Source organism: Microcaecilia unicolor, chromosome 3, assembly GCF_901765095.1.
Source record: "Microcaecilia unicolor chromosome 3, aMicUni1.1, whole genome shotgun sequence".
Classification (NCBI taxonomy): Eukaryota; Metazoa; Chordata; class Amphibia; order Gymnophiona; family Siphonopidae; genus Microcaecilia; species Microcaecilia unicolor.
Window position 1 is genome coordinate 440,087,489 of NC_044033.1, and position 72,089 is coordinate 440,159,577.

The following is a 72,089-nucleotide window of genomic DNA, read 5'->3' on the forward strand; positions in this document are numbered from 1 at the left end:
CTCACAGGACAAATCCCTCCTTTCAGTAACCTTCTCCACCACCGCCAACTCCAGGCTCCGCCCATTCTGCCTCATCTCACCCTATGCCTGGAATAAACTTCCTGAGCCCTTACGCCAAGTCCCCTCCCTACCCATCTTCAAATTCTTGCTCAAAGCCCACCTCTTCAATGTTGCTTTCGGCACCTAACCTTTATACCTTTCAGGAAATCTAGACTGCCCCAATTTGACTGCCCCCACTTGACTGACTGTACATTTGTCCATTAGATTGTAAGCTCTTTGAGCAGGGACTGTCCTTCTATGTTAAATTGTACAGCGCTGCATAACCCTAGTAGCGCTTTAGAAATGTTAAATAGTAGTAGTAGTAGTAGTTTCCACATTGAGTGGAACATTTTCTTTGTTGTGGATGTCACTTGGCTCTCTAGTGTTAAGTTACGGTCCAATGTAACTCTGAGGATTTTCAGGCTATCTGAGATAAGAAGGGTGTGATCTGGGTGTTGATACTCGTGGGGATGTCCCTGCTGTGTTGTGATGATAAGATGAGACAGTGTGTTTTTTCTTTATTGAGTTTTAGTTGAAATGCATTTGCCTATGAATCCATAATATTCAGGCTGAGCTTGATTTCGTTGGTAATTTCTGTCAGTTTGGTTTTGTAAGGAATGTATATTGTGACATCGTCTGCATATATGAAAGGGTTAAGGCCTTGGTTGGATAAGGACTTGGCAAGTGGGGTCATCATTAAATTGAATAGGTTCAGTGAAAACGATGATCCTTGCGGTACTCCACAGTCTGCTTTCCACAGTGATGATATGTTTGAGTTGGATTTTACTTGGAATGTTCTTGTGGTTAGGAAGCCCTTGATCCAGTTAAGTATGTTTCCACCTATCCCGAACTTATCTAGTAATCTTATTAATATATTATGGTTTACCATGTCGAATGCACTAGACATGTCAAATTGGAAACGCTTCTAAAGAGGAAGATTGTGACATTTCGAGAACTACATGGAATGCGGGACCCGAGGCAGCATGGCTTCACTAGTGGCAGGTCATGTCAGACAAATATCTTCTTCAACTGGGTGACCAAACAGTTGGATGTGGGAGGGGCGCTTGATGTGGTATGCTTGGATTTCAGCAAAGCCTTTGACACGGTTCCGCACAGGCGACTGATAAATAAATTGAGTGCCCTCAGTATGGGACCTAGAGTAACTGATTGGGTAAAAAATTGGTTGAATGGTAGGAGACAGAGGGTGGTGGTAAATGGATGAAGAAAAGGATGTCGTCAGTGGAGTACCGCAGGGATCGGTCCTAGGGCTAGCTCTTTTTAACGTCTTTGTAAGCAATATTGCGGAAGGGCTGTCTGGTAAGGTTTGTCTCTTTGCGGATGATGCTAAACTCTGCAACAGGGTGGACACCCTGGAGGGTGTGAATGACATGAGGAAGGACCTAGTGAAGCTAGAGGAATGGACCGATATTTGTCAACTAAGGTTTAATCTAAAAAATGCAGGGTCATGCACTTGGGTCGCAAAAATCCGAGGGAACGGTACAGTATAGGGGGTGTAGTGCTTCAGTGTGCGAAGGAAGAGCAGGACTTGGGGGTGACTGTGGTGTCTGACTACCTTAAAGAAAAAGCGACAGCCAAAGCTAGAAGGATGCTTGGGTGCATAAAGAGAGGCATGACCAGCAGGAAAAAGGAGGTGATAGTGCCGTTGTATAAGTCTCTAGTGAGGCCCCATTTGGAGTACTGCGTGCAGTTCTGGAGACCGCACCTAGAGAAAGATATAAACAGGATGGAGTTGGCCCAGAGGGCAGCTATGAAATTAGTAAACGGTCTTGAATGCAAAAATTATAGGGACAGGCTTATGAACCTCAACATGTATACGCTGGAAGAGAGGAGGGAGAGAGGAGACATGATAGAAACGTTTAAATATATCAAGGGCATTTATGTACAGGAAAAGAGCCTTTTTCAAATGAAGAAGAACTCTGGCATGAGGGGGCATATGATAAAGTTAAGAGGGAATAGGCTTAGGAATAACCTAAGGAAGTATTATTTCACAGAAAGGGTGGTGGAGATGTGGAATGACCTCCTGGTGGAGGTGGTGGAGTCGAGGACTGTTCCAGAATTTAAAAAGGCATGGGATAAGCATGTGGGATTGCTTAGGAACAGGAAGAATTAGGGGTTACAGAGGATGGGCAGACTGGATGGGTCATATGGCCTTTATCTGCTGTCATGTTTCTATGTTTCTAGTATGGGAAGCCAATGCTAGATGCCCTATAGATTGTATTCACTAATTACAGGAATTAGGCATTTAGCCCCAGATTCTATATAGCATGCCTAGCACTCTGCACCAAAATCCAAGCATATTCTATAACAATGTGCATAACATAATTGGCTTAACATGCTAATCAGCATTGATAACAGGTCTTAATGAACAATAATGAGCACTAATTGGCAATAATTAGAATTTACACACACAACTTGCTAAGCATATTCTGTAACGCACTGCACCTAAGTTCTAATGCCCGCAGCCAAAAAGGGATTTGGTTCTAGGCAGGGAAATGGGCATTTCATGGGCATTCCAAAATTTATGCACACTGTTGCAGGCTCTGTGATGTCAGTTAGCTGTATTCTATATACTGTGTCTAAATCCAGGCGCTGCCTACAGAATATGTTTAGGCAGAAATGTTTTCAGTGTGGAATTTTCAGGCACCACATATAGAACCCAGCCCTTAGAGAGGAAAGTTAGGTGATGAAAAAAATCCATATTGAGCACTTATTCTATAAAGGGCACCCAACCTTTATAGAATACTGGCATAGTGCTCAAGTCGTGCCTAACTTATGCCAGACTTTAACCTGATAGAAACAGGTCTATGTCTGGTGCCCAAAGTTAGGCGTGGATTGGTACTATTCTATAACATGGCTCCTATGGTGTCTAACTTTTGGAATCACCCATGATCTACTTATTCCCCTCCCATGGCCACGTCCCCCTTTGTACATGGGAAAATCATGGGATAGGAGGTAATGTCCTTCTGTAGATTAGGAACTGGTTATCATACAGAAAACAGAGAGTAGGGTTAAATGGTCATTGTTCTCTATGCAGGAGGGTGAATAGTGGAGTGCCGCAGGGATCTGTACTGGGATCAGTGCTATTTAACATATTAATAAATGATCTGAAAATCAGAATGACAAGTGAGGTGGTTAAATTTGCAGATTGCACAAGACTATTCAAAGTTGTCAAAATGCATGCGGATTGTGAAAAATTTCAGAAAGACCTTAGGAAACTGGAAGATTGGGCATCCAAATGACAGGTGACATTTTTAAGTTCTGGATAGTTTGAGTTGATGTGGAGAGCATTCCAGGTATCCATCACCCTTTCTGTGGATAAAGTATGTCCTGGCATTGCTCCTGTCTCCCATCCTATGATCTCAACTCATGACCTCTTGTTCTACACTTCCCCTTCTCTGAAAAAGATAAGTTTTGCATATTAATAACTTTTTAGTATTTTAATGTCTGTATAATATTCCCCCTATTCCTCCTTTCCTCTAGGGTATACATATTGAGACTTTCAAGTATCTTCTTATACATCTTTTGGCACAAGCTCCATATCATTTTTGTTGCCATCCTCTGAACCTCCTCAAGTCTTTTGATGTCCTTAGTGAGATATGGCCTCCAAAATTGAACACAATACTCCAAATGGGGCTTATGCCATCCTGGAACCTTTTCATAATTAAATCTCCTTTGTTGTTTTGTCCTGGTTCTGTATTATAGCATCACCTGTCTTTCATCTGCCTAATTTTTCCTACAGAGTGGTGCTTAGCTTGAGATCAGTGACTTCAGTCTCTTCTATGCTTAGTCTGGCTTATTTCAGTGTGCTGAAAAACCATTAATACATATGAGCAGATGTTTTCTGTTTTATTCATGTGGGAGAGCAGAGAATAAGGATGTATATTGCTTTTGCTGCTTCAGACTAATAGCTAGCATTTATCCTAAAAATCTCATATTTCTACCCAAGGAGTTGTTAATTCATAGCACAAGTACTCAAACGTGTCTCTTATTGTCAAACAGGCACCTGAGCAATTTTATCTTATGGCTTCATTTTCTTATATAATCAAGTTGAGTAGCTATGAGTTAAAAATTGCACATGTCCACAGAGTGATGAGAAAAATCCTATCTGTAGGAAGCCAGGAGTTAAATCATTTATCAGCCCCAATGACTACCACTACAGTAAAGTCCCATTATAACAAATCAGTGATTTAATGAAAACACCTGTTATTTTTTTAAACAAGTGGAACACTGCAGCACCAATCCAAAATGCAGATCTGAAAATTCAATGCAGAGATAGAGTGCCATCATTTAGGAAAAAGCAGGTTTTGTCCTTCAATCTTATACTGAAAGTGAGGAGAGGCAATTCTTACTGCAGCAGCATTAGAGGGAAAGGAAAATGTATCTATATCGCAGTGATATACAGACCTCCCTCACAGTCAGAGGAAATGGACAGGGACTTAATTGAAGACATCCGCAAGATAGCTAAAAAAGGGGAAGTACTACTGATAGGTGGCTTCAATATGCCGGATCTTGATTGGGGTGTCCTGGCTGCGGGGTCATCTAGAAGCAAAGAGATCTTAGATTCCCTACAGGAAGAATTTTCCAGTAGTGGGTAACGGAACCGACGCGGAATGGAGCTGTTCTGGACCTGTAAGATATGTAAGTGACAAGAGTAAGTGTCATAATAGTTTGTGAAGCTCAAAGCTGAGGGAGAAAAATATGTGGAAGATGATAAGGATAAAGCTGAACTGCTTAACGATTATTTTAGCTCTGTGTTCACGAATGAAGGACCGGGGGTAGGGCTGCAGAAAACAAAGGCTAAAGGGGATGGATGTATGGTAGTCTTGTTTATGGAGGACTGTGTTCGTGAGGAGCTTGCCAAACTAAAAGTAGACAGAGCGATGGGGCCTGATGGGATTCACCCGAGGGTGCTTAAGGAACTTGGAGAAGTTCTGTCAGCTCCATGCTTCCTTAGAAACTGGAGTGGTCCTGGTGGACTGGAGAAGGGTGGATGTGGTTCCTCTGCACAAGAGTGGAAGTAAGGAGGAGGTTGGGAATTACAGACCTGTCAGTCTGACCTTGGTGGTGAGTAAGCTATATATATATATATATATCTTTTTTTAGTTACATTTGTACCCTGCACTTTCCCACTCATGGCAAGCTCAATGCGGCTTACATGGGCAATGGAGGGTTAAGTGACTTGCCCAGAGTCACAAGGAGCTGCCTGTGCCTGAAGTGGGAATTGAACTCAGTTCCTCAGTTCCCCAGGACCAAAGTCCACCACCCTAACCACTAGGCCACTCCTCCACTGCGTGTAAATTTTGGAATGCCCATGAAATGCCCATTTTCCCACCTATAACCATACCCCCTTTTTGCCTCCACACATTAAAATTTAGGTGCAGTGCACTACAGAATACGTTTAGGAAGTTGTGCGCATAATTTCTAATTATTGCCAATTAGTGCTCATTATTGCTTGTTAAGTGTTGTTAACAATGCTGATTGGCTTGCTAAACCAGGTAAGTTATGCGTGGATTTTGGTGCCGATCTCTAGGTGCACTGTATAGAGTCCGGAGGTTAGCGCCTAAGCCAAAATCGGCTAATTTCTGGGCAGTCTGGGGGTAGAGTCGGCATTTATGTGGTTAAGTGCTGATATTCAGCATCTAACCGTATAAGGTAACTGCATAAATAGGACCATACATGCAGTTCACCTTATGCAACTAAATGCACAAGTGTTAGCTGGTCACGTATGCCTGCATATTCAGTGTTGGTGCCTGGATATGGCCCTGTATGGAATATCTGAGAATAATGCCAGCAGTGGCCAAGAAAGGTTGACCACCGCCAGCTGAATATTTACCCCTTTTGTATATAAACAACAAAGGAGCCCTTTTACAAAGGCATGCTAGTGTTTTTAGGGCATGCTAAAAATAAGAGTGCGCTAAATGCTAGAGATGCCCATATATTCCTATGGGCGTCTCTAGAACTTAGCTTATTTATTTATTTATCAGGATTCATTTACCGCCTTTTTGAAAGAATTCACTCAAGGCGGTGTACAGTAAGAACAAATAGACAATTACTGCAGTAAAAATATTCAAATAACAATACAAAATATGGCATAGTATATACTACTTACAATATCAACTCAATACAACATTTCAATAGACAGTGTAGGGTATAAGCAAAGATAGAACATTTAGGAGATCTTTTAGTAAGGTGCACTGAAAAATAGGTTGCGGTTGTGTAGGCGTGGGTTTTGGGCGTGTGCCGATCCATTTTTCAGTGCACCTGTAAAAAAGGTATTTTAAAAATATTTTGTCAAAAATGGACGTGCGGTAACATTTGCTCTTGAGCTTGACCGTAATAACATATTTAAATTGTATTTCCGCCATATAAATAACAATTTCCTAGGATCAAAGATTCAAGTGTTTCCTGACCTAGCCAGGGATACGCAGAAAAGAAGAAAGGAATTTCTGCAGTTGAAACCAAGAATGCTTAGATGGTTCTTTTTAAGTATCCCTGTAGGTGTGTGATATCATTTAATTCTTCAAATTATATATTCCTCGATCCTGGGAAACTACTTGAATTTATTTCTAGTAAAGAATAGAATTGAAAACCCTGCGTGTAATACTATGCATCGGCTGCACTCATAGTGGAAGCCTTCTGCTTCTTTTTTTTTCTTTTTTCCTTCCTTTTTGGATAAGTACTTTCTTTGTTCTTGGATCATTTTGTGGACTTAATATTGAAATAGTTTTCTTCAGTGATATTGTAAAATATTATAATACCTCAGAATTTCTATATGTTTATGCTTAATCATGAATGTAAAATGAAAATGCATAAATAAACAATTTTAAAAAATGGATGTGTGGCAAAATCAAAATTACCGCGCGTCCATTTTGGGTCTGTGACCTTACCGCCAGCCATTGACCTAGCAGTAAAGTCTCATGCTGTAATTCTACACACGTCAAATGCTACTTGGCGCGCGTCTGATATGTGCATCCAAAAATAAAAAATATTTTTCGTCCATGCTTATCGGACGCACACCAAAAATAAAATTACCGCAAGAACCACATGGTAACTGGGTGGTAACTCCATTTTGGCGCTCAGGCATGTGTAGACGCTTATGCGGCTTAGTAAAATGACCCCATAGATAGGTAAGAGAGTAAGAGGAGTTAGAATATAAGATGGCTAATTTAAGAAAGGTGCACATGAGGTCAGAGAGATGAATGATTAACTGTTATCTCAGCTAGGGTAGAAGTGGATAAACATGTCCTGCTGCAGTATGTGCAGCCTGGGTCACTCCTTGTATGTGTGTGTGTGAGACTAACAAGTTAGTTACTTCTTCCATTAAAAGCCTGGTTGAACAGTCAAGCTCTCACCTGCTTCCTGAAGTAAAGTGTCTTGTATTAAGCGGAGTCTTTCAGAGAGTGCATTCCAGAGTGTGGGGGCTACTCCAGAGAAGGCTCGCTTGTGGGTATCACATCCTGTAATGTGTTTTGGAGAGGGTGTGGTTAGGGATACCCCTTGGGAGGACCTTAGTGTCCTTGGAGGTGTGAGGAGGTTAATCCTGCTCTTCAAGTACTCAGGGCCATTTCCTTTAAGGGCCTTAAGACATAACCCCCTGTTTACTAAAGCTTAGCTCTAGTTATCTGCAGCAGGGCCCATTTTATTCCTATGGGCCCTGCTGCAGATAGCTCGAGCTAAGCTTTAGTAAACAACCCCCACAGAGTTTTAAATTTACCCCTGTATTGTACTGGAAGCCAATTAAGTTTTTGCAAAAATGGTGTGATGTGGCTATTTCGCTTGCAACCTTCTATCAGTCTTGCTGCTGCATTCTGAATCAATTGGAGCTGGTGCGCTGAAAACGCTAGTGCGACTTTGTAAAAGATCCTGAAAGTGATTTACAGTAAAATACACCCACAATCATCATAGTTTATTCAATGCTCCTTATCTGGGTAGCAGCACTTTCTGCTCAGATAAGTAGTGCTAACTAGGGCTATCCATATCGGGTTATTCAGTGCCAATCTCCGGCTATTGGCCGGTGCTGAATATCTACATAAACATTTAAATGCTAATGTGCGAACTTGGTTAACGTGCATTAAAAACGTTAACGCGCCTATAACACGGATTAGTAAACAGGACCCTCAGGGTGAAATGTGGCCATGTTGGGTTTTTACTATAGTGGAATATTGTCTTAATTTTTTTCTGTGAAGTAAAATATTATTTCTTATATAAATATATAAGCATTTGTTATTTTCTTTATTTCTGCTCTTTAAATGGAAATAACTCATATCCCTTATGAAAACTGGACCCCGTGGCACAGGTCTTGCCTCATAGGGTGAGAGTCTATAGGTGTATTGCCTAGAACCTTTTTTGTATAGTAGTGTCATGACTTAGCATGAGACTGTTGGGCTTAGAAAAGCCACATTCTCTTTTGATACTGAGCCCCAAACAGAGGTTAGGGGATTGGAGGGCTACAAGACCACCCGGGGAATAAACTTCCCTTAAGGGAACTCTCTCTTGGGGTTGAAGGGGAAGTTTAGTAGATTAATATGCTATCGGGTTCAAGACCCCATGATGGAAACTTTTCTTGCATAAGCCAATGACCACGTCAATGCTTTACCACTGCTGCATGAAGGGGGAGGGGGAAGGCATTTTTGTGAAAAATTGTCAGGTGTTATCATGTGTGGAATGCATTAATTTCTCAGACATGGCAATGGTTAAAGATTCAAATGATCCAGTAGCTCATTTGCATCCTTAGTAAAATTTCACACACATGAGCAACTAACCTGTGAAATTTTTTATGGACTACTAGTACGTCAGCCTCTAAGACTGAAAGTCCTTAGGTGTAAGAAAACACCTCCTGTACCTTAATTTAAATTACTTTCAGCTTGGATTTGGAAAGAGATAATTAATCTAAAATCCAAATGCAAATCCAGTATAGATGCTGCCCAGGGACTCAAATCAAAAGTGAGCTGAGCTGATCAAAAATCTCTTATCCTCCGTATTTACAAAGCCGTGCTAGCGACTGATGGTGTGCTAATGCCGACACAGCCCATTCACAGCATTGCCGCATGGTAGCTGCTAGCTCAGCTTTGTAATCAGAGGGGATATTTGTTCTGATCTGTGATCTATATATTCAAGAGTGATATCACTCATGTGGTAACACATCCTAGCAGCCACCTGGGTTACTAGTGTCTTAACTGCTCATGGTCAAACAGATGAAATAATGGATAAGCCCAAGGTGTAACTTTCACCAGATATTTTCCTGTTGTAAGGCAATACCCAGAAGCTGAACAGGGTGAAATGGCTCTCCATGCCAGGAAATGAAGAACACAACAAGATAAGTGCAGTCTAGCATCTTTAAAAAATAATTCAATACCATGGGGTCTTACCATTCATTCATATGTCAGACTCAGATTCAAACTGCAGGGGCTCAGAAGCATGTACCTTTTTACAAAAGTAAACAAAAAAATAGAAACACAGCATTCATAGACTATCATTACTTAAGCATCATCAGCAATGTGTGTGTGTGTGTGTGTGTATATATATATATATATATATATATATATATATATATATATATATATATGAATTTTGCATCGCCACACTATCCACATATTTACAAAAACACATAGGAAATTTACTAATTCATCAGCTGCTTGCATAACTTGCTTTGATTATTGGCTTGATATTTCTCTCTCTCTCCATATTTATTTATTCACTGCTACTTATACGCTGGTGGTTCTAAGAGATCAGGCATTTGGTCACCGAAACACAGTCTGTCTCGGGTCTCATTAATAAAGAATTTTTCATTTTCCTGCTCCTGTAGGTCAATTTGGGCACTTTTGCATGCTTGGTTGGTTGGTGTACTTTGGACCCTCTCTCTTGTTCTCTTGTGTATGAAATTTAAGAGATCAGTGCCTCACTATTTGTCTCCATTTCCAGTTAGGATGGCAGGGATATTATTATCCAAATTCTCTTTCATTAAATGTTATTACTTAATTTGCCTTCAAGATGTTACATCCCAAGGTTCCTTAAAATATCACAAATTTCCAGCTCAAGCTGAAGTCTAATAACAGTAGGGAATAGGTAGCTTTCATCGTGACCTTTGCCAGGTTCAAGTATACTGGATAAAGCCTTCATAATTACCTATTATTTTTTATATGATTGCTTAGTGACTGCTCTGGAGATTTCATGAGCTTTCTGTTTTAGAGGTAATGCAATGATGCATAACATTTCTAAGCCTTTGGGTAGAACTTGTCCTCAAAAGATGTATTATTACTATCTAGGGTTCACAGAACCATTTTTTTTAATTATTCATGACATTTAGTTTCTTTATCCTTTTCAGGTCCAACCATTACTTTTTTACTCAGCACAAAAATGAATTACTTCTATCTTCCTTCTACAATTGCACCGATGAAAGCTTCATTGACACGCTATCAAAGCACAAATATACCAATTACAGCCTTGAAATTTTGTAAATTTGTCATTTGAGACTGGAGAGTTATAGTTGTCTTATCTTTATATTAGTACTGTAATCTTGTTAACCTATAGTAGAATGATGGCACAGTACTATTGTACATGCTAGTTACTTTAAAGTTAGCTACAGTTATTAGGGTAAAAATATATTGGGGAGAATAAGGTGTGTTACCAAAATGCTTAACATTATGAAATGCAGCATTTTATCTAAGGGGTCCTTTTACTAAGCTGTGGTAAAAGGGGGCCTGCACTAGCGTCAGTGTGTGTTTTTGATACATGCTGAGGCCCCCTTTTACCGCAGCGGGTAAAAGGCCGTCTTTTTTTCTTGTCAAGAAATGGCCGTGCGGTAAGTGAACCATAAAAACATGGTGCAAATGCCCTGCCTAAAGTTATGTGCAGAACCCCTTTATTCTATAATTGGATGTGCAACTGGAATCCACAGCCACGTCCCGCCCCGAAAACGCCCGTGACCCTCTTATTTCCATGTCCCCTTTTTCAGGATGTGCATAAAATGTACATGTTAATTGATTTCAATTAGTACCAATAATTACTTGTTAAAAAACAATTATTGGCACTAATTGGCTTGTTATTCAATTAACTTGCACACACAAATTAGGCAAGAGCCTAAATTGTGCACACAATTTTTGGCGATTTTTATAGAATTAGGGAGATGGCACTCAAAATTGTGTGTGTAAATTTTGGTGTGTGCCCGATTTGCTGAACAATTAATTGAGTAACAAACCAATCAGCACCAAAAATTGGACACTAACAATTGTTGGTTTTTATTGGCAACAATTTGGATTTTTCGCACGCATCCTGCTAAGCGCTGTTCTATGAAGATGTGTCTATAAATCCTTTAGCATGCAACAGAAAAGGCAATATGGCTATGGGAGGAGCACGGGCGGGTCAAGGGTGTTCACTAAAGATGAACGCACTATTACAGAATTCGGGGATCCACACGTAATTTATGCAAGAGGACTTACACCAGGTTTCAGTTGGTATAAATTCCTATGCTCAAAGTTGGGCACAGATCCCAGAACTACGTGCTATTTTACAAATGGCATCCAACTCAAAGCGCCGTTTATAGAATAGCATTCAGCGCTCATATTTTTCTGTGCCCAAAATTGGACGCCATTTACAGAATCTAGCTCTTACTGTTCATTAATTTCATTGCAGGTCATCCAGATGCATTTTGGGGCCCTTTTACTAAGCTGCGGTAAAAGGGGGCCTGCATTAGCGTCAGTGTATGTTTTTGACATGCGCTGAGGCCCCTTTTCCTGCAGCGGGTAAAAGACTCTCTTTTTGAGGAAATGAAATGGCCATGCGGTAAGTGAAATACTGCGTGGTAATTTCAGGGAGGGGGGAGCCCTTACCACCACCCATTGGGATAGTGGTAAGGGCTCCTGTGCTAACCTGGTGTTAACTGGACAGTGCATGGTGCTGCCCGATTACAACCAGTTAAGTTCCAGCACTAGGAGTGAGAACTTCCACCAGGCTCCTACGGTAGTCTGGCAGTGGTTCCAGACTAGTGTGCGGTAAGAACACATTTGGCTTACTGCTGCTTAATAAAAGGGCCCCTTAATGCTGCCTTTTAAGTTGATGTTAACTGTTCTAATTATCTGCCATGATACCAGTTAACATGCATTATCTGCAAGGTCCAGTCTCTGCCCCTTTTTCATCCCAATCCATACTATCCCCCAAATTCCATAAATGGTGAATAATGCGAATTTGGCTCCTATAGTCATTGTAACAGGGGCGTATCTGCGTGGGGCCTCAAGGACCTGGGCCTCCGCAGATTTTGCCCTGGACCCCCCTACCACCGTCAACCTTCCCCCGCTGCCGTTGCTTACTTTTGCTGGCGGGGGACCCCAACCCCCGCCAGCCGAGGTCTGCTTCCACCTGCCGCTGCCTTAAAAACTACTTCTTCAGCCGGTGGGGGACCCCAAACGCCCGCCAGCCGCCCCGAGGTGTTTAAAGTTCATCTTCGGCCTCCGTGGCCGTGCTGCTGTTGATAGGAGCTGTGGAATCCACTTCGGAGTCTGACCTCGGCTGGGGCCCCCCGCCAGCAAAGGTAAGCAATGGCAGCGGGGGAGGGTTGGCGGCAGGAGGGGGGTGGAGAGAGTCATTGGTGGCGGTGGGGGCTCTGACAATGGCGGGGGGGGGGCTAAAATGTGCCCCCTCCCTCTGGCTCTGGCCCCCCTACCGCCGGAGTCCAGATACGCCCCTGCATTGACCACCACAGCATTTGGGTAAGGTCTACAGCTTTAAACCATAGCAGGACTGTGGTCCTGTGCTTCAATCGGGAGTTTATTGTTTGACCTCTCAAGTAGACGCTTGTGTGCGTCAAAACACGGCCCCTGTTGGGTCCTTCTTTTAAGCATAACAATAAAGACTGTTGGATTTATATCCCCTGTGGTGATTTGTCTTTGGTCAGCCTCTACTTTTGCCTGCTGCATAATGATTGGAACACAAATTGGTGTACAGTTACAGAGTAGGGCTAGTTACACATTTATTTATTTGGATTTTTCTCACACCTTTTTCAGTAGTAGCTCAAGGTGAGTTGCATTCAGGTATAGTGGGTATTTCTCTGTCCCTGGAGGGCTCACAATCTAATTTTGTACCTGAGAAAATGGAGGGTTAAGTGAGGAAATGGAGGGTTAAGTGACTTGCCCAAGATCACAAGGGAGCAGCAGTGGGATTTGAACCAGCCACCTCTGGCTGTCAAGACTGGTGCTCTAACCACTAGGCTACTCCTCCACAAGTAAGTTCACTGCCTTAGCACTAAACTGACAATTAATTGGCTATAAGTAGGCTAACGTTTCTGAAGTAGGCTTTGAAAACTGTAAGGCTGTTTATAGCTATTTTGCATGCTGTTTTACATTTTTTAATTTGTCAATTTGTATTTCTTATCTTTTCGTTACTTTTATGCCTTTAATTTTTTTAGGGCTACAATTTGATTAAAATTTGTAATCGTGATGAATTGTGCAAATAGCAGTATGTTATTTAGGAGTCCTTTTACTAAATGTGCGGTAAAATGGGGCCTGCCTTGGCAATCTGCTGGATATGAGCAGAGAAGGAGAGAGAAGAGTCAAAGATGACCCCAAGGTTTCGAGCTGAGGAGACAGGGAGAATGAGAGAGCCATCAACAGAAATAGAAAAACGGGGGGAGCGGGGAGGTGGGTTTGGGGGGGAAAATGAGAAGCTCGGTTTTGGTCATATTTAATTTCAGGTGGCGTTGAGACATCCAGACAGCAATGTCAGACAAGCACGCTGAAACTTTGGTTTGGATGCAAGGTGAGATATCAGGGGTAGAAAGGTAGATTTGGGAGTCATCAGCATAGAGATGGTAGGAAAAGCCATGGGATGAGATTAATGAACCAAGGGAAGAAGTGTAGATAGAAAAGAGGAGGGGACCAAGAACAGAACCCTGAGGTACGCCGACAGGCAGAGGGATAGAAGTAGAAGAGGATCCACCAGAGTGAACACTAAAGGTGCGGAGGGAGAGGTAGGAAGAGAACCAGGAAAGGACAGAGCCCTGGAATCCAAGTGAGGACAGGGTATCGAGAAGTATGCTGTGATCGACAGTGTCAAAAGCAGCAGAAAGAAGAATGAGGATGGAATATTGACCTCTGGATTTAGCCAGTAATAGGTCATTGGAGACTTTAGTAAGCGCAGTTTCGGTTGAGTGGAGAGGGCGAAAACCAGATTGTAGTGGGTCAAGAATAGCATGTGAGGAGAGAAAAATCAAGGCAGCAGTGGTGAACAGCACGCTCAAGTAATTTGGAGAGAAAAGGAAGGAGGGAGATGGGTCGGTAATTAGAGGGACAAGTAGGGTCGAGTGAAGGCTTCTTAAGGAGAGGTGTGACCACAGCATGTTTAAAGGCAGCAGAGACAGTCGCAGTGGAAAGTGAGAGGTTGAGAATGTGACAGATAAAAGGAATAAGAGCAGGAGAGATGGCATTAAGAAGGTGGGTGGGAATGGGATCAGAGGAACAGGTGGTACATTTTGAGGAAGAGAGGAGAAGTGTAGTTTCCTGAATAGTAACTTCAGGAAAGGAGGAAAGGGAATGAGGGGAAGGAGAGAGAGGGGAACGGACTAGTGGAGGGAGAGGTGGTGAGGTAGAGAAAGCAAAGTTTATCTTTTGAACCTTGTTGTGAAAGAATTCAGCAAGGGTCTGAGGAGATAATGAAGGGGGAGTTGGGGGAGGGGGCACCTTGAGGAGAGAGTTCAATGTGGTGAAGAGAAGTCGAGGATTAGAGCCAAGAGAGTTGGTCAGTTGGATATAATAATCCTGTTTGGCACGTAAAAGAGCAGATTGGAAGGAGGTCAGCATGAACTTAAAGTGTAAGAAATCAGCAAGGGCCCGAGATTTCCGCCAGAGGTATTCGGCGGAGCGGGTACAGGAACGCAGGTAGCGGATATTAGAAGTCAGCCAAGGTTGGGGTTTTGTACGCCTTACAGGGCGGGTCATCTAAGGTGCAAGAGTGTCTAAGGCAGAGGATAGAGTATTGTTGTAAGAAGAAACAGCCTCGTTGACAGACGTGGATGGTGCCACAGTAGAGAGGCGGTTTGAAACATGGGAGGATAGAGATGAAGGGTCAATATCGTGAAGATTCCTAGATAAATTAGATAAGATAGGACGGGACTGGGAGGGAGGAGATTTAAGTGTGAAAGTTATAAGATGGTGATCAGAGGAGGGAAGATCAGAGGCAAGGAAACTAGAGGGTGAACAGTTGGAGGAGAAGATGAGATCAAGACAGTGACCATTTTGATGAGTGGGGGAGGTGGAGCACAGTTGGAGATTAAAGGAGGACGTTAAAGCGAGTAACTTGGAAATATAAGAGTTGGAAGGATATTAGCACATGCCAAGTGTCAAACTGCTACATTAAGCACTACTGTAGACATGTACTAACAGCATTTTCTAATTCCTATATTAGCTGCTTAACACACTTTATTAAAAGACCTTCTTGGTCTCCTCGCTGCAAAGTATTACGGATATGTATTGTTTGAAAAAGGAAACAATCTATGCTTTAAAAGAAAGCAATTAGGGAGCTCACAGCTTAGCTGAGCATAGCCATACAGTTTTTTCTGATGGGCTGGGGAGGGGGAATAGAAGCAGGGGAGATTAAGGTGGAAAGGAAGGATTGGCAGGGAGGTGACATTGTGTGTGTGTGTGGGGGGGGGGGGGGATTGGTGGGTTATGGTTGCTGGGTAGTTGTGTGGAAAGTTAGGAGTTTCAGCAGATCGTATTATTGTTTGGGAGGGAGGGAGGTGAGGAATGGGCGCAGGTTGGGAGTTGAAGTGGTTACCTGTCCTGCCCTCCCTGTTGAGTACATCCAGGGTTTCTGTGGTGGTGTGCTTGGGGGATGGTTTGGGTGTGTTGGTCGCAGCTGTGGGATGGTGGAAGTATGGGGGATTGTGATACTGTTGGGAAGGCCTTTTGAGTGTGGGAATTGGTTTAAGTATGAATATGCTTCCTCGTGTGTGGCACTGTCCCGAGTATTTGCAGGTCCTGCATCACCAGGGACTTGTGGGCGGTGAGGATAAGTGTGCTGTAAAGTGATTGATGAAACTAATTTGGCACCGACTGGCTTCAGGTGTGGGGGTAAAAAGGCCTCTCTATTGAAACGGGTATTGTAAGTATTGTGTTATTCCATGAACAATGTTACTGTTATTGTTAATCAGTATTTGTTAATAAAGCTGCTGCCCCTTATTGTGCCAGAGAGTGGTTTAGTTTCTTGTATGTGTGTATGGAGAGGACAGCATGGTGCGAATGTTGATGTTATATTCAGAGTGGTGTTTTAGTTGTCAACTTGTTTTCTTAAATCTGAGTTTAGCAACTATCAGTTGAATTCCATTGCTTCAGCCCAAAATAGTAACTTCATACAGTACTGTATATAATGACAGGCATATAATTTACAGGACTGCTAAGAACATTGAAAATAGGTTAATGGATTTGTTACTTCATAAGGGGTCAATACCAGGACACCTGGATCACTAGTGTCACAAATGAGAATTCGCTTGTACTTTGCATTATGTTAAACTCTCTAAAAAGAGAAGGGATTAAAAAGAAAAGTACCATTCTTAAATGAAATGTGATAAAGCCTTTTAAGTTTAGAAAAATAATTTGTGTCTTTTTATATGCATTGCTTTTTGACACACCATTTAACTGAGCCTTTTCACACAGAACAAGCAATGCAGCTGCAGATCCGTCTGACTGAATTTCAGTAAGGTCAATAAGAACCGCTCTTTTGCCTGAGACCAATCTTATCAGCCAAGCTAAGAATAACTAGCTAGGGGCACAGCAAAATTCTATAGCCTTTGAGCTGGGACTAGAAAAAAAATAATACCATTCATCTGTGTATGACTGATCTTTTTTTCAAAGAGTCTTGCTTAACAGTCCCATTCTTCAAACTAAGGTAATGCATATCAGCATCAAAATATCAAATGTCTTCTCTCACAAGTTGATGCCTGATCCATCCCTATTAAAATACTTGAAAGGAGAAGCATAGCAGTAGTTCCCCACTCCAGTCCTGGAGAGACACCTAAGCAGTTTGATTTTCAGGATAACCATAGTGAAAATGTATGTGATACAGTAGATTGGCATATATTGGTGAATCATTGTATGTCTGCAAATCTGTCTCGTACATATTCACTGTGGCTATCCTGAAAACTTGACTAGGTAGTTACCAGGATGAGTTGTGGAAAAAAAAATAAAATGGATAATACTAAGACCAGATTTAATGAAAAGCACAAACAGATGTAGTCATTAAAAATTCAGAGGAACAATAAGAGATTTTCTATCAATTTTATCTCCCCTAGCTTGTATATATATACTCAGCAAGGTTCCTTTAGGAGAGAAAACAATATGATGTGGAATGAACTAATACGATCTCTCCTCTGTAATGTACTTGTGGTTCCCTCTGAGGTTTGGCATCAAATATGGTTCAGATGAAATTGATGAAGCCTTCTGTAGTCTCAGCACAATATTTGCATGATCACATAAAAACATCTGTCTTTCTCCATGCTAACAGTGGCTCATTATTTTTAGCCATGGAGAAAAACATATGTAATGAATATTTTAACTGCACAATCAGGCATTTTTCCCCCAGTCTGAAACCATTAGTCTTCTTTATGTCTTCAACAGCTAGGTAGGATCTGGTATATTTAGTTAGAATTGCTAAAATTATCTTCTGTTCTCTGATTCAGTTCAGCTCGGTGTTCTACAACATCGCTTCATTCTTTTTTGTTGAGAGTTAAAGGCTATGCAACACAATACAGGACAGGAGCTAATGTGTTACTCTATGACAATACTAACTTTTAAACTATTAATGTCTGTGAGCAATAATTGTTATATCTCTTTTGTAAAGATTTATATTGGGCCAAATATTCAAAAGGATTTATACATTTAGCAGTGGCCACAACATATATTAGTTCCCAATCCATGGATTATTCAACAGCACTGTATAGATCAATGTTTCCCAAGTCTGGTCCTGGAGTACCCCTTGCCAGTCAGGTTTTCAGGATATCCATAATGAATATGCATGAAAGAGATTTGCATATAATGGAGACAGTGCATGCATATCAAGTTCATGTATATTTATTGTGGATATCCTGAAAACCTGATTGGCTAGAGGTGCTCCAGGACTGGACTTGGGAAACACTGGTATAGATAATGCTGCTGGAAATCCCCCTAATTGACCTGGCACTATCCCCTGGATTCTATATATCATGCTGAAAGTTGTGCGCTGAATTTTGGTGCATGCCCACGATGTGCGTGCAATTGAATTGATTAACAAGCCCATTACTAGCAATACTTGGGCACAAACAACCAATTATTGTGGTTAATTGGCTTTGCTTGGCAGTTGCACACACATCTTGCTATACGCTGCTCTATAGATATCCGTTCACAATTTCTATAGCATGTATCTGAAAAGGGAGCATTACCAGGGATATGTCAGAGGCATTCCCAAAAGTTGCACATGGAATTATAGAATGAGGTCAATCCACACCTTTTACTAAGCTGCGGTAGAAAGGGCCCTGTGCAGACGTTTTTTGCTGCACACTGAGGCCCTTGTTACCGCAGCGGGTAAAAAGGCTGTAAAAAAGAAACAGCCATGCAAATAGGACTGCTCTTACCACATGGCCCAGTGGCGTAGTCAGAAGGCAATATTTGGGTGGGCCAACAGGTTGGATGGGTGGGCACTAGAGAAACACCTGCCACCTGATATGCCCTGCCCACACCCCTACTCCTTGCGCACACCTACCCCACTCCCAATAACTTCAATGGGATTAGTAGTGCTGGCCTTAGTGAGAGCTAGGAGAAATATAAGAGGGTGCACTCTTCATCCTCCACTGAGTCACGGTCCTCCAGCACACATATGCTTCCCCCAAATATGCCCTAAATATTACAGTGGGGGCCTAAAATATCAATACATCTATCAAGAAAACTGAACAAGCCAAAGTACTATAGAATACTACATAGAAAATTGATGCTAACAGAATACTTTGGTCACACACACAGAACACAAATGCCAAATACAGAATAAGTGACCACAAACCATAAACAAATTAAATCAAAATCCCAAGAGGCCAGACCTTTCATGTAGCACATGCATGCATTTTCTCCTATACTGTGCAAAATATATGATAGCACATGCAAGAGACAGTGTTAGGAGAGAGATACAACTAGAGCAACTGCATTTGGTCCTTAGCCAGAGAGAGCCCATGCCAGCTGGAAGCTGAAGAAGGTGCAGCCTGTTAGTAAACTTTTGTGTCCCCTCCCAAATTTCTGCCTTGGGCCCCAGCCATATCTAGTAGGATGTACATTTCAAATCTGACATATTCTAGTCACAAAATAGAAAAATACAATTATTTTTTCTACCCTTTATTGTCTGTTCATTCTATTTTTCAAGTCATGTTGGTTTCAGGCTCTGGTTTCTACATCCTTCTGTCTTCTCTTAACTCACTCACCAAGGTCTCATGTCCATTTGATATTTCTACTCTCTCTCCACTATCCATCTTCTTCCATCTCTGTACCTCTATCTTCCTCCATGTTTAGTATCTTCCTTTCTCTGTGTCCCTATATTTCTCTGTCAAGCTTCTCCCCTCTCTTCATCCCCAGTGCCAATATATCTGTACCCTCTCTGACCGTACCCCATCCAGCTTCTCTCTCTCTCATTCCCTCCCCTTTCCAGCATCTGGTTTGGCTGTTTGATTCCCTGCCTGCCCATCCACCCTGCCTTCCCTTCCTCCTTCACACTGTAGGTTTAATATTTGTTCCCTTTTCCTTCATCTCCTTGGTCTGGTATCTCTGTTTCCTTTCCCACCCTCCTTGTGCTGTACCAGCAGTTCTCTCCCTTCCCTCCAGTTCTCCTCCCCTCTTCATCCCACATCCAGCAGCTCTCTTTCTCTTCAGTCCCCTCACCCTCTCACATCCAGCAGCTCTCTCCCTTCCATCCTGATCCCCTCCTCCTCTTCCTCCTAGGTCCAGCAGCTCTCTCCCTTCCATTCAGATCCCCTCCTCCTCCTCCAGCAGCTCTCTCCCTTCCATCCAGTCTCCTCCTCCTCTTTCTCCCAGTCCAGCAGCTATCTTCCTTCCCTCCAGCACCTGTTCCTCTGAAGTCCAGCAGCTCTCTCCCTTCCACCAGATCCTTCTTCCTCTTCCTCCTTTGTCTAGCAGTTGTCTCCCTTCTCTCCAGACAATTCCTCCTCTCCCTCCCATGTCCAGCAGCTCTCTCCCTTCCATCCCACCTCAAGCAACTCTCTCCCTTCCATTTAGATCCCCTCCTCCTCTTCCTTCCACATCCAGCAGCTCTCTCCCTCCCCTCCAATCCCCATCCTCCCACAAGTCATGCAGCACTATCCCTTCCCTCCAGCCCCCATCCTCCCCCCACAAGTCCAGCACTTCTGCCATCCTCCAATCCATCCTGCCCCAATCCAACACCCTCGCTGCCTTTTCTCCCGTGGCTCCGAGTCCAGTTGTCTGGGAGCATTGCCTGCCTCAAATTCTTCTCCTCCCCGCTGCTGCCTCAGTCCCTGCAGCATTCTTTTTTTGGCCCATCCCAGGCAGCGCTGCGATTAACACAGGCAGCTCCACTTTCCTTTGCCGCTTCTATCTGGCCCTCTCTGATGCACTTCCTGTTTACGTAGGGCCAGATGGACGTAGCAGGGAGGAGCAGAGCTGCCTGTGTGAATCTCAGTGCTGCCGGCGACGGGCCAAAAAAAGAATGCTGCAGGGACCAAGGCAGCGGCGGGGAGGAGCAGAATTTGAGGCAGGCAACGCTCCGGGATGGCCGGACCCAGAGCCGCGGGAGAAAAGGCAGCATGGGATGTTGGGTTGGGGCTAGTTAGGGCAGGCCTCAAGCAAATGTGGCTGGGCCTGGGCCCATCCAGGCCCATCCGTGGCTACGCCCCTGAAATGACCATGGGGGGGGGGGGGGAGGGAGCACTTACTGACACCCACTGAGATGAAAGCAGTAAGATTGCTTTTACCACATGGTCATGTTTGTGGTGGGAGGGGGGGGGGGGCAGAGCTCTTACTGCAACCCACTGAGGTGGCGGTAAGTGCTTCCTCACTAACCCAGTGGTAACCGGGCAGCACCAATTTCTGCTGGGTAACCCCGTGTGGAAATATTTTTCAAATATTTTTGCTAGCACCAGAAATGCAATGTACTGGGGGTGGAACTACCACCGGCGCCCATATTGGGCCAGTAGTAGTCCTGGGTTGGAGCACTGTAGGCCTGTGTTGGGCTTACCTTTGCTTAATAAAAGGGGCCCTTTTACTAAGCTGCATAAGCACCTATGCACGCCCAACGCGTGCCAAAATGGAGTTACTGCCAGACTACTGCATGGCTCTTGTGGTAATTTCATTTTTGATGCGCGTCTGATACACATGTCTGAAAAATATTTGCTATTTTTGGGCGCAAGTAAAGAACACATGCTAAGTGGCATTTGATGTGCATAGGTCATTACCGCCTGGATTCTTTACCGCTAGGTCAATGGCTGGCAGTAAGGTCTCAGACCCAAAATGGATGCGCAGCCATTTTGATTTTGCCGCACGTCCATTTTTGACAAGAAAAAAGGGACTTTTTTACAGTCTCGCTAAAAAATGGATTGGCATGCACCCAAAACCTGCGCCTACACTACCGCAAGCCATTTTCAGCCTTTGTAAAAGGACCCCTATGTTAGATGTCGACATTTACACCTGCTTTTATCAGGTATAAGTTCCAATGCCTAAGCACAATTCTATAAAGTGCATGTGCCCTTTATAGAATCAAGCTTAGCATCAGTGTTTTTGGGTGCAGATTTTGAGTGTCATTTACTGAATTCCCTTCAATCAGTAAAGTGCTGGGCAGGGCCGTGCCGATGCGGTAAGCGGGGTAAGCGCCGCAGGGGGGCGCTATCCTCTGGGGGGCTCTGCCGCTGCGTGCTTACCCTGCCCTCCCGCTCCCATGTAGGAACTGCCCGCCCTCTTCTCCCCCCCAAGATCCCGTTCCTTTTTTTTTCTTTTAAATTTACCTTCCTCCGGCAGCGCAGCGTCAGTGAAGGAGGCGGCGCTCCCAGTCCCGACGTCTCTAGCCTTCCCTTGTTCGCTGCTCACTGCCCCGCCTTCTTCTGATGTCAAGGATGACATCAGAAGAAGGCAGGCCAGTGAGCAGCAAACAAGGGAAGGGTAGAGACGTCGGGACTGGGAGCGCCGCCTCCTTCACTGACGCTGCGCTGCCGGAGGAAGGTAAATTTAAAGGAAAAAAAAAGGAACGGGATCTTGGGGGGGAGAAGAGGGCCGGCAGTTCCTACATGGGAGCGGGAGGGCAGGGGAGAGAGGGGAATCGCTGCCTTGGAGCCAGGCAGGTGCAGGGGGGGGCGCCAACTGGTAGTCTGCAGGGGGGCGCCAGAGACTCTTGGCACGGCCCTGGTGCTGGGGTGAAGTTAGGGCAGAATGAGGGCATTTTGCCTAATGATGCAGATTGCAGTGATATCCAGCTTCTATCCATATAGCTATGTGGTTTAATTTAGCTCAGGACAAAAGTTTCTCTAAAATAAACCCCTGAACCATACGAGCAGCAGTGGCATAGCTACGTGGGGCCAGGGGGGGCCTGGATCCCTGTAGATTTGGCCCTAGACTCCCCTGCCGATGATCCTCTCGACCCCCCTCCTGCCGCCAACCCGCAGTCGCCTGCCTTTGCTGGCGGGGGACCCCAACCTCCGCCAGTCGAGGTCCTCTTCTTCTCGCAAAAGGCAGTGGCGATCCTAGCCAGCATGACACCCGGGGCGGATCGGCGATGTGCCCCCCCTGGGTGCAGCACGGTCCCCCTTGGTGAAATGACACCCCCCCGGGTGCACGCCGCTGGGGGGGGGGGGGGTGCCGCGGCGCGCGCCTGTCAGCTGAGTTCGCTGACTTCGCTAACTTTGCTGCAGCTCCCTCTGCCCCAGCCGGAACAGGAAGTAACCTGTTCCAGGGCAGAGGGAGCTGCAGTGAAGATAGCGAAGTCAGTGAACTCAGCTGACAGGCACGCGCTGCGGCACCCCCCCAGCGGCGTGCACCCAGGGCGGACCACCCCCACCGCCCCCCCTTGGTATGCCACTGGCAAAAGGCTTCCTTCTGTTTCTGACGTCCTGCACGTTATACGTGCAGGACGTCAGAAACAGAAGGAAGCCTTTTGCGAGAAGAAGAAGAGGACCTCGGCTGGCGGGGGTTGGGGTCCCCCACCAGCAAAGGTAGGAGACAGCGGGTTGGCAGCGGGAGGGGGGTCAAGAGGGTCGTCGGCGGGGGGGGGGAGCAAAGTTGGTGGCGGCGGGGTCGGCAATGGCGGGGGGGGGGGTGTCGGCGGTGCTGGGGGGGCTAAAATGTGCCCCCTCACCTCGGGCTCTGGACCCCCTCCCGCCGAAGTCTGGCTACGCCCCTGACTAGCAATGGCTGAATATCACTGCTACCATAGAGTTACCTGCAGTCAATGATATACATTCAGCATCACTAACTATACGTATACCAACACTGAATATATAAGCTATTTTTAACACTATGGTTAGCATTTTAAAAACTTGTTGACTACTTAGGTCACTTGTGCCAATTGAGTCAATTGTGTTTATAGGAACTGATTGTCTTATTTGTTCAGCTAGCTCATTTTCTGAGATGTCTGTAATGAGTCTTTTTTTAAATCAGACTTTCTCAGGGCTAGAAATCAGCCCAGAACCACAGAAATACTTTGATATTGGATTTCTGTGCCTAATAGCTCTAGAAACATGAGAGCAGAATGTTTGTCCGCCAGGTTAATTGGTCTGAACACATTTGCTAAAGCCTAATCAGCCCTAGGCATGTTTAAAGATAAGTATAAAGACAACTTCTGCTGACCCTGTCCAGGAATGTGGACTTTCTATCCACAATTCATTGCGTCAAGAGTGTCAAGTGATAATGGATATCCATCAAAGTGCTGAATAATACTCTACAGTAACTAGAATTCAACTGCAGGCTACCTCCAAAGTTTACATTATACTATAGTAGACAATCCTGCTTATAATCGAAAGAGAAAAACGCCCATATTGCGACCCAAATCGGGAGATGGGCATCTTTCTCCCGTGGGCGCCCAAATCGGTATAATCGAACGACGATTTTGGGCGTTTCCAACTGCAATCCGTCGCGGAAATGGGTAAAGTTGACGGGGGCATGTCGGAGGCGTGGTGAAGGTGGAACTGGGGCGTGGTTATCGGCCGAGAAGAGATGGGTGTCCTTAGCTGATAATTGAAAAAAAAAAAAGGCGTTTTTACCGCGATTTTGGGTCACTTTTTTTGGACCCTTTTTTTCACGAACAGGTCCCAAAAAAGTGCCCCAACTGACCAGATGACCACTGGAGGGAATTGGGGATGACCTCCCCGGACTGCCCCAGTGGTCACTAACCCCCTCCCACCAAAAAAAAAAACATTTTAAAAACTTTTTTTCCAGCCTCTATGCCAGCCTCAAATGCCGTACCCACCTCCATGACAGCAGAATGTGTTCTATCCTGTGACAGCCTTTCTCTGGTTCTGATGTGGCTCTCGGGTGAGTGTGACACCCTTTCTGTTATGCGCACTGCAGAGTCACATCAGCAATGCATTGTGGTGGGTGTAGGGTATTGGACTCCGTGATTCCACTAGCTTGTGGCAAAAGCTCACGATGTTGGTAGTTGGTAGGCTCTACTCCCATGGTGCTTTTCCCCGTTTACTGGGTCAGAGTGTGCCCTGTTTTGTTTCCGGTAGTCCATGAGGTAATGGCCATTTTTGTAAGCCAGTTTTAGATCCCTTTCACGTGTTAGCCACGTTACAGAACTTAGTTCTTAACTTGAATGTGGCTGAAAGAGGGCATTGTACACCATTCTGCCAGCTCTGACCTACTGCTAATCTTAGTACTAGGGAGACTCGTTGCCAGTGGGGCACAACCTCTGATCTGCAGTTAACTGTGAGTAAGCGTGCTTATTCCAATAAAGGACGTTTTCGGAGAGATTAGTCTTCAGGTGTCAACTGGTGTGTCAATGTTATATAGCAGCAACAAGTCCTAGAGGCCTGCGTGTATGCAGGTCCATGGAACACTTTTAGTGGGTACCGCAGTGCACTTCAGCCAGGTGGACCCAGGCCCATCCCCCCCCCACCTGTAACACTTGTGCTGGTAAATGGGAGGCCTCCAAAACCCACTGTACCCACATATAGGTGCCCCCTTAACCCCTAAGAGCTATGGTAGTGTTGTACATTTGTGGGTACTGGGTTTTGGGGGAGGGGGTTGGGTGCTCAGCACCCGAGATAAGGGAGCTATGCATGTGGGAGCATTGTCTGAAGTCCACCGCACTGACCTCTAGGGTGCCCAGTTGGTGTCCTGGCATGTCAGGGGGGCGAGTGTACTACGAATCGTGGCCCCTCCCATGACCAAATGGCTTGGATTAGGACGTTTTTGAGCTGGGCGTTTTTAGTTTCCATTATCGCTAAAAAAAACAAATGCCCAGCTGAAAAACGTCCATTTTTTCGAAAATACGGTCTGTCCCGCCTCTTCACGTACCCGTTTTCGGACATAGACGCCCATGGAAATAGGCGTTCATGTTCGATTATGCCCCTCAATATGCATTATATAATGCCATAACAGACCTCTGTAAGCCACATTGAGCCTGCAAATAGGTGGGAAAATGTGGGATAAAAATGCAATAAATAATAATATTGTGTACCTAAATTTAGAGTTCAGAAAGTCCAAAAAAAGAATGACAAACCATTAGAGCTGTGGATTATCTACCAATAGGAAATTTATGTATCAAATGTATTGAATTAGTCCAATAAATAGGTTTCATCTTCAATTTCTTGTTTTGTTTTTGTTTGTTAATGTTTATTTCTATATTTTGAAATCCAGAAACCACCATACTCAGAAGCACTGGCTCAAGATGATCCATGTTTTAATGCAAAAACGGTTGTTCAATAAAGTTGCAAGTGATTAACATTGTGCTCATTGAGAAGAACACATTAATTGGGGCTCATTATTCAAAAGCGAGCAAACACACCACATAAATAAAAATGCTCAAGCGAGCACCTGCAACTTGGCCATTCTTTTAGTGTTTCTTTTGCTTGATTTGAAAATAGAGACTTTAGGGTCTGAATAGATGAAAGCTTTAATAAATCAAGATTTTCCACCGCAATTCCACTTTCCCATGGATATTAAGTATGGGAGGATAACTTGGGTTTTAGCCTAGTCTTAGATTAGGTAGCTGAGCTGGTAGTGTAGCTGTAGAAATAAGTTATTTTTCATGTTGATCTGAGATAATATATATGAGCATTGGACGCTTGGGCCTTTAAACACACAGCCAGACAGCAGATCAGAGGCAAATATATTTTTTCATATAGTTAAAGGGCTTTTGCAACTCACTGTTAAACCAATCTAAAGGGGGTCTAGACTCCTGCGAGCCAAAAAAGGAATTCATAGTTATGAGTACAGTACAAACTTAACTACCTTCCTAGTGGGATACCAGCAGCAAACATCTCCTTAGGTCCTTGCACTCCTGGGGTCAGTCTTGGAAGCTCCTTCTCTTCCCTCTGGGCCTCTCTGTCTTTCCCTCATTGTGGGCTTTTATTTTCTTAAGCTGAACCGCACACTTCTTCCTGAGTTTCCTATGTCTAGGCCTCTTAAGGTGGCCCTGAGAGGGAATATGCTTCAAGGGGACTGGTATCGTCCTGTACACTGCACCACAAGGCAACAAAGCAGAAAGGGGGCACAGTTATAGTCCAGTACAATAAATACATAGAGAACCATGTAGAGTCAAACTTGGAAGTTAAATTCCACTCCCACCTCTAGACTTTCAGAGAGAGAGGAGGGATAATTTTTGGTGGTTTTGTTTAGTGATTACTATGTCTTTTCTCATCATGTTTCACATTATTGTTTTGTATTATAAATATCACATGCTATAATGTATAATACAGTGGTGGAAATAAGTATTTGATCCCTTGCTGATTTTGTAAGTTTGCCCACTGACAAAGACATGAGCAGCCCATAATTGAAGGGTAGGTTATTGGTAACAGTGAGAGATAGCACATCACAAATTAAATCCGGAAAATCACATTGTGGAAAGTATATGAATTTATTTGCATTCTGCAGAGGGAAATAAGTATTTGATCCCCCACCAACCAGTAAGAGATCTGGCCCCTACAGACCAGGTAGATGCTCCAAATCAACTCGTTACCTGCATGACAGACAACTGTCGGCAATGGTCACCTGTATGAAAGACACCTGTCCACAGACTCAGTGAATCAGTCAGACTCTAACCTCTACAAAATGGCCAAGAGCAAGGAGCTGTCTAAGGATGTCAGGGACAAGATCATACACCTGCACAAGGCTGGAATGGGCTACAAAACCATCAGTAAGACGCTGGGCGAGAAGGAGACAACTGTTGGTGCCATAGTAAGAAAATGGAAGAAGTACAAAATGACTGTCAATCGACAAAGATCTGGGGCTCCACGCAAAATCTCACCTCGTGGGGTATCCTTGATCATGAGGAAGGTTAGAAATCAGCCTACAACTACAAGGGGGGAACTTGTCAATGATCTCAAGGCAGCTGGGACCACTGTCACCACGAAAACCATTGGTAACACATTACGACATAACGGATTGCAATCCTGCAGTGCCCGCAAGGTCCCCCTGCTCCGGAAGGCACATGTGACGGCCCGTCTGAAGTTTGCCAGTGAACACCTGGATAGGCCGAGAGTGATGGGAGAAGGTGCTGTGGTCAGATGAGACAAAATTTGGCATGACTCAACTCGCCGTGTTTGGAGGAAGAGAATGCTGCCTATGACCAAAGAACACCGTCCCCACTGTCAAGCATGGAGGTGGAAATGTTATGTTTTGGGGGTGTTTCCTCTGCTAAGGGCACAGGACTACTTCACCGCATCAATGGGAGAATGGATGGGCCATGTACCGTACAATTCTGAGTGACACCTCCTTCCCTCCGCCAGGGCCTTAAAAATGGGTCGTGGCTGGGTCTTCCAGCACGACAATGACCCAAAACATACAGCCAAGGCAACAAAGGAGTGGCTCAGGAAGAAGCACATTAGGGTCATGGAGTGGCCTAGCCAGTCACCAGACCTTAATCCCATTGAAAACTTATGGAGGGAGCTGAAGCTGCGAGTTGCCAAGCGACAGCCCAGAACTCTTAATGATTTAGAGATGATCTGCAAAGAGGAGTGGACCAAAATTCCTCCTGACATGTGTGCAAACCTCATCATCAACTACAGAAGACGTCTGACCGCTGTGCTTGCCAACAAGGGTTTTGCCACCAAGTATTAGGTCTTGTTTGCCAGAGGGATTAAATACGTATTTCCCTATGCAGAATGCAAATAAATTCATATACTTTCCACAATGTGATTTTCCGGATTTAATTTGTGATGTGCTATCTCTCACTGTTACTAATAACCTACCCTTCAATTATGGGCTGCTCATGTCTTTGTCAGTGGGCAAACTTACAAAATCAGCAAGGGATCAAATACTTATTTCCACCACTGTATATAATATATAACTAGCCATTAAGCCCGTTAAAACGGGCGAGATTTGTGTTTTGCAAAATGTAATAATTCTCACCTCCATCCATCCATGTGCAGCAAACCTCCTCTCTCCCCTGCCCTCTCCCCCCATGTCCAGCAGCCATCCTGTATCCCCTGGCCTCCCCTCCCCCATCCAGCAACCATCCTCTCTGCCCTGCCCTCTCCCCTGCCCTCCCCCCATGTCCAGCAGCCCTCCTCTCTCCCTTGGCCTCACCCCATCCACAGATCCTCCTCCCCATATCCAGCAACCCTCTTCTTTCCTTGGCCTCACCCCTCCCTGTCCACCAACCCTCCTCTCTGCCCTGCTCTCACCCCATGTCCAGCAACCATGCCCTCTCCCCCCTGCCCTCCCCCCATGTCCAGCTACCCTCCTCGCCACCGCTTTCTCCCCCCCCCCCCCGTGCCGGGCCCCCTGCACTGACCTGACAGCGCCTCTCACCTCCATGTGAAAGCGCTGCAGGCAGCAGCAGATCGTTCTGCTGCTGCCTGCAGCACTTCCACACGGAGGTGAGAGGCGCTGTCAGGTCAGTGCAGGGGGCCCGATATGGAGGGGGGCGGGAGCAACGGCGGGGAAGGGGGGAGGTTGGAAGTTGGTGCGCGCGATGTTCATTTCCAAGCGGCAGCGTCCGACAGTCCGACTCCGTTTCCCTCTCTGTTCCGCCCTCTGACGTCATCTTGCCATTTATATGTTTGATAGCCCTATATATAACCTCAAATTCACTAATCAAGCACATATCTCATACTAAAAATAAATATGTGAATCTTGTGAAATATTGTGAAATGTGCTCAATTTCAATCACCTCTCATTGCACTATGAGATTAGATGTTAGGATCTATCACATGCACATTCAAGTTCCCAATCAATGCACCTTCATGTACACCAGCATACATTCTCAACATGAAGCTCATATATCAGTATATCAACGTGGTACTTATCTGAATAATCTTGTGCATGTTGGATGTGGAAGAGGTGCTGTGAGGTGACTTCCAGAGAGGGAGAGTCTTTATTGGTAAGAATTTGCTGGGACTTGGGGATAGATAGAATTAAATAGGTAACCTCAGGACTTTATTTTTAGTTATTCTGGCTCACTTAGCAAAAGGAATTTAAGGAATAGCTTTTCTTAGCATATAAAATCTCTGTTACGTTCCATAGGCTACCATTTAAGAGAGTCTTTTGCTAAGACGCACTGGTGTTTTTAGCGGCACACTAAAAATAGGCATGTTTCTAAACGCTAAAGACGCCCATAGGAATACATTGTCATCTCTAGCGTTTAGCGCATGCTATTTTTAGCGCGCGTTAAAAACGCCAGCTTGCCTTAGTAAAAGACCCCTAAGGGAGCTATTTTATGGTTACTATAGTATTAGTATAAAGCACAGCTAATAGGCACAGGAAGCCTCAGTTTAGACTTTAATTTCCACCCACCCCTGACCTGATGTCTGATTTATAGGCCCTTGAACCAATTAGGAGGCTACAAATCCATCTCAGCCAATATTTAGCTCTTTCAAATACAGTCTACTTAGACTCATGAAGGGGACCCTACTGATAATATTAAAATAGTAATAATAATAAAGTCTAAATATTAGCATAGGCAGGTCTTTCTTTGCGTTAACTATTCTCCTAGGATTGTGATGCAATGTTAAATATTTTTGAAGTATATTGTTTTATGCTGTTTTGTTTTATCGATTTTATGTATGTTTTTTAATTATCCCGCTTGGATTAAAGTGGATATAAATGCATAAAATAAATAAATAAATAATACATCAGAAACCACTGCTGCCTGGCTCAACACATAAGTGCCTTTGTCTGATGAAATTTACCATTCCTGCAGCGTTGAGCCACATAGGACATCAGTGAACCAGAACACTGTTGAAACAACAGCTGATTAGTATTGATTCAAAGTTTCTAAAACCTTGTGCTAAAGAAATCTCCCTGGGGAGGGGGTAGGAGGGAGGGGGCTATTTCAGGGCTCAGGAAGAGGACTGGGAGGCTTTAGAGTTAAACGTTATGAGGGTTCTAGCTGATATTCAGCTGGGGTCATATAACTGTCTTATGTGGGCTTTGGCCTGGATAGGCTCCAGAGGCCACCACCACCAACTTTAGCTCCCAATATTTAGTACTGGTGCCCAGACATGACCCAGCACTAAATATTTTGGGCAAACTTAGCTGGCAACAGTAAGCATTAAAAAACCTAGCTGAATATTGTGTACAAGGTTGTATAGTGATCGTATGAGTTATAAGTGGAGGGTTGCAAGGGATGAAGATTGCGTATTGTCTAGTACGATTATAGTCATACTGTGTTGCTGGGTGAAGAGGTTTACATGGGGTCGTTGGGGTAGGCCGTTTTGAAGAGGATGGTTTTTAGTGATTTCCTGAAGTTCAGGTGGTCGTGTATTGTTTTCACAGCTTTTGGGAGGCCATTCCATAGTTTTGTGCTTATGTAGGAGAAGCCGGATGCGTAAGTTGTTTTGTATTTCAGTCCTTTGCAATTTGGGTAGTGAAGGTTTAGGTAGGATCTTGACGATTTGACTTTGTTTCTTATTGGCAAGTCTATCAGGTCTGTCATGTATCCTGGGACTACGCCATATATGATTTTGTGGACTAAGGTGCAGATGTTGAAGGTGATCCATTCTTTGATTGGGAGCCAGTGCAACTTTTCTCGAAGTGGTTTGGCACTTTCGAAGCGTGTTCCGTTGAATATCATCCTGGCTGCTATATTTTGGGCGGTCTGGAGTTTTTTTATGAGTTGTTCTTTGCATCCTGCGTAGATTCCGTTGCAATAATCTGCATGGCTTAGGACCATTGATTGTATTAGATAACGAAAGGTTGCTCTTGGGAAGAAAGATTTTAATCATTTGAGCTTCCACATTGATTAGAACATTTTCTTTGTTACTGAATTTACTTGGGTCTCGAGAGTAAGGTTGTGATCAAGTGTGACGCCGAGTATTTTCAAACTGTCTGAGGTAGGGAGGGTATGTCCTGTAGTATTTATGGTTGTAGGTTTGTACTTGTTATGTTCAGAGGAGAGGATGAGACAATGTGTTTTTTTCAGTATTTGGTTTCAGTTGGAATGAGTTAGCCCAGGAGTCCATGATGTTCAGGCCATCGTTGATTTTATTGGCTATTTCTATCATCATGACTGAAGAGGATATAGATTGTAACATCATCTGCATAAATGAATGGGTTAAGGTCGTGATTGGATAAGGACTGTGCTAGTGGAATCATCATCATGTTGAAGAGTATTGGTGATAGTGGTGATCCCTGGGGTACACCGCAATCTGCTTTCCAAGGTGGTAATATATTTGACTTTGATTTTACTTGATAAGTTCTGGTGGTTAGAAAACCTTTGATCCAGTTAATTACATTTCCTTACAATTACATTTAGGCACTGAAATATCAACTAAGGGTATTCTATAATCAGTGCCTAAATCTAGGTACTGATTATAGAATACACTTAGTTGGCACTGATTTCAGCACCGATTTTTTAGGGCCGCATATATAGAATCTCCCCTTAGCGGATAACTGGTTATATCACACAATATAACCAGCTATCCGCCAACATTCAGTGTGTCACCGGCTACGTTTGGTGGCTAAATTCAGCTGCCAAAATAGCAGACCTATCTCTGGCCAGTTTCAACTTAACCGGCCTGTGCTGAATATTGGCTTGGCTGGTTAAGTTGAAACTGGCCAAAAAACACACCAAAATATTCAAAGCCGGTCACCAGAAACAGGCTGGCTTTCAACATCCGGGTTCATTGCCGACTGCGATACTCGGCCTAGTTTACTCCTGCAGTCTGAATATTGAGCCCACTATAATCATCTGAAAAAGCCCTCCTGCAGCTCCGCTCCTCCATCCCATCTCTGACTAGACATCACTTGTAAAATAGCATTCAGCTCTGCTAGACAAAAACTACACTTGACCACTGGGAATAAGGACAGAATCCTCTAATTTCACTTTTAAAAACAGATCAAAAACTGGCTCACTCTGACTTAAGGGCTCTCCTCCACTTCTCATCAAAATTTGTTTTTTGGTTTGTTTTGGTAATAAATAGAAATAAAGCAAAAACAGAGAAAAGAAAATAAGATTTTGTTTTGTATTTTTCTTTTTGTTCTCTTCATACTATTTTCAGTGTTTTATAGAAATTTTTAAAATAATTATAAGCCTCTTTGCATTTTTGAATACGATTAGTGGTATATCATGCTTGTAGAAATAAAACAAAATAAATAAATAAAAATCTGTATTATTCCTGTGGGATCTTCCTAGGTACTTGTTACCTGAATTGGCCACTCTTAGAAACAGGATACAGGACTTGATGGACCTTTGGTCTGTCCCAGTATGGTGATTTTTATGAACTTATGCACTTAAGTAGCAGGTGGATCAAATGGCGAGAATTCAACTTTCATACTTGGGACGCATCATGCAAAAAGAAAGATCATTAGAAAAAAAACATCATGTTTGGGAAGGTTGATGGTCAGTGTAAAAGAGGAAGACCAGCAATGGATCAATGCAATAACAACAGCTATGTCTGCCACTCTATCAATGATTATCCACCTGACTGAGAACGTGATTCAGGGCACCTAACCAGAGTCATCATGAGTAGTTATCAACTCAAAGATGCTTAACTCTATAAAATCCCATAATTAGATAACCATGCTGATAGTTCTCAATTCCTGCAGAACAGTTTGATTGAATTAATATCTAAGTTTTCTCTAAGTTGTGTTACTCGACTATAGCATGTCTAGCTATTAATACTTTTTATGTTTTCTTTAACTTTTTCTTCAGATTTCTTTAAGAATGTTTTGCACTAGCTAGAATAAATGACCGTTCCCATCAACACTCACCTCACAGAAAGATTCCCTTAGGTTCTAGCAAACTGTAGCAATATGAATGAGGGTGGGCTCAGAATCCAAGTAAGACAGAGCTACATAGCGGTTGCAGGTGAAACAAAATACTTTTTATTAAAGTATCAGGTAGGGATACTGTTCCATTCACAGGTAGAGGAAAAAAAATAAACACACAACCCCCCCCCCCCCCCCCAGTTAATAATTTCTAGCAATTACTTGAGTCAAAATCCAAAGTTGCAAGGTTCCAAGTTGAACTTGGCCTAGCAGTTGCAGTTCACACATAGGTGGTGGAGACAAATGCAGTTGGACACCTCTGCTTCCCTCTGGGCCTCCTTAACCTGGTTGTGCCCCTAGCTTTTATACTTCCTGTTTTCTGGCTCCACCACTCCCATGCCACTTCCCCCTTGGGCGGGACTATGGGCCTTAAGGTGGTTCTGACACTGTGAGGGAGTATCCTTAAGGGGACGTGGCCGTATCCTATGGACTTCCTCACATACCCCATAAGGACTTATATTTGTGTGTGTATATATGTGTGCAACTGAAGAGGTGCACTTATATGGCTGTATTTTAACCACTTCATACACAAACTGTGGCACAGATATGCAGGAATCACTCAACCTTAAACTGTGCACTATTTTGCTTGAATACTTGTGAATCCCTCACCACAAAATATATTAAACCTTTTCCCACTAGAGTTTTTTCTGGATATTTTTAGGAGGAAAGACCTCAGAAGCCTAACGTGCTCAGTGCCTCAGCACAGACGATTTCAAGCACTCTATAAGCAGCCTGCTTAATCATTGGTCTGAAACCTCTGTTTTCAACTTTTTTTATATTTATATTTGCAAGTAAAACACCAAAACTTTAAAGCATAAATAATCTTTAAGCACTTTACTTTATGCGGTGTGTCCTACAGGGACCTGTTTTGTCCATTGGCTTTTTCAAGGGATCAAACCGCTTACTGCTCGTGCTCATTCTCCATCTGGAAAGCAGAAACATCATGAGACCACAAGAATTCTTTAAGTGCAAAAATACACGGCTGCTTACTTGAGGAAATATACCTGCCCTTTTCCCAACAGCTTTTCTTCAGCATGAAAACTTCCAAAATGACGCCTTCTAGATATTAATACGCTAATATGCTACAGCCAATCAGAACTCAGATGCTTCATTGGTAACATTCAACGAACTTTATTCAAAATGTGCTTAAATTCACACTAAATGCATGACATTTACAGTTCATTAAAATATTGAGACTGTCAAACTTCAACTCTTTAAAGCAGTGCAAACACTTTCACACTTCAAAGATTAATAGTTGCAGTTCAGGACAGCACACAGACCATTTCCAAGATGGCGGCGGCATTCTCTCCTCTTCTTTTATCCTGATCAGCTGACACATCCTGCCAATCAGTTCAAACTACAGAGTTCCAATCAAGTTCTTCACTATGCCTATACAGTTTTTAATTCATAAATCCATTTTTGCTCCTAATTTAAAGTCATGTAATGTTTATATTACAACTATTTCACTTATTTTATAGTCAAAAATCAGTTTCTTGATTCTTCCACTGCATTACTGTTCATATAATACCAAGCTTAAACATCTGCTTTCCACAATTGCATTTCAAGCATTCCGCTCTGCTACAGGGTGTTAAGAGCAGCATGTTTACTCCTGATCTTCAACTTATAAAAAAGGCTTAAAATGGGCTTGTACTTAGCCTTCGCATATAGGTGGCCATTATAAAATTATCTTCCACCTGCCATCATGTATTATATTGCTATAATATCAGTTTAGATATCTGGATACATTAAAACTGGAACATCTCAAAAGCTGCCTTTCCTAAAAAAAAGTTAGCTGGACATAATTTATGAGATCTGTGGAAGAAAGAGAGAATTTTCAAAATCATGAGATTTCTATGGGTAACTTCCAAAATTGCATGGAAAATCTTCAGAATATTAGCTTAATTTTATATCATACAAATGACAAACCATCAAGACAATATTAGAAACCAATCATGATCACTTAATATAACAAAAGTAACCAATAATATAATTTTACCAGTTACCAATTCTTCAGAAACTCAGGGCCCAGTTTACTAAGGTGTACTAGTTTTTTTTTTTAGCGCACACTAAAATTAGTACGTGCTAAACACTAAAGTTGCAAAATATGTGCCTATGGGTGACTTAGCATTTAGCGTGTGCTAATAATTAGTATGCGCTAAAACACAAGCGCGCCCTTAGCATGGCTTAGTAAATAGGGTCGTCATTTGAGTAACATCCTATACAAAAACTTTTTCATGATCACTATTACTCCATACATGGCAAGAAACATGCTCTTTGAAGTGCTAGTAGTGCTTCCAGAGGAAGTAATTTCAATAAACATCTCTTAAATAATTTAGTATCAGAGATGCCAATACATAATTGATTTCAATATTTCATTAAATTTTCCAGACTGCCAAATCTTCTCTTCTTAGTTAAAATATCTTAACAAGGAAGTAGAATGTATTTTACCAGTATTAGGTTGTTCCCCTAGAACCTGCTGTCTTTGGTCTTCACATAGCTATTTTCCCATCTATGGAAAAAAAAAACAAGTTCAGACTTGTCAACAAGGCTTAGTTTATAGACAACACATTGCAAAGTGCTTTCTAGTGCTTCTTAGTCCCAGGCAGGCCCACAATGAATCTACAAGGCATTCAGCCTTTTATTTCCTCGTATCCAAACTTTGAAACATAGAAGCATGATGGCAGATAAAGGCCAAGTGTCCCATCCAATCTGCCCATCCTCTGTAACCCCTAACTCTTCCTTTTCCTAAGGGATCCCATATGCTTATCCCACACTTAAATTCTAACACAGTCCTAGACTCCACGACCTCCACCGGAAGGCCATTCCACACTTCCACCACCCTTTCCTTGAATACTTTATTAGATTCCTCGTAAGTCTATTCCCTCTTAACTCCATCGTATGCCCCCTCATTCCAGAGTTTTCCTTCAGTTGAAAAAGGCTCACTTCCTGTACATTAATGCCCTTGAGATATTTAAATGTCTCTATCAAATCTCCTCTCTCCCTCCTCTCTTCCAGCATATACATGTTGAAGTTCATAAGCCTGTCCCTATATGTTTTGTGTTCAAGACCGTTTACCAATTTTGTAGCCGCCCTCTGGACTGACTCCATCCTGTTTATATCTTTCGGTAGGTGTGGTCTCCAGAATTGCACACAGTACTCTAAATGGGGCCTCACCAGAGACTTATACAAGGACACGATCACCTCTTTTTTTCCTGCTGGCCAACCCTCTCTTTATGCACCCAAGTATCCTTCTGGCTTTAGAATGACCTTTCACTGTGTATTCATAGTGAGCTATCATTTAAAAAAAATTAAAGTTTTGCTTAAAACTCACTTTTTCACGCAGGCTTCTAGTGAACAGACCTTGGACTGAATGCACAGTCAGTTGACAAGAATGCAGATTACAGTTTTGTCTGTTTGTTTGCTCTGTGAGTTTGCCTTTTGCTGTCCTATTTTTTACTGGTATTCTTTTCCTGACATGTTGATTTTACTAGCTCTGTACACTGCCTCAACCTGCTCATAAGATTAGGTGGTATAGCAAGAGCCTAATAAAAAAACAATAAATAATTCTTACTGTCTGACACAATAACACATTTCCCCTTTTTACATTTGCAGACTCAAGACTTTGTTGTTGGAGATGCATATGGAGTAGAGTAACAGATATTTGTGCAGTAAAGGTCTGGGAAACTTATGTCTATACTGTAGCTCCGTGTGTAAGGCTGGAAATGTCAAGGAATATAGGTATTTGTGGAATATGTGGGGCGTGAGGGATGGAGATGTTCATAAAGAAGGAGAATTAGATATGTGTGTGTGAAAAGTGTGTGAGGGAATGGTACGGTAGGTATATGTGTTTTTGGGTTGTATATTTGTGTTACAGGGATTTTGTATATGAATCTCAGTGAGTGTGTCAGGGTGTTTGTACATGTGTGGATTTGTGAAGGAGTGTATAGGACGCTACCAATTCTGCTTAAGGATACTCCCTCATAATGTCAGAACCACCTAAAATTAATAGACCCGCCCAGGGGGAAAGCCAGGAGGGCATGGTGCAGGAAGTATAAAACTCAGGGCACAGCTAGATTAAGGAGGTCCAGAGGGAAGCAGTGATGCCTTACCACATATGCCTCCACCATGTATCTGTGAACTGCAACCATGGCAGTCAGGTAGGCCAAGTTCAATTTGGGACCTTGCAAACTGGCATCTTTGACCCAGCTGGATGCAGGCCAGCCTATGTGAACTGCTAATGGTTGTATTGGTTACTCTGGGAAGTTAGACCAGAATCTAGCAGTGTATGCTGCTTTGCTGAGAGACAGTGGTGCGCACTGTGACCCTGCAGGAGCAGATCATGAAAGGACATTCTTATTTCTAAGGACTAGTTTTGAGTTTACTTTTCTTCCCCCACCTATGACCCAAACAGGACCCCTATCTACCACTTTAAATAAATATTATTATGTTTACCATAACACACTACATGGCTCCAGTTTATCCTGGCTCCAAGACTCGCCCTCGTTCACGTTACACATATGGTTCTGGTGGTGAGATTGGAGCTTACTTTGTTAGAAGAAGCCAGATATCCTTAGACTCCCTGGGATCCAGGCCTTGTAGGACTACCAAGCAGGAAGATCAGGATAAAGAACATAAAAACATAAGAATAGCCATAGTGGGGTCAGATCAATTGGCCATCTAGCCTAATATCCTGTTTCTAACAGTGGCCAATCCAGAAACCCAAATAGTAGCAACATTCCACGCTACCAATCCTAGAGCAAGCAGTGGTTTCCCATGTATGTCTCAATAGCAAACTATGTTTTTTTTCTTCCAGGAACTCATCCAAACCTTTTTTAAACCCAGATACATTAACCACTGCTACACATCCTTCAGCAATGAGCTCCAGAGCTTAACTATTTATTAAGTGAAAATATATTTCTTCCTATTTGTTTTAAAAGTATTTCCATGTAATTTCATTGTGTCCTCTAGTTTTTGTATTTTTTGAAAGAGTAAAAAAAATCGATTCACTTCTTCTCATTCTACACCACTCAGAATTTTGTAGACCTCAATCATATCCTCTCTTTTTCAAGCTGAAGAGCCCAAATCTTTTTATCTTTTCTTCATATGAGAGGAGTTCCATCCCCTTTATCATTTTGGTCGCTCTTTTTTGAACCTTTTCTAATTCTGCTATATCTTTTTTGAAGATATGGTGACCAGAATTAAATGCAATACTCAAGGTGAGGTAATACCATGGAGTGAAATAGAGGCATTATAATATTCTTGGTCTTATTTTGCATCACTTTCCTAATAATTCCTAGCATCCTGTTTGCTTTTTTGGCTGCCGCCGCACACTGAACAGACATTTTCAGTTTATTGTCTACAATGACACCTAGATCTTTTTCTTGGTTGCTGACTCCTAAGCATCAGGTAACTATGATTCGGTTTATTCTTCCCAAAGTGCATCACTTTGCATTTGTCTACATTAAATTTCATATGCCATTTGGATGCCCACTCTTCCAGTTTCCAAAGGCCTCCCTGCATTTTCTTTCACAGTCCACATGTGTTTTAACAACTTTGAATAGTTTTATGTCATTTGCAAATTTAGGGGCCATTTACTAAGCCACAAAATCATCTACGCATGCCCAACGTGTGCCAAAATGGAGTTACCACCTGACTACCACATGGCTGTTGCAGTAATTTCATTTTTGGCGCATATCTGATATGTGTATCTGCAAAATATTTTTTATATTCGGGCGTGTGTAACAGATGCCACCAAGGGAGGTGGAAGACTGAGGATGAGAAAGAGGGATAAAATTTGAGAGGCAAAAAAAAATGTATCAGAGGAAGAGAATGAAAAAAAATCAATGTCAGAGTGGAAGAAATTAAGAAGATAGGAGGAGAAAAAAACATGGCAAATAGACAGGAGATAAGAAGAAGCAGAGACTGGGACCACTATGCTTAGAAAAATAAAATTACCAGGCATAAAGGTAGAAAAATAATTTTATTTTCCATGTATTGATTGCAATGTGTCTGTTTTGGGAATTGATATCTGCTATCTTTATATTTTGCACTGCAGATAAGGAAATGCAACATTTTCTATTTCTCTGGTGTTGTGCTACATGTAGAGTCTGGCGTCTTGAGCTCTCAAGCTAATTGTTGTTTACATATTTCTACTCTTAGGGGCCCTTTTACTAAAGCTTAGTATGTGCTAATGGGAATTAGTGTGCGCTAAGTGCCCTGTGGCCCATAGGTATAAAATAGGATGTGCAACATTTAGCACTCACTAAGCTTTAGTGAAACAGTCCCTTAGTTTGTGGTCATTTATCCTGTATCTGTGTTTGCAGGTGTGACCAAGGCCAGTTATTCTGTTAGTGTTGCTCTTTGGAACCTGTAGTAGTAGTAGCTTGTTCAATTTTCCCCAATAAATGTATTGATGCTCTGGGCTCACTGCAATGTTTCCAATGCTGCCTTTTCCTAAGAAGGTCCTTGTTGGTGCTATTATGGAATGGTAGATTTGTGTCATACAGGTCCCGAGTGACTTTTGTAGGGTTTTATATAAATTCATAATATGCCTGCTACTGGAGAGAGGTTATGTTGTTGTGTTCCTTAGATTCATGTTTGATTTTCTCTTTTTCTGTAGGAGGAGTAGCCTAGTGGTTAGTGCAGTGGACTTTGGGCCTGGGGAAGTGAGTTCAATTCCCACTGCAGTTCCACAAATCACTTAACCCTCCATTTCCCCTGGTACAAAATAAGTACCTGAATATATGCAAACCACTTTGAATGTAGTTGCAAAAACCTCAGAAAGGTGGTGTATCATTCCCCTTCTCCTCATTGATGTAGATTTTGTGATGTTTTTTTTTCAATCTCTTTTTAAGTACTGTGTAGTAAATTTTCGAATAAAAAAATATTTTCTATTTATTAATTAAAATATGTCAGTTGTAAGAACGTACATATGCTAGAGCTGGTTTAAGACTTGGTAGGGACCCATGAGAAAAATGTCACTCATTTGGCCTTCAATCTTCAGCATTGCGGTGGTAAATCTCCAGCATTGCGGTGGTAAATCTCCAGCATTGGGATGGGCCACCTTTGGCATCTCTGTCCCCGAATAAGCCACTAGACCACCCCTTCAAGATAAGGGTTGCGGGGGTGGTGGTAGTGTGTGTGGGGGGGAAGTGGTAGCGTGTGGGGGGAAGGGGCGGTGGTGGGGGGGGGGGGGGCAGGAGCCCAGAGTACTCTCAGTGCCCGAGGCCCCAGAGTACTCTCAGTCCACCCCTGCTGCGTGCGTCTGGTAGCGCTATACAAATGCTAATAATAATAATAAGAGGCATTGCTGGTAGTAACAGTGATTTATATTTGCTGCCTGAGCCATCCCGCAGATTTCTGTCTGCCACTTCCTGCCCTCACTAACATCACTTCCTGTTTTCTCACTGGTGCAACTCAGCAGAGGGAAGCTTGTGGGTCAGTATAGGCATCAAATATAAAATCACTGCAGCCACCAACAATGCCTCAGAGGTACACAAGGGAGGGATGGGGGGTTCAGAGGGAGGGGCAGATGCCGATCTGCTGGTGGAGAAGGAGAGTGAGGCATTGCCGCTGAGTGGTTCTGCGTCAGGAATTGGTGGGCCTGGACTTATACAGACACATCTGTAGATACACCGCTGCCTGTCTCTGCTCTCAAACCAATAAATTATACGTGTTGACCTGTTCTGAATAAACAGAGGGCTTCAGTTTCTACTCCCCTTCACAAAGCACCTTTGTTGGAAAAAAAAAAAAATCCTAACATAACCTTTACAACCAAGAAGAGCAAGCCTGATTTCTTTCCTAATAAAGCAGCATGAAGCTCTGAAGTTATTCAACCACTGTCTGAATAAGTAGATAAAACTGATGGCGCTCTTACAGTGTGATTAGATTTTGTATCAGTCTTTACAGTGAAAGATTTAGAGAAATGTAATAAAAAGGACTAAATGTGATTCAAAAATCAATAGTCTGTATTGAAGTGCAGACAGTGTATTTGTGCACAGTTGCCAATGCTTCACTGTAACATTTCGTTCTACTTTTTTTATTCTCTTTCCTGTTAATTTATTTGTACAAAACTGCTTTCTAAGGATTTTTAAGACGATGGACAGATTTTTTTTTTCCTGAGCTTAATTTAGTGTCAAGAGACACTCGGACCTTCAATAAATGTAATTAGGATGATGCTATATTCACTGGCAGTACTTTTCCTCATGTTTCCTTGATTCGTATTTCACTTCGTCTGCAATGCAGCATGTTTGTTAAGGCAAGGTTTGATTAATCCTGAATACAAATAACCAAATGGATCTATTTTAATCCAATTAGTTAATTAAAATTCTAATGCTTCCCTTAAGCTAGTCTTGGTTCAATTTGCTAGATCAGTGTTCAGCAGGGAATTTGAATTTTATTTTCTACTGTTTGGATTTCCCATGCTCTTCACAGAATAAGGTTTCTTTTTCAGAAGTTGAATGTCCTAGTGTTGGCGGTGATTTGGTTTCAGTGCAATGATTTTGCTGAAAATGTCTAATAACCATTCTGGAGTTTTGGGGATTCTCAAGTTTTGTTTTACCCACCTGACATTTACCTTTACATCTACTTTATTCATGATAAAACTACTTGCTTGCATTTTTAATCACTCATAGTGGCATCTGTTGCACATGATGAATTGTTTTAGGTGAAGGCTAATTTGGTGGTAGCTTGTGAATAAAAATTGCTAACATCTGACAAATAATTTTCATTTGTGTACAGCTCACTTCCCCATTTTTGCATGTTTGTAGCAACACTTTTTAGTTGTCAATTTTAAAGAAGTCACATTATTTAACTATTTAAATTTAAAAATGTATAAACCTCCTTTCTAAATGAATGTTAAAAGTGGGTAGCAATATGTTACACCACATGGAATTATACCCTCACATTTTTTTAAAATTTCCGCCCTCCCAATTCAAAATTATGCATGATTTCCAGGGTTATATATAATGGTGTTGGTGTACTGCAGGGGTGCTGGGAACAGTGCAATGTGTCTTCTGCCTTTCTCAACCTCCATAAAATCTATGGTGGTCCAAGTTGTCACTTGCACATCCCATCTCCTGTCTAACCTCCCCTACCAAAAAAATCCATGCTGGCCCCAAGTGACTCCCTTACACTGCCCCTGACTCCTCCCAACCCCCACCTACCCACTTCTAAAGTCATTGCTGCCTCTTGTGCCACCGCCATTGCAGGTCAGGTACTGACATTTTCAAAGATAGCAGTTGAGGAAAGAGACTGCTGAACCCCTTCCTAGGTTGTATGTGTGTGTGTGTGGGGGGGGGGGAGGGGGACAGGGATAGGGTTCTGCCAGCATTGAAGGTTTTCTAGGCCAAGGGCAAGGGCATTGGGGAGTGTCTAGGGCAGTTTTGCAGGTGGATGGTGGGGTCCAGGGTCTGATGGGTCACCAAGAAAAATATTGGGTTTTACTCTCATTACTGTGAGGTTAATTTCCCTCTTAGGCGATTTCCAATCAATGTGACAGATTCTAACTGTGCCTTCTAGACAGTGGTGTGCTGGTAAATGTTTAACAACAGACTCTCTCCCCAGGCCACCTCTGTGCCCCTTGTCCACCTCTGTGCCCCCCTCAAAATTGCAGAGCTGGCTATAGCCGGGGGGGGGGGGGGGGCAACGCATTACTCTCTCCAGGAAAAAAAAATTAAATGATCCCAGGTTCCAATCTAATTAATGTTTAATGTGGGATAAAATGCCATAAATAAGTAAATAAATATAAACTTTTAACGCTGAGTACCTGATTCTCAAAGTGGACTTATTCCAAACACTATAATGAAAATAAAATTATTTTTTCCACCTTTGTTGTCTGGTGACTGTTTTTCTGATCATGCTGGTCCAGTATCTGATTCTGCTGCTATCTGTCCTCTTAACTCTGTTTCCAGGGCTTCCTTTCTATTTATTTTTTTTACTTTCCTCCTTTCTTCTTCATTTCTTGCCCTACATCCGTAAGTAAAAGCTGGGTCCTCTGCAGACTTGACTGTCCAGTGGATCCAGCTTCTGCCAATTTTCTCCATCCATGTGCAGTTATTCTCCTCTCTTCCTTTTCCCTCATCTCATCTCCTTCCTCTCTCTTCCCTCCCCTCCATCCATGTCCAACATTTCTCCTCTCTCCCTTTCTCTCTCCTCCATCCATGTCCAGCATTTTCCTCTCCCCCTCCATCCATGTCCAGCATTTCTCCTCTCTCCCCTCCATTCCTGTTCATCTCACTTCCTCACTCTTCCCTCCCCTCCATCCATGTCCAGCATTTTTTCTCTCTCCCTTCCCCTCCATCCATGTACATCTCCTTCCTGTCTTCCCTTCTCTTCCCTCCATCCACGTCCAACAATTCTCCTCTCTCCCTGCCCTCCCCTCCATTCACCCATGTCCAGCAACTCTCCTCTTCTCTGCCCTCCCCTCCATCCACCCATGTCCAGCAACTCTCCTCTCCCCTGCCCTCCCCTCCATCCACCCATGTCCAGCAACTCTCCTCTCCCCTGCCCTCCCCTCCATCCATCCATGTCCAGCAACTCTCCTCTCCCCTCCCCTCCCCTCCATTTACCCATGTCCAGCAACTCTCCTCTCCCCTGGCCTCCATCCATACCCAGCAATTCTCTTCTCTCCCCTGCCCCCTTCCATCCATCCATACCCAGGAATTCTCTTCCCCCCCCCCGACCCCCTCTATCCATCCATACCCAGCAATTCTCTTCTCTCCCCTGCCTCCCTCTATCCATCCATACCCAGCAATTCTCTTCTCTCTCCTGCCCCCTCCTCCATCCATACCCAGCAATTCTCTTCTCTCCCCTGCCCCCGCCATCCATCCATACCCAGCGATTCTCCTCTCTCCCCTGCCCTCCTGCTCCCATCCATGTCCAGCGATTCTCCTTCGACCCCATCCTCCCCTCCCATTCATATCCACCTGCCCGCCCTCTTCTCCCCCATCCTCCTTTTTCTTCCCGCCACTGTGCCACCCCGCGGGGTTTAAATCTCTTTTATTACCTTCGTTGAAGCGGCCGCGTCATTGATAGCCCTGCTCGTCTCTAGCCTTCCCTTCGTGAGTTCGTTCCCTCAGAGTCCCGCCCTCGTGGAAAGAGGAAATGATGTCAGAAGGCAGAACTCTGAGGGAACAAACTCATGAAGGGAAGGCTAGAGACGGGCAGGGCTTTCAATGATGTGGCTGCTTCGATGGAGGTAATAAAAAAGATTTAACCCCCCCCCCCCAGGACGACGCGGGGTGGGTGCAGGCGAACGTGGGCTGTGGGAGGTGAGGTAAGCATGGCTTGTGGTGCCCTCCTGCCATGCTTACCTCGTTTACTGGAGCCAGCTCGCCGTGCAGAACAACCGGCTCGCAAAATCTTAAAAAATATAACAACCAGCTGTTGCGAGCCGGTGCGAGCCAGCTTCAGCACACCACTGCTTCCAGGTCTCCATGTGCCTTTGGACTGCCTTTTTCTTCAGCTCTGGCTTCTGCTAAGGGTAAATTATACAGAATGACATGATTAAATGCACTCTCATTAATTATGCCAGAAATTATGGGGTCCTTTAACCAAGGTGCACTATTGGATTTAGGGCATGCTAATGATTAGCATGCGCTAAATGATAAGACACCTATTATATTCCTATGGGCGTCTTATCATTTAGCAAGTGCTAAATCTGTTAGCTTATCTTAGTAAAAGGACCCCTATGCATGCACATAATTGTGTTGTTCCCCCCAGATGTAATGTGGACACCCTAGTGGTGCAAGATGGATCCTGAAAGGATTGATCCTTTGTGTTATTATTTTTATCTTTCAGGTATTCCACTACTGAGCCAGGGTTCCAGGACTACAACCTTTACCCCAGGTAAACAATCTTCTCCCTTGCACTAGCAAAATCTCAAATGATGGTTTTTTTTTCTGCTTTTGAAGTGTGTTTTGATGTTTTCATCACTTATCTGTAGCCAGTCTGACTGGTCACAGTTCAGGGACTATACCAGGGTTGTCCAATCTCAGTTCTCAAGGGCCACAATCCAGTCAGGTTTTCAGGATTTCTCCAATGAATATGCATGAGATCTATTTGCTTGCACTGCCTCCATTCGGGAAATTCTGAAAACCTGACCTGGCGAGGGCTGAGGTTGGATACCCCTGCACTATACCATGCAGGATCAGGCTTTTGAATATTTCTTCCAGGTAGCTCTTTGCCTTTATGTTGATTTCCATGATGCATACTGATTATTTCCTTATTGACCTGCTGATCCGCACTGTACTTGGGTTATGGGTGTTAGAAGGGGGTTTACTTTATTTAAGGTGTGGTAGGTGAGGTTGTTGTTAATGTGACTGTATATGTTCTCAGATCCACTCATTTCTCTTTAGTTCTGCCATACTGAAGAGACAGGGCCGTGTATGGATGGTGTAATGTTAGCTTCTTGGAAAGGAAATTCCACTCTACAATTTAACTTTTTTTTTTTTTATAGTTGTAGCCTTTTTAAACTCAAGTGGAATTTGCTTTACCAAAGACAAAGTTTAACAAACCACTAACCATATCCAAATAGTAATAAATTCACTTGGAGGAAAATAAAAAGTAATTAAAAACAGAATCCAATTGGATAGGAAACTGGATTCTCAGCATTCACATATAATTAAACTGACAGTAAAATTGGCCCTTGTTTCCACTTCCACTTTCACAAATTCACAGTCCATTCTAGGTTTTGTTCTAAACCATTGAAGTTTACTGAAAGCCTTTAAAGAGTCCAAAGAAAAAGGAATTGATAAAGATTATGAAATCGGCCCCCCAACACTTTATAACAGATCTAGCGAAACACGTGAATTTTATGCTACAAAATGGACTCTTCCCAAAGGAGAAAGGAAACATTCTACTCACCCCCATACCCAAAGATGCAAAGAAAAATGCGAGTGAATTAACCAACTATAGACCAGTAGCATCCATTCACTTAATAACCAAAATAATAGAAGGGATGGTAACCAAACAACTCACAGACTATCTAAACAAGTTCTCAATACTACACGACTCCCAGTCAGGATTTCGTTCTAATCACAGTACTGAAACAGTACTAGTTACACTCATGATGAAATTCAAACAAACGATTGCAACCGGCAAGAATATATTACTTCTACAATTCTACATGTCAAGCGCCTTCGACATGGTTGATCATGGAATCCTACTACATATCCTTGAATACTTCGGTATTGGAGGCAATGTTCTTAATTGGTTTAAAGGATTCCTAACCACACGTTCTTACCAAGTGACATCAAATTCGATCACATCAGCCGCATGGACACCTGAATGTGGAGTTCCACAGGGATCTCCTCTCTCACCGACTATATTCAACCTAATGATGACACCCTTGGCCAAACTACTATCAAACCAAAACCTCAACCCATACATTTACGCTGATGATGTAACGATCTACATCCCATTCAAACAAGACCTAAAAGAAATTTCCAACGACATCAACCAAAGTCTACATATCATGCACTCCTGGGCAGATGCCTTTCAATTAAAACTCAACACAGAAAAACCCAATGTCTAATACTTACCTCTCAACACAACACGAGCAAATTTACCACCATCAACATAACAAAATTAAACCTACCAATTTCGGAAACACTGAAAATTCTTGCAATGATCGGCACCTAACACTTGAGAATCACGCAAAAAACACAACCAAAAAGATGTTCCATTGAATGTGGAAATTAAAAAGAGTAAGACCATTCTTCCCAAGGACCATCTTCCGTAATCTGGTACAATCATTAGTACTCAGTCATCTAGATTACTGCAACTCACTCTATGCTGGCTGCAAAGAGCAAATACTCAAAAGACTCCAAACAGCCCAGAACACGGCAGCCAGGCTCATATTTGGAAAATCAAAATACGAAAGTGCAAAACCCCTAAGAGAGAAGCTACACTGGCTCCCACTCAAAGAACGCATCATGTTCAAAATATGTACCCTAGTACATAAAATCATCCATGGCGATGCCCCAGCCTACATGTCAGACCTGATAGACCTACCATCCAGGAATGCTAAAAGATCATCTCGCACATTCCTTAATCTTCATTTCCACAACTGCAAAGGCCTAAAATACAAATTAATGCATGCATCAACCTTTTCCTATATGAGCATGCAATTCTGGAACGCATTTGCCACTCAACCTAAAAGCGACCTATGAACTGACAAACTTCCGTAAACTACTAAAGACCTTTCTCTTCGACAAGATATACCACAAAGACCAAAACATGTGAAACTCCCACATATATCCAGAAATGTTAATAATGCCTTCTCTTATATTACTATCATGTATTCCACTACCATGTAACCCAAAATCCTTCTGTTACACCAAATATCTACTCTTTTCTCTTTCCCACTATCCATGATGTATTGTAAGCCACATTGAGCCTGCAAAGAGGTGGGATAATGTAGGATACAAATGTAACAAATAAATAAAATAAAATAAAAATAAATGTATTTATTTATTTATTGCATTTGTATTCCACATTTTCCCACCTCTTTGCAGGCTCAATGTGGCTTACAATACATCATGAGTAATGGAAATATATCAGAGAATAGACAATTAGTGTTACAGCAGGATTTTGCAAAGTACAAAACCATAAAAGTTACAATTAACTTTTCCTCACACTTCTACTAGGGTTACCATATGGCTCCAGAAAAAGGAGGACAGGTTGAGTCAGTCTGGGTTTTACTTCCATTGCTTTCAATGGAAACAAAACATGGACTGGATCAATGTGTTCTCCCTTTTCTGAAGCCATATGGTAACCCTATCTAAACCTCCAGTTGAGAAAGTGATGAGGAGGCAAGATGGACCAGAGGGAAAACTTCAGAGTTGGCCATGGGCAGCATAGGTGCAACACTATCACTACTACTACTACTACTACTCAACATTTCTAAAGCGCAACCAGACTTACGCAGCGCTGTATAGTCAAACACGAAGAGAGATAGTCCCTGCTGTGAGGGGGGATTCAGAGGGAGGGGCAGATGCTGAACTTCAGGTGGGGGGAGGGAAGTGAGTTGCAGACCTATGAGCAGAAGTGGAGGAGCCATTGGTGCAACCTATGGCCGAGGCGGTGAGCTCCTGTAGCCTTGAGAAGAGCTTGGTGCTGCTCACCACCAAGTTTGTGCTGCTACTCTGAGGGTGGAAGGGAGAGAGGGGGAGGTGCTGGATAATAGGCAAGAGGGAGGGAGGGCAGAAGGAAAGAGAGAGAGAGAGAGAGAGAGAGAGAGAGAGAGAGAGAGAGAGAATGAATAGACCTCTGGAAAGAAAAGAAAGCAAGCTAATGAACCTGGGGGAAGAGGAGAGGGAGGGAGAGAAGGAAGAGAAAGGGAGAGATGTTGGATCTGGGATTTTGAAGGTGGGAGATTATCAGTCCTTTAGGGAAGGGAAGTGGTTTGCATGTTATATACAGGTACTTATTTTTTTATCTGGGGCAATGGAGGGTTAATTGACTTGCCCAGAATCAAGTACAAGTGGGTTTAAAAGATGTTGGACAATTTTGGAAGACAGGCCTATTAACCACCATTATCCAGGTAGACTTTGAGAATGGCACCTCTTATTACTAGGAGCTGGGAGTAAACAAGGAATAGCTTTCAGCATTATGATATATAAGATACTTTTTTGTTTCAAGTGGCTCAGGTTTTTACATTGTCAGAAACATTTATAAAATATGGGGTTGCCCTACTGATCCAGGTAGGGATGGATCATACCTGGATATGTTGCACAATTTTGAGTTTTTAAAAAGCCCAACACCTCAATTAATATGCACACAGGGAAATGCTCATAAATGTGACCTTAGCAATAACTTTTATCACACTAGGAGCCCTGTTTACTAAGGCATGCTAGCGTTTTTAGCGTGTGCTAAAAATTAGCACACGCTAATGCTAGAGACATCCATATATTCCTGAGTGTCTCTAGTGTTAGCATGCACTAATTTGTAGCATGCCCTAAAAATGTTAGCGCACCTACAGTGCAGTGTAGTAAATAGGGCCCAGGTCTCAGTCCAGTAATTCACTGATGTCTTAATTGATCAACTATCAAACTTTAATCATTTCATATAAAAAAAAATTTGAATATCCAACATTGTTTTAAAAAGATTTTTTTGCTTAGCTTAAATTCTCTTAAGGACCTGTATCCTGTAATTTTGAGCACCATATATAGAATTTGAGGGTTGGTGTTTAAAAAAAAAAAAAAAAAAAAAAAAAAGAAAAGAAGATGACTGCTGAGTGCTGAATATTACCCCCTCCATAAACTTTTTTTTTTTACACATGCACTTTCATCCACGGTTGAGAAAAGCAGTGTTCAATCAGAACCTTTTACCTAGGTAAATATCTCTTTTCCTTAGTGGCTTTGAAAACTGCTACTTTCTGCAGTCCCAAAACCTGGCATAGCTACTCTTGTCTATGAAAACTTTACCTGGTATCAGTGACTTGACAAAACTCTGGGGCTAATGTGCAGAGAAGTTCAAAGGTTTCATCTAAGGAAGCTGCAGAGGCAGACTAGATAATCAATCATGATCAGGCACCTTGCAAATCTTATTGGAATATCTATAAGGTCAATAAACAGTTGAATCCCCCAAGATACAACATACACATCACTTACTCTTGACTCAAAGAATGTCCTGAAGGATAAACAGTTTCATTGTATAACTAAACTGAAACAAAGATCTGAATTCCATTTTGTGTTACATGAAATTAGGAATCCATCAGAGTCATCTTAATATGCAGTGCCGTAGCGAGGGCGGCTGACACCCGGAGCGGGTCGCCGCTGCACCCCCCCTCGGTGCCCACCCCCCGGAGCGCATTATTACTAGCATAGAAAAGCAGGGAGCTGGCAGGAAGGCCAATCCGCCCCGACTGCACGTCGCTGGGAGCTGCGTCGGCTCCGCTGGTTCCCTGCTCTCTCTGCCCCGGAACAGGAAGTAACCTGTTCCGGGGCAGAGGGAGCAGGGAACCAGTGGTGTGCACCCGGGGCGGACCGCCCCACTGCCCCCCCCTTCCTACGCCACTGTTAATGTGACATCTTAATTGGAAGCCAGGGAAGGTACTGTAGTTAAGGACAAACACAGATATGCTTTTTCTTTCCTTCTGTAAGTTAGTTTGCACCCCCCTCAATAAACACTATAAAGTGCCAGATTAAAAAGTAGATGCCTTCATGTTGTTCCTCGTTGTACTTATACCAGACAATTATGAGAAAATAACACAGATTTCCTAGAAATGATGCTGATAGGAGTAAGAAAAGTTATAAAGGAATGGGTCCATATTCAAAGCGATTTAACCAGCCAGAAATGGCTCCTGGTCGCTACTTCAGGGCTAACCAGTCATTTTTAGCAGCACTTAACTGGTTATTACTGCTGATAATATCCGGTTAGTGTTTATCTCAAAACCAGCAATTTTGAGGGCATTCTTGGGGCAGAGTCAGCACTTGGCTGGTTAAGAGCTGATATTCAGTCAGTGGCGTTCCTAGGGGGGGGGGGGGGGGGGGGCGGTGGGTGCGGTCCGCCCCGGGTGCACGCCGCTGGGGGGTGCCACGCTCCTGTCGGCGCCGCTCGTTACGTGCTCCCTCTGCCCCGGAACAGGTTACTTCCTGTTCCGGGGCAGAGGGAGAATGGAACGAGCGAAGGAGACAGGCGCACGGCACCCCCCCCCCCAGCAGGTAAAAATGCACCCGGGGGGGGGGGGGATTTTATCGGCGATCCACCCCGGGTGTCAGCCGCCCTAGGAACGCCACTGTATTCAGTACTTAACTGATCAAGCTAACTGCTTAAACAGGATTGAAGAAAAAGTCAGTTCCATCTTTATGCAGTGTCCTTACCTGGATTTAACCAGTCAATGCTGAAACCTGGACATGGCCCAGCAATGAATTTCTGGGCATAACACTGGTAGCAGTCAGCAAAACGCTGAGCACTGCTGGTTGAATATTGACCTGAAAATGTCTACATTTAATGTTTCATCCCTACAGAATTTATTCTAAGTCAGATCATGAAAACCAACGTGCGCAGGGCCGGCTCAAGACATGAAAACAGTGAGCACCGGTTCAGCTTGCTGAAAGCCTGCCTCACCCGGTCCCCTGCAGTGGTGAAAACCTTGTTCCCACCAGAATCTCTCACCTCTCTTCACCCCCAGATCCAGTAACCTGCCTCTTTCTTTCTCTCAAATCTCCACCCTCCCCACGTGATCCGGCAGTTACCCCCTGTGTACCTCAATGTTTTTCTTTTGCAGAGCAGCGGCAGTATTTCACATAAAGCTGCCTGTGTCAGCACCAGACTTTTCTCTCTGCTACACCCCTGCAGAAACAGGAAGTTATATCAAGGGGGCAGGGTGCAACAGAGAGAAAAGTCTGGCGCTGACACAGGCAGCTTTATGTGAAATACTGCTGATGCTCTGCAAAAGAAAAAAGTTGAAAGGTACACTGGGGAAACGTCCGGACCACAAGGTGGGGGTTTGAGAGATAGAGAGGAAGGGATAACTGAGCTGATCCTGGAGGTGGGAGGATATCCAACTCAGGCATGGAGGAGGGGGGTTAAAAGAGAGAAAGCAGAAGATACCTGAAATAGGCACATAGGGGACAGAGAGAGAGAGAGAGAGAGAGAGATGCTGGACAATGGGGGGGGGGGAGGGGAGGAGATAGGGAGAGATGTTAGACCCGTGAGACAAAGAGGAGAGAGATATCTTGGATCTAGACATAGAAGTGGAGAAGAGGGAGGGATAGGGAGATGCTGGACAATGGGAACAAGGAAGGGGTGATGGATGGATGTTAGAGCCTTAAGCAGAGGGGAGGAAGGGAGCGATGTTTGATCCTGACTCAGAGATGGAGGGAAAGATGTTGGAAAATGGGAGGGAGGATGGTGAGATGTTGGACCATGTGGTTGAGGACAGGAAGAGATCAGAGAGGGAGAGATGTCAGACCATGGTGTGGAGGAAAAGAATGGAGGGAGGGAGTGAAGGATGAGAGAAGGAGAGATGTTGGACCATGAGGTGGAGGAGGGGGATTGAGATTGGGAGGGAGGGACAGATGTCAGACCTTAGGGAAGAGAGTCAGAGGGAAATACTGGACAATGGAAGCAAGGAAGGACAGATGGAGGGATGTTAGACTCTAAAGCAGAGGGGAGGAAGGGAGGGAGGGAGAGATGTTTGATCCTGACCCAGAGGTGGAGGGAAAGATACTGGAAAATGGGAGGGAAGATAGAGAGATGCTGGACCATAGGGTGGAAGAGACGGATGGATGAGAGAGGGAAAGATGTCAAACCATGGGGTGCAGGAGAAGGATGAAGGGAGGGAGGGATGAGAGAAGAAAAAGTGTCAGACCATGGGGTGGAGGAGAGTGATGGAGGGAAAGAGGGAATGAAGAGAGAATGAGTGATGTCAGATCATGAGGTGGAGGAGAGGATTGATAAATGGAGGCAGGGAGGGATGAGAAAGGAAGATATGTCAGACCATGGGGTGGAGGAGAGGGAGGGAGACATGTTAGACATGGGGTAGAGTGGAGGAGAGGGAGGGAGAGAAGATGCCAGATATGAGGGGAACATAGGGAGACTGAAGAGAGATGTTGGATGTGGGGGGAGGGATGGATCAAGGAAGTGGAGGATTGTAAAGAGAGATGGTGGACATAGAGAGATGGAGGGAAGATATTGGGCACAGAGAGGGCAAGTGGAGAAACTTCATGGGGAGAGAAGGGAAGGAAGTGCATATGCTAGATATGGGGAGTGGTCAGGAGACAGAGTGCAGATCTGCTTCTTTGCTTTTACTACATTGGGTCTTGCAGATCGTCTGCCCTATTGTTTTTTTTTTTTTGATCCTCAGTAAAATATGAGTGTTTAGCCTTATGTAGTCAGAATGAAATTTATTGTATCTATAGCAGAAAGCAAGATGCTCAAAGGCAGAACATTTTCTGTACCAGCGACGCTCTGTACATCTGTTTTACTACTACTACTTATCATTTTTATAGCGCTTACAACATGTATGCAGCGCTGTACACTTGAACATGAAGGGACGGTCCCTGCTAGACAGAGTTTACAATCTAATTAGGACAAACAGGACAAATAAGAGATAAGGTACTTACTAAGGTGGGAATGATAAAATATGGGTACTGAACAAGTGACTTGTGACTTAAGGAATCACAGAGAGAGAGAGAGAGAGAAAGAGAGAGAGAGAGAGAGAGAGAGAGAGAGAGAGAGAGAGAGAGAGAGAGAGAGTGTTTATAGTGGGGGCCTTTGTGAGAAGCAAGAGTCCAAAATTTGAGAGAGAGAGAGAGAGAGAGAGAGAGGAGCGTAGTGTGTCTGCCTGAGTGTATAATCGAAGAAGAAATTGATAGGGAAGCAGATGATCATTATGAGTGCTGATCTTCAATAGAAAATAGTGGAAGAGAGTCAAGTTGCTGGATAATTTTGTAATATTCAGCCACCAATGGACCTCGTTAAAGTGATAGTTGTCCAAGATGGGAGAGAGGGAAACTCAGAAGACATAAAGAATGAAACTAGGCAATGATTAGACCAGGGGGAAAGTAGGATACAAGAGAGGAAAGCATAAAGAATAAGGACACCTGAGAGAAGATACGATCAAGTTAGTGCCCATGAGAGTCTATAGGGAAGGTCACATATTGTGGAAGTACAATGCTGCATATTAAGGACAAAAAGTTAGCGGCATGATTAAGTGAGGCAAAACTGAAATCACCTAAGAACAGCAATGGAGAGGAAAAAATGCTAGCCTCGGATGTGAACTTAAGACAGCTCCACCAAAGAGGCTATAGAAGGGGGAGGGGGAGGGATAGTAAACGAAAGCAACAAAATGCATGCTTGGTACTAGATTTTAGATTTGGATTTAGCTAACTTCTCTCTCAGTAGTAGCTCAGGGCAAGTTACATTCAGTTACAATAGGTATTTTCCTGTTCCTAGAAGGCTTACAGTCTAATGGGTCGATGATCAGAATCAAACGCAGGTGCTAGAGGCTGTTAGCGCCATACTAGTGCCTGTTTGCTACCACCCCATGATCAGAGCCCCTGAGTGTGTGAAACAATGCGCTCGCGGGCTCTGAATGCAACTAGCAAGCAAATGCTTGCAAAACTGTGCTAAACATATTCATCCCCAATAATCAGCGACCAGCACGCCAAAGATTGGCTCGCTGGCTGCGGCAAATCCTATGCCAGCTTGGACCTGGCGTTAGGGTTTGAAGACCATTGGGGAGGAATGGTGAGCCTTGTCCAGCTTGCATTTGCATGCTAACAGGCCCCCATTCCCCCCAATGCAGCAGCCCCCGCAGGAACCCCGAGCGAAGCCAAGCCAAGCTGACCCGACTGACACCTCCCTCCAGCGACAGGAGGCTGGAAGTCCGGCGGACCTCCAGTCCCCCTGATCCCCCTGACCTAATCCTCCCACACTTCTATCCCATAATCAGAGTATTGCGTGCTTAAATTTGCATGCAATTATCTCTGATCATAGGTCCAGTAATGCCCCGTACTGTTCCAGCGTTATTTTAGGAGCGCCGTTTGGAACAGCGCAGGGCTTTTCATCATCTGCCCATAAGTTTGTATCTGAGGCAGTAGAGGGTTAAATGACTTGCCCAACATCTCCATGAGAGGCAGTGAGATTTGAACCCTGGTTTCTCTGGTTCTCTGTCCACAGCTCTAACAATTAGGTACAGCTAATACACATTGCAAACATATTTGGTAACTTAACAGTTAAGGCCATCAGATCTGAAGCCTAGTGACCATTTAGCAACCTATCAGAAAAGCTGATAGGCAAATTATTTTATGGTTACCAGTAACCATAGGATTTCTGTTACAGTCCTGCTGAACATTACTGTCCACATGGCGAATAGGAAGTTGCTGGACTGGAGAGCATATGTTTCCAGAATACTGCAAATACTTTTCTGATCAATATGCATTATTGTGTGCACCATTTTGATTTTTTGATAATAATTCCCTGAAGTATATTCTGGGTGCATAATACCATCACTAAGGAGTCCTTTTACTAAGGTGCGCTGAAAAATGACCTGTGCTGGTGCAGACACGTGCATTGGGTGTGCACAGGTCCATTTTTCAGTGCACCTGCAAAAAAACACTTTTTTGTTTTGGCCGAAAATGGACATGCGGCAAAATTAAAAATTGGCACGTGTCCATTTTGGGCCTGAGACTTTACTGCCATCCATTCTCTTAGTGGTAAGGTCTTACACGTTAACCGGGCGGTAATCATCTGCACGCGTACAATGCCGATTACTGTCCGGTTAGCACCGCATACTGGAAATTTTCCGGCGCGCGTAGTGGGCAAGCGTAAAAAATGAAATTACTGCCAAGGGCCACACAGTAGCCAGGCGGTAGTTCTGAATTGGCGTGCATTGGGTGTGCATAGGCACCTATGCGTCTTAGTAAAAGGGCCCCTAACAGAGGTACAAGAGCAAGGGTCCTTAACCCCAACTGATCAATGAAACTCTCTCACCCCTTCCTAGACCACATGTCCACTAGTGACTACTGACAGCTACATATGTCTGTGTTAACTGCTAACAGTGCAAACTGCTAATATGTTGCTAAATTATAGTAGTACTAGAGAATGACACAGGAACAAAGTTTGTCCCCGTCTCCGCTCCATCCTTGTGGGTTCTGTCTCCGTCATCGCCCCATCCCCACAGGCCCTGTCTCCGTCTCCGCAAGTTCTGTCCTCGTCCTTGCTCCAGCCCCATGGGCTCTGTCCTCATCTGCAGAAGCCTCAAAGAATTATGATTTTATATTTAAATCGTTTTATTAAAGTATAAAAAGGAGCAATATGCTGTGCAATTATTCTGTATAAATTACAAATAGAAAGCAATTATATAAGTGAACAGCTATAATAACCCTCTTCACCACCACCTTCTACCCTTCCAACCCTAACAATAGCTGATTTCTACTACCCCAAGTAATCCTAATCCACCCTGTTAAAATGTCCAGGGGTACAAAATACAACATGTTCTGTATGCCCTAGAGGGAAGAAATATGCCCTATGAAGCACTGTCTAGCTCTCCTGTCTTGAACAATCCTTCCTTCAATAGACGATGTCTTCTTGGAAGATGTGCTGGCAGCAGAATGTACAGCATCCCGCATGCAAATTTTGCTAGTTGTGGCCAGCATGTTTGCTTGTTTTTCCAAAAAAAATCAAAATATTGTTGTCTGCATCACTCAAACATAAATAACACAGTTCATTAACAGGCTTCAAAGTAAAAAATGACATAAGGACAAAGTTTGTCCCCGTCCTTGTGGGTTCTGTCCCCATCCCTGCCCCTGTGGGATCTGTCCCCGCCCCATCCCCGTAAGCTCTGACCCCATCCCCATCCCCGCGGTTACTGTGGGTCCCTGTCCCCTTGTCATTCTCATAAGTAGTACATAGTTATACTACTGTCCTAATAACTGCCTTCACTCTGTCTAGAAAGGTTCAATAAATTGTCTCAGATTTTAAGATCCCTATTCGCACCCTGTTTGACCTCTTCCCCAGTGGCGTTCCTAGGGCGGCTGACACCTGGGTGCAGCGCCCCCTCCGGTGAAACAATACCTTTCCCCCCCCCCTCGGCAAAATGACACCTCCCCCCCTGGCGAAGCGCACCCCCCGGGTGCATTTTTATCTGCTGGGGGGGGGGGGTGCCCAGTACCTGTCGCTCGTTCCATGCTTCCTCTGCCCCGGCACATGGCACCCCCCCCCCCAGCGGCGTGCACCCGGGGTGGACCGCACCCACCGCCCCCCCCTAGGAATGCCACTGCTTTTCCCGCATCCATTGGGGGTGCAGGCACCACTAGTTATAAACCTCTGTACTAGTGGGAGGCAGCTGGTATTTCTGTACCAGAGGTCCTTCCTTGCTGTGTTCAAAAATGCCCCCACTTTCCCTTTATTACTCACATAGGTGCTGCTCCCACTTTAGGGATTTTAGGGAAATTTTATTAAAGGCTTGCCACGCGGCAACCTGGAACTACCACTTGCCCAATGCGGGTGCTGGCAGTAGTTCCGTCTCACTGTGCACTATTTCTAGCGCTATGGAAAATTGTTCTGTGTATTTTACTGCAGCAGTTACCCAGTGGGGGATTACCACTTGGGATTCTGCCAGGTCCAAGCGACCTGGATTGGCTCCTGTTGGAAGCAGGATACTGGACTAAATGGACCATCAGTCTGACCAGTATGGCTATTCTTATGTTTTTATGTTCTTATGATTATAATGTACCTTAACTACTACTACTACTACTTAGCATTTCTATAGCGCTACAAGGGTTATGCAGCCTTAACATTGCAGGTATGATAGATACCTTTATTCTATCATTATTATTGGCTTTGGACTTTCTGCACTGTCTTGTCATTCCACTTTTAAAAACATTCAGGGATGCTAATCACTATTTTCTGGATAAATTTCAGTATAGGTTGTACAGTGTGGTCTGCCAAAATTCTTCTTACATAATGAACTTAAATTGAACTCATAAAATGATTCAGGTCTGTTACAGAATGTTAATATTTCTTGCTAACAAAAGCACAGTGCTTTGAACAGATGCTTTAGCAATAATAATCATACATAAAAAGATACAAAGCTTTAGTAAAGTCATTTAAAGTAACGCTGATCAATAAAGACTTATGTCCCTTTTTCTTTGTAGCCCTCTAAGCCAGTGGCATAGCTACGTGGGGCCTGGGGGGGGCCCGGGCCCCTGTAGATTTGACCCTGCCCCCCTGCCGACGATCCCCTTGAACCCCCCCTCCCGCCACCAACCCTCCCCCGCTGTCGCCGCCTGCCCCGCTGCCGCATCCGATACCTTGTTTGCTGGCAGGGCCAGCCGAAGAGAGTCTTTTCAGCGCCGGAGTAGTGCCTTCGTTCAAGGAACTTCCTGGTTATGATCAACTGTTTCTGACGCCTTACGACAAAACCAACATAGACTTAGTTAAGGGAAATCTTGCCTCACCAATCTACTACATTTCTTTGAAGGGGTGAACAAGCATAAGTACTTAAGTACATAAGTGTTGCCATACTGGGACAGACCGAAGGTCCATCAAGCCAAGTATTGTGTTTCCAACAGTGGCCAACCCAGGTTACAAGTACCTGGCAAGATCCCAAAACAGTACAATACATTTCATACTCCTTATCCCAGAAATAAGCAGTGAATTTTCCAAAGTCCATTTTAATAATGGCTTATGGACTTTTAGGAAGCTATCAAAACCTTTTATAAACCCCGCTAAGCTAACTGCTTTCTCTAGCTAAGAATTCCAGAGTTTAATTACACGTTGAGTGAAGAAATATTTTCTCCGATTCACTTTAAATTTACTACTTTGTAGCTTCATCGCATGCCCCCTAGTCCTAGTATTTTTGGAAAGAGTAAACAAACCATTCTACTCCACTCAGTATTTTATATACCTCTATCACATCTCCCCTCAGCCATCTTTTCTCCAAGCTGAAGAACCCAAGCCGTTTCAGCCTTACCTCATAGGGAAGTCATCCCATCCCCTTTATCATTTTCGTCGCCCTTCTCTGTACATTTTCTAATTCCACTATATCTTTTTTGAGATGCAGTGACCAGAATAGCACACAGTATGCAAGGTGCGGTTGCACCATGGAGCGATACAAAGGCATTATAACATTCTCATTTTTATTTTTCATTCCTTTCCTAATAATACCTAACATTCTATTTGCTTTCTTTGCTGCCACAGCACACTGAGCAGAGGGTTTCAAAGCATCATCAAAGATGATTCTAGATCCTTTCCTGGTTTGTGACTCCTAAAGTGGAACTTCGGCTGACATAACTATAGTTCAGGTTCCTCTTTCCTACATGCATTATTTTGCACTTGCTCACATCAAACATCATCTGCCATTTGGATACCCAGTCTCCCAGTCTCGTAAAGACAACATGTAATTTTTCACAATCCTCTTGCGATTTAACAACTTTGAATAACTTTGTGTTGTCTGCAAATTTAATTACCTCACTAGTTATTCCCATATCTAGATAATTTATAAATATATTAAAAAGCAGCGGTCCCAATACAGACCCCTGGAGAACACCACTATCTAACCTTTTCCATTGAGAATACTGACCATTTAACTCTACTTTCTGTTTTCTGTCCTTTAACCAGTTTTTAATCCACAATAGAACAGTACCTCCTATCCCATGACTTTCCAATTTCCTCTGGAGTGTTTCATGAGGTACTCTGTCAAATGCCTTTTGAAAATCCAGATACACAATATCGATCAGCTCACCTATCCATGTTTGTTCACCCATTCAAAGAAATGTAGTAGATTGGTGAGGCAAGATTTCCCTTCGCTAAAACCATGTTGACTTTGTCTCATTAATCCATGCTTTTGAATATGCACTGTAATTTTGTTCTTTATAATAATCTCTACCATTTTGCCTGGCATGGACATCAGACTCACCGGTCTGTAATTTCCCGGATCACCTCTGGAACCCTTTTTAAAAATTGGCCTGGTGAGATGATTTCCCAGACCATCCTAAGTGGAAGTTACCTGAGGATAGGAGGGAAATGATTCCATTTTATAGATATACAATAAAGAAACTAGGAATAGGAAGAAACTTGGCATGCTGGAGGAGTGGACCCTCCTACTTGAAGACAGGATAGTTCAGCTAGCATTAACTTTATCAGCAGAAAGGACCGTTGTACTACATGGTGTTCTGTGGACTTTGGAATGCCAAAATCCTGATTCATCAACTTTAAAACCCAAAGCACTGTGGGAGACACTGCCAGAGAGACTTCATGTTAGAGTACCTGAACTTATTTAGTTCAGTCATTTTGCTACTGGCTGGGGTGAGTGAGTTCTGAGACACGCCAAACGGATGGCCATGGAAAATGTGTTAAATCCTGAACACCTATCCTGCTCCAGATTTCAATGTGTATGGATTGTATAGCTTCATTGTTTTCTCATGTCGAAGCCGGAGAAGAAAGTACCAATGCCACCATGTAACCTTGACTGACGTTCCTCAGAAAACATGCATCAGTTTTGCCACTGGAAACAAGCCTTGCTCTGAGATACCTTCAATCTTATTTACAAGGATTGAAAGAGAGATTTAAGAGTGTTAAAAGATGAAGCTTCAGTTAAGAGACTGCTAGGGGTCAAGCTAGCAAATAAGAGGCATATGCTATTTTGATTCCAGGCTGCCCACAAGGCAGAAGTTATTGGGCATCGCTTCTGCTCCACATTAGACATCAAGAATACTCATTAAAACCAGTGTTTCTCCTTTTAAGATATTGTATGTTCATAAAACGGGGGGGGGGGGGGGGGGGGGGGGTCTCATTATAGCTCCAAGAGAAGAATCAAGGGGCTCGTAGGATGGTGTGCAGAGAACAATCAGAACCCTTCTTTTGATTGTTTTCAATGCTATTATATATATATAAACAATAATCCTATGTGTAAAGTCTTCTGCCTTTTGCCCTGAAGATAAATCCTTACCTGAACTGGAAAACCCTTACTGCAACTGTTAGAAGTGAATCAGAATTCAGTCTAGCATGAATTAATATACCTTTGCCCAGAGGTGAACCAGAGTAGACGGATATAGAGGCATTCAAATTTAGGACTTAAAGGTTTAGCAGAAATAGTTGTCAACTTCAGTGACCATAAATGTTAAATTCTTATGTTTAAAAAAATCTCCCACACATATCAGAAGTCATACGTCTCATTAAAAAAAATCAGTTCCTTTGTGGTTTCTGTATAAAGCATTTTCCCCCATAGACATCTGATGGTTCAAGTTTCAGGGGTTCAGCCCCACTATGACTTGTGTATTGCATTATTAATTTCACAACAGTATGAGACTTATTATCCATTTTCGGACAAGGCAGTCACTTTTCTGACCTTATCAGCAAGCCAGACTGAGAAGGTAAGTTATTCTGAGCATGAATTGATTATGATGTCAGCTCAAACCAAAGGCACAAATGTCAAAACATACACTGACACTTCAGTAACAGCACTGTATCATTTTAGTCAAAATGTTTACTGTAGAGATCCTCTATCCAAATGATTCAACATATAACCAGGATAAAAAAAGTGAAACTTAAATATTTTACATTTTGTACATTTTTACTTTTTCTTTTTCTTAAGGAGATGAAAATTGTTATACAGGAGCTGGGATAATATCTCATGTATTTTTTGGTTCCATATATTTTAGAATTAGTAAATTATAAAGTTAAATGTTTTGGGAAAATCACACTCCAATTAGCTGTAAATACTTGTTTCTAAAGTAAACTGAAACCGCTAATGTCAGCTGTGGATACAACAGAGGCACATGGCATGTTTGCTCAAACGTAAGTAGTTTACTGTATATCAAAATTACCACAGACAGGAACAAAGTGCATAATTTATTTATTTTTTCCGCATGTACCAGGACATGCAGTAAAATGTGAAAGCCTATGGAGAGGGGACTTGAGTTGTCCAGGTATCAATGCGCTCACTTCTCCTATATCTTACAAAAGGATCTGCAGAATAAGGAGCCTCTTGTAAAATATGTATAAGGACATGCAGGAGTGTATGTATATTTGCCAGCATATGTAACAGGGGGGGGATGGGCCTGGGTCTACCTGCCTGACGTCCACTGCACCCCCTAATAACTGCTCCAGTGACCTGCATACTGCTGCCAGGGAGGTGGGTATGACATTTGAGGGTGAATATAAAAAGTTGTGAAACGGCATATTTTTGTGGTGGGAGGGGGTTTGTGACCACTGGGGGAGTCAGGGGAGGTCATCCCTGACTCCCTCCAGTGGTCATCTGGTCATTTAGGGCACTTTTTGGGTCCCTATTTGTGGAAAAACAAGGTCCAGGAAAAGTGCCCTAAATTCTCGCTAAAAACGCATATTTTTTTCCATTATCGGCGAAAGGCGCCTATCTCTGATCGGCCGATAACCACGCCCCAGTTCCGCCTTCACCACGCCTTTGACACGCCCCCATCAACTTTGTCCGCATCCGCAATGGAGTGCAGTTGAAAACGTCCAAATTCAGCTTTCGATTATACCGCTTTATTCGTTTTTGTGAGATAAACGTCTATCTCCCGATTTGGGTCGCAATATAGGCGTTTTTCTTTTTCAATTATAAGCTGGAGAGTAAAGCAGCACAAAAAAAGCACAAAAGGACCTCTAGACCTGGAACAATGTTACAATCTTTAATAAAAAAGGACCCAACACGGGCCGTGTTTTGGCGCTCAATCGCGCCTGCCTCAGGGGTCAACTGCAATAAGTCTTTGCAGGTTTTAAAGCAGATTGTACCAAACTCCTTACAATTGCTGTCACCGGTCTTCTAAAACAAATGCCAAAAGAAGAAGTACACACAGGAAATCAAATATATTAGCATTTAACTTTCAAAAAGGAGACTATGATAAGATGAGAGGAACGGTGAAAAAAAACTTAGAGGAGCAGCATGGATGCTGTTCAAAATACCATCCTGGAAGCCCAGTCCAAATATATTTCATGTATTAAAAAAAAGAGGAAGGAAGATCAAATGACTGCCGGCATGGTTAAAAAGTAAGGTGAAGGAATTTATTTGAGCTAAAAGAAAATCTTCAGAAAATGGAAGAAGGAACCACAAGGATCACTGCTATCACCGACCCTCTTCAACTTAATGATGACCCCACTAGCCAAGTCCTTATCCAAACAAGGTCTTAACCCTTTCTTCTATGCAGACGATGTCATAATATACGTTCCTTACAAAACCAAACTGACAGAAATCACCAACGAAATCAAGCTAAGCTTGAACATCATGGACACATGGGCAAATGCATTTCAACTAAAACTCAATAAAGAAAAAACACATTTTCTCATCCTCTCATCCTAACATAGCTCAGACAACCCCACAAGTATTGACACCCCAGATTACACTCTCCCTATCTCAGACAGCCTGAAAATCCTCAGCTTTATATTGGACCATAACCTAACACTAGAGAGCCAAGTAAAATCCACAACAAAGAAAATGTTCCACTCAATGTGGAAACTCAAACGCATGAAACAATTCTTCCCAATGGAAACATTTCGCAACCTGATACAATCAATGGTAATAAGCTACCTAGATTACTGCAATGGAATCTATGCAGGATGCAAAGAACAAACCTTAAAGAAACTTCAGACTGCTCAAAACGCAATTTGAAAGTGCAAAACCCCTCTGCAAAAAACTACACTAGCTCCCAATCAAAGAATGCATTACCTTCAAAATCTGCACCCTGGTTCACAAAATTATCTATGGCGAAGCCCCTGGATACAGCACACAACTGTGGAACGTGCTACCAAAAACCTTGAAAATGACGTATGACCACCTAAACTTCCGGAAAATACTAAAAACCACCCTGTTTAAAAAGGCATACCCTTCTGATCCAACTTAAATGCCTGATCTCGGCTACACAAGAAAACTAAAGCACATAATGGACATAATACAACTCTTCCGCTCTAAGATTCCTAATGTGGCTTTACCATATGAACTTTATCTTACTACAACATCACATTGTATTTGTTCATACTGGAATCTGCAAACGCCTTCTGGTACTATGTAAGCCACATTGAGCCTAAAAATATGTGGGAAAATGTGGGATACAAATGTAACAAATAAATAAATAAATAAAATAAGGAATGGCAAGTCAAATGCAAAGCGATGATAAGAAAGGCAAAGAAGGACTTTGAAAAAAAAATCATTGGATGCAAAAACACCTAGTAAAACTTTTTTTTAGGTATATTAAAATGAAGAAGCTGGCAAAAGAATCAGTTGGATTGCTAGATGACCTAGGGGTAAAGGGGGCACTCAGGGAAGACAAAGCCATAGAGGAGAGGTTAAGTGAATTCTTTGCTTTTGTCTTCACTGACGAATATTTGGTGACAGAAATGGTATTCAAACAAAGTTGATGAGTCGGAGAAACTCTAAAAGCCTGGAGGACGTAATGGCACAATTGAAAAATGAACATGTAGAACTATTGTTAGTAATATGTAATTTGTAATATGTAATATGTAATTTATCGTTAAAATAAATCATGGTTCTGGAAGATTGGAGGATGGTGAATGTAACACCAATTTTTTTAAAAGGTTCCCGAGCTGATCCGGGAAATTATAGACTAGTGAGCATGACGTCCATGCTGGGAAAAATGGTTGAGAGTGTTATAAAGAACAAAATTACAGAGCATATTCAAAAGCATGGATTAATGAGACAAAGCCAACATAGATTTTGTGAAGGGAAATATTGCCTTGCCAATCTACTACATATCTTTGAAGGGGTGAACAAACGTGTGGATAAAGGTGAGCTGGTTGTGTATCTGGATTTCCAAAAGGCATTTGACAAAGTACTTTATGAAAGACTCCAGAGGAAATTGGAGCGTTATGGGATATGAGGGTTAAATGGTCAGTATTCTCAATGTAGATAGGTAGGTAGTGGGGTTCCCCAGGGGTCTGTGCTGGGACCACTGCTATTTAATATATTTATAAATGATCTAGAGATGGGAGTAACTAGTGAGGTAATTTGCTGATGACACAGAGTTATTCAAAGTTGTTAAATTGCGAGAGGATTGCGATAAATTACAAGAAGACTTTACGAGACTGGGAGACTGGGCATCCAAATTGGAGATGATATTTAACGTGAACAAGTGCAAAGTGATACGTGTGGGAAAGAGGAACCTGAACTATAGTTACATGATGCAAAGTTCCACATTAGGTATCACCAACCAGGAAAGTGATCTAGGTGTCATCGTTGATGTTACTTTGAAACCTTTTCTGCTCAGTGTGTTGTGGCAGCTAAGAAAGTAAATAGAATGTTAGGTATTATTAGGAAAGGAATGGAAAACAAAAATGAGGACGTTGTAATGGCTTTGTATTATTCCATGGAGCGACCGCACCTGAATACTGTGTGCAATTCTGGTCACTGCATCTCAAAAAAGTTACAGTGGAATTAGAAAAGGTACAGAGAAGGGGCAACGGAAATGATAAAGGGTATGGGTCGACTTCTCAATGTGGAAAAGCTAAAGTGACTAGGGCTCTTCAGCTTGGAGAAAAGACGGCTGAGGAGAGATATAATAGAGGTCTGTAAAATAATGAATTGAGTGGAATGGGTAGATATGAATCACTTGTTTACTCTTCCTAAAAATACTAAGACTGGGGGGCATGTAATGAAGCTACAAAGTAGTAAATTTAAAAAGAAATTGGATAAATATTTCTTCACTCAATGTGTATTAAAGTCTAGAATTCATTGCCAGGAGCATTTAGTAAAAGCATTTAGCTTAGTGGAGTTTAAAAAAAGGTTTGGATAGCTTCTTAAAAGAAAATAAGCCATTATTAAATGGAGTTGGGGAAAATCCACTTGCTTATTTCTAGGATAAGCAGCATAAAATATACTGTACTGTTTTGGGATCTTGTCTGGTACTTGTAACCTGGATTGGCCACTGTTGGAAACAGGATGCTGGGCTTGATGGACCTTTGGTCTGTCCGAGTATGGCATACTAATGTTATGTTCTTATGATGTGGGACAGTATACATTAAGTAATAATAAAATGAATGAGGATTGAGTAATTACAATATGTTATATGGAAATGAATGTAGACACAAAAAGATAACACTTTATAGTCACTCATTTATAATAACAATTAGAATGTAACTGAGAAACTGAATAATTGTTCAATTAGAGTTTACATTCTTTATGATCATCTGTAAGAAATTGCTCTAAACAGAGAGGTTTTAAGGTATTTCTGGAAATATCAAATAATTAGGTTCCCATCTGATGAATTTCAGGAGGGAATTCCACCATTTGGCTACAGAGATAAGGAATCCTGAATGTAGATTAACTTGTAGATCACATGTTTGCAACTGGGAGAGTGGTGGACTAGATAATCTAATGAACCAGGGAGAGAATTGGGAAGGGGAGATCAATTAAAGGTTGCATAGGGTTAAGCCATATAGAGTTCTGAAAACAAATGTACATAGTTTGAATTTATTCTGGCTTTGATTGGGGGCCAGTGTACCTTTATATGCAAAGTACTACTACTACTACTACTACTACTATTTAGCATTTCTATAGCGCTACAAGGCATACGCAGCGCTGCACAAACATAGAAGAAAGACAGTCCCTGCTCAAAGAGCTTACAATCTAATCGACAAAAAATAAATAAAGTAAGCAAATCAAATCAATTAATGTGAACGGGAAGGAAGAGAGGAGGGTAGGTGGAGGCGAGTGGTTACAAGTGGTTACGAGTTAAAAGCAATGTTAAAGAGGTGGGCTTTCAATCTAGATTAAAGGTGGCCAAGGATGGGGCAAGACGTAGGGGCCTCAGGAAGTTATTCCAGGCGTAGGGTGCAGCGAGACAGAAGGCGCGAAGTCTGGAGTTGGCAGTAGTGGGAAGGGAACAGATAAGAAGGATTTATCCATGGAGCGGAGTGCACGGGAAGGGGTGTAGGAAGGACGAGTGTGGAGAGATACTGGGGAGCAGCAGAGTGAATACATTTATAGGTTAGTAGAAGAAGTTTTGAACAGGATGCGAAAACGGATAGGGAGCCAGTGAAGGGTCTGAGGAGAGAGGGTAGTATGAGTAAAGCGACCCTGGCGGAAGATGAGACGGGCAGCAGAGTTTTGAACCGACTGGAGAGGGGAGAGGTGGACTTAGTGGGAGGCCAGCAAGAAGCAGATGCAGTAGTCTAAACGAGAGGTGACAAGGGTGTGGATGAGGGTTTTGGTAGAGTGCTCGGAAAGAAAGGGGCGGATTTTACGGATGTTGTAAAGAAAGAAACGACAGGTCTTGGCGGTCTGCTGGATATGAGCAGAGAAGGAGAGAGAAGAGTCAAAGATGACCCCAAGGTTTCGAGCTCAGGAGACAGGGAGAATGAGAGCCATCAACAGAAATAGAAAACGGGGGAAGCGGGGAGGTGGGTTTGGGGGGGAAAATGAGAAGCTCGGTTTTGGTCATATTTAATTTCAGGTGGCGTTGAGACATCCAGGCAGCAATGTCAGACAAGCACGCTGAAACTTTGGTTTGGATGCAAGGTGAGATATCAGGGGTAGAAAGGTAGATTTGGGAGTCATCAGCATAGAGATGGTAGGAAAGCCATGGATGAGATTAATGAACCAAGGGAAGAAGTGTAGATAGAAAAGAGGAGGGGACCAAGAACAGAACCCTGAGGTACGCCGACAGGCAGAGGGATAGAAGTAGAAGAGGATCCACCAGAGTGAACACTAAAGGTGCGGGAGGGAGAGGTAGGAGAGAACCAGGAAAGGACAGAGCCCTGGAATCCAAGTGAGGACAGGGTATGCAAAGAGGCTGCACTTTCAAATCGTGTAGCCTTGTAGATTAATCTGGCTGCTGTATTTTGAGCTATCTGCAGTTTTTTCAAGGAAGATTCCTTATAGCCAGCATAAATGGCATTTCAGTAATCGAAGTGTAATAATTCTAATGTTTTTAACTAATGTTCTAGACATATCAATAGGGAATAGATGCCTGATTCTTTTTAGTTTCCACACTGCTTTAAAGGTTTTTGTGATGACTGCTTGGACTTTGATGTTGAATAACATAAAGGAATCAGTTATACAGAGAGGGGCATTTTCAATTTGCCGTCTAAATCTGAATTTGGAAGTTTTACAGAAAATGTCCAAATTGTGAACAGGAAAGAAGGTCATTTTCAAAAAAGAAAAATGTTTATCTTTTTTTTTTTTCAAACATACTATGGACATTTTGTATTTTGTCATAACAGCAGGGTAGACATATAGTATGGCACAAGTGTGGGTATATTTAGGAGGAAAAAGCCTCGAGAAAACTCCTCTTTTGAGCAACCAAATGCTTTAATCGGAGTTGGACTTTCTCATCATAGGCTGAAAAAACCTCCAGATATGACAACTTAAACTAAGAACAATAAAGCTTTTCAACTTAGCTTATGCTTATTGAATTTTTGCATTTTGTATTTTGGACATTTTGTGATTTGGACGTTTTGTTTTTCGGTCCGTTTAAAAAAAAATGTCCAAGTGCAAAATGTACAAAATCAAGCCACTGGGATGTAGGAGGAGCCAGCATTAGACTGTTCCCCCTGACATCCCAGGACAGCAATAGGACACCCTAGGGGGCACTGCAGTGGACTTCATAAAATGCTCCCAGGTACACATCTGACCATTGCTCCCTTACTTTGTCTGCTGATCCCCGAGTTTCTGGTGGGTTTTTTGGGGTGGGAGGGGGTTAGTGACCACTGGAGGAGTAAGGTCACCTTTTTGTGTGGAGTAGAGGAGTAGCCTAGTGGTTACAGCAGTAGACTTTGATCCTGGGGTAGTGGGTTCAATTCCTACTGCAGCTGCTAATTATAAAAACAGGTCTAGCTCAAAACATCTAGTTTTTGTTTTGTTCCATTACTGCTGAAAAACGTCTAAGTCTTAGGAACACCCAAGTCCCGCTTTGAACATGCCCCTGGCAAACCCCCTTGAGATTTAGATGCACATCTGACGGACTTCAGAGAAAAACATCTAAAAAGTGGTTTTGAAAATACTGATTTGGATGTTTTTGTGAGAAAAATGTCCAAATGCAGACTTATATCACTTTTTGGACATTTTTCTCTTTTGAAAATGAGGCTGCAAGTATCTTTAGTTGGGACTCCAATGGATAAGTTACATTATCAATTGTGAAGTTGTGACAGTTTATGACACAATGAAGGTTAGATAATAAACAGAAATGTTGTTTTCTCTCCATTCAATTTTATTTTAAAGGTGAAGGCCCAATTCTCCATCAGAGCTAGACCAGATTTGATGATAGATAGCACTTCTTCAATAGAATCTTTAAAAGAGATGTAGATGGTTATGTCATCTGCATAAATAAAAATTATTATAACTGTGGGCATCAAGCACCTGTCCTAAGGGAAGCATCATTATATAGAATAAGATGGGTAAAAGGGGGGATCCCAGTGGGACCCTGCAGTCTGGAGCCCATTGGGGAGAGATGGAATTAGGAGATTTGACTTGATAGGATCTAGAGTTTTTGAATCCTTGGAATCAATTTAGGACAGACCCTCCTATACCTAAGTTGTCCATTAGTGCAAGTAGCAAATTATGATCTACCACATTGAATGCACTTGAGATATCAAATTGCATAAGAATAATTTTCCTGCCTAGGCTAATTTCTTTCCTGAAGTTAGCAACTAATGTGGTTAAGACTGTGTCCATTCTGAAATTGGATCTGAAGCCAGATTGTGTATGGTGAAGAAAAAGGAAGACAGATATTCCATAAATTGGTGAGCGACTATGCCCTCAATCACCTTTACTAGTAAAAAGAAGCCACTGGCCTGTAATTTGTTACATCATTTATTTTTGCCTGGGGATTTTTAGGGATGGGAGTTAACATTATAGACCCTTTTTCTGCAGGGAAATGACCTAATGATAGCAAAAGAAATACATGTGATCTTAGGGATTCTATAACTATGTCAGGTGCAGATTTTAATAGAAAACTAGGGCAGGAATCCAGTACACAGAAGATAAATATTTCAATAGAAAAGATTTCACCATGGAAAATGAAGGGGGGAGAGAATGATGATCAATATCTATCAGTTTTGATACCAATGAGGTTGTGTGTCAGTTCAGTCATGAATATCATAAGGTCTCCCTTAAAAATTATAACATTATCTCTGGTTTTTATGATTTTTCCTCAGAATATGTAGTTAATTGGGTAGCAGATGGAGCACATTCATTGGAGGTAATAATGGCCTGGGTATCTAAGAGGATGTTAACTATATTGAAAATACATTTGGTATCAAAAGGATCAGTTGATAATTAAATTTCCATAGTAGTTTATTTTAGTCTTTTTTATTGTATATTTATAGAGATTTAGAGCTGATTTCCAATGTAATTTGTTTTCTTCAGTTTTTGGTTTTTGCCATTTTCTTTCAAGCTGCCTACATTTTTGTTTGATGCATAGGATGTCTTTATTGAACTAGATAGATTGGCTCTTTTTTTTATTTAGATTTCATTTTTGCTGGTGCCACAGAGTTTAGTATTGACTTACTTAATTATTTATGAATGTTAATGAATTAGACATGGACATGAGTTTGGTATCTTCTATGTTCAACCAGAAGTCATCAGTTTTTAATTCTTCCTCTAGACGTAAAAGAGAGGGGTGGATTTGGGGGTGAGTGTCTTTCAATGATTCTGGCCAATTTAAGGTGAATACTAATTTGTAATGATCTGACCATAGGATTGGTTCCATGAAGTATCAGATAAAGATAAGGCTAATGAGTTGGTAAATCTATATGCAAAAAGATCAAGAAGATTACCTTTCACATGGGAGACAGGGGTGTGTGGGTATAAGAAATTCCTGGAGGATAAGAAATTCAAAAAAGTCCTTTGTGATGGGGTTTGCAAGGTTATTTAAGTGCAGGTTAATATCTCCTAATAGAGGGATATTAGGATAGTTGACAAAGTTATTTGAAATAAAATCAAAGAGGTCATCCTCTTCCAGATGCCAGTTTCCAGGTGGATGATAAAATAGACAAAGAGAAAGCTGTTCTGATAAAGTAGTGTCAGTAACATTTCAAGCAAGTATTCAAGGTTTGAGGAGGTATTTATAGAGAGTAACTCTATGTTGAAGAAGGATTTGTATATTATTGATAAGCTGCCACCTCTTTTATTGGGTCTACCGAGATTGAGGATCTCAAAACCTGGTGGGCATATGTCTTTAATGATGGGATAATTATTTGAATGTAGCCAAGTTTCAGTAATCATGACTAGTCAAAATTGTTCAATTTCGATCCATCCCCTTATGAGCTCAGATTTGTTCACAATGGGTCTTGAATCTATGTAACATAGTTATTGGAATGAGTGGGCTTGTTGTAGACTGCAACGTTGTATTTTAATTAGATGATGTTTAGTATGCAGATCTTTAAGTCTGTGTTAACAGGATTGCTATGTATGAGTGTAGTAAGTAAATGCAAATACAGCAGCACTCAGCTTTGGGCTCATTTTGATCTTCGATATATGAAAATTGATATAACAGTACTTAGCTTTAGGCTTACTTCATCTTGAACTTGATCCCAACGGGACCCGTTTCACCAATACAGGCTTCTTCAGGGGAAACTCACGGTCACAAACGATTCGTCCTGCTGAGCAGAACCCAAAGCTGAGAGCTGCTGTATTTGTATTGATATATTGAAGAACTTGCACAAGACTTTAAGTGTTTTTGCTAGAAGAATATAGTTGAGTGATTGTCACAAGCATATTGTCAAGAGCAAGTGGATGGTTATAAGCAAGTTTTTATATATATGAGAGAAATTTGCAAACACATAAAAAATCTTTCTTGGAGGTTTTGCCAATAATTGGTCTTAGTCAACAGGCTGCTGTGGTATTTCTGTCATAATGACTGGATTTTGTTTCCACAGCACAGCACAAGCTTGTGACTGCTGAGGCTTTTTTCCTTCTTTTAGTATTCACATTGGTGCATTAAGAAAGTAAAAAATCATTAAAAAATATGAAAAGATATCAAAAAGAGTACAATAAGGATACAAAATTATTTTTGAAAATATTTAGAAGGTGTTTTTGGTGATTGCTTTTGCAACTTTTTTATAGGTGACCCTAGTTCTACTTGTTTGGGTTTCTATAGCTATGAGACATAAGCAGAGCTGTATACAAACATGTAAGATACAAACAGGATAAATAAGAGATTATAGACTTTCATTTATTATGGAAATGGTTAAAACCATATTAAAGAGCAGGGG